The following is a 60,948-nucleotide window of genomic DNA, read 5'->3' as shown; positions in this document are numbered from 1 at the left end:
AATGACCCAAAAAAAACTTTTAAGGTTCGGTTGATTGCAAAACAGAAGGTGTTTTTAAAAAGTACTGTGAGATTTGTCTTGTTTCTGTATTAGATAATTCACAAATGTCCGAATATACTTCACGTCACTCCGCGCTTCAGACAGATGGTGGCGCTCTAAGATCGACCTGCGCCAAAGCAACTCCTGCCGGTAACGACACTAAACACACCAAACCTGACCTGTGTGTGTAGAACACCCATCACTCCAGTGAAGGGAGACATGAAGCTGTTTTGGGACACAGGTTGACGTTTCTCATGTCTCTTTTTCCCCCCTCTGGAATTCCTGCTGTATTTGCATGAAATGTGCTTTACACACACTACATGAAGTGTAGGTTTTTAACATCATCATTTCCACTGAAACTGACCTGAAGCAATTTAAATTAAGCATATGTTCTGATAGTTTACAGTTTTTTGTTTGTTTGTTTGTTTGTTTGTTTTTTGGGGGGGCGGGACGGTCCTGTCCCACATGACAAAAAGCAACTTAAATTATGAAACCATTGCAAATTTAATTTCTTCTTTATCACACAATGAATGAAGTTACAATGAAAGTTGCAAGCTAACGATTGTTTAATGACTTGAGACAACACTTTCAAATAAAAGCACATGTAAAAAAAATTGCATGAGCTAGTGTTAGTTATCAGAACATTTAGTTTATATTTGTCATATTTAGTATCACAGCCTGCAGTCCACTCACAAGTGGGATGTGTTGTAAGTCAGTTGTAAATCCTATTCAGCATGCATTACTAGAATGTGTTCCAGGTGCAAAAGCCTGTCAAGTAAGAAAAACAAAGGATTTCTTTCTTTTCTTTTTACATCCAATAGCTACATAATCAATATTGAATAAGAACTTAAACAAAATTTGGCCTTGGCTCATTCCATGTTTGTCCCAATCACCAGTTATTCTGATCACATTCCAGGTCACCATCAGATAGACAGACAGACAGACAGACAGACAGACAGACAGACAGACAGATAGATTTCATTTAAGTAACGTACCTTAAAATTACATACGTTTTACAACACATACTTAATCGGAAAGAAGGAGAGAAATGTAAGTACATCTTTAAAAAATAGTTAAAATTGTGCCTCCTCTGTTGCCCCCGAGTGGGGGAAACTGGTCGATCCGCCCCTGGCCCCTGTCCCGACGGGCCTGTAACGGAGAAGTGGCGGTGTAACGGTGCGAGTACCGTTACTCTACCTCGAGTCCACAACGAGGAACGACCCTAGGGTCCGTGTGTTGTTGAGCAAACGAGTGACATGCGCACACACGACCGACGGCAGCAGGAGAGACCCACCGTCCGGGACCGACGCACCGGGAGGACCGACACCGACAGACGGATCTACCGCCGCGGGAGTGTCAATGAGGCGGACCCGAGGAGAGGGTGCTGAGGTTCCGCTGTCAGAGAATGCGACTGTCCACGTTGGCTCACGGTTTTGCACGGCGAGTTGTCAGCTGTGCGGCGAACTGAGAGTCGATCGCTGCCGTTTCTTCACCGGCAGGCGGATCTAACGTCCTCCGGCCGTCATGCCTCCCGCTCCGAGCCTCCAGTCCAGCGGACTGTCTCTGTCCGACTCGAGCACCGGTGGGTACACGGAAGGTCAGCGGCGCGTCTGCCGCACGGCGTCTTCAAGTAAATCATAGCTTTTTAACTGAATCTTAATGTTTAAATTATCCTCACTCCGGCTTAAAATAGCAGGATTTATTTTCATTTATAATTATTTTTATTTATTTCTTTGGTCCGGGCCGCAGCGCGTCACTGCAGGTGCGGCAGCGCCGAGCGGACCCGGTGGCGTGGACGTGTGGCTCCGGCAGATTCAGGCGGAATCCCGCAGAATGTCTCTTTATGAAAAGAGAGGCCAAATAATTCATTTTCAGAAGAGTGTTTCATTAATGTGTTTTATCGTGTGGAATATAGTGAGTATGGCTCATCCGTGTCTGCGTTCATCAGTCAGTGTCAGATCTGGACTGTGCTTGAATATGGGTTCCGTAGTGGAGCATTGGGTTCATCGATCTGATCCTTTCCACGTGGACCCCCCCCCCCCCCATCGCGTTGTCGTCTCTTTTCATAGCTCTCATAAATTTCCTCGTACATCTTTGCATGTGACATCTGAGGGATCTGATCAGCGTGATCAGTTGTGTACCAGAACCAGCATCCAAAAAAAAAAAGCTGAACAACACCAAATTCGATTTGGTGTCATCATAAATAAAGGAGTGGTGCAGGCATTTATTTCTTGATTTATTTGTGCACACAGTAGTGCAGTGTTTCTAGATTAAGGGCGAGCATGTAAAAAGGAACAGTCTTATTAAGTCCCTATCCTCATAGTTGTTGTTGTTGTGATCCTCCATATTTGGCTTTGTCCACCAATACCGATGATGTAACAGAGATGTGAGCATGCTCAGTGAGACCGTTCACACTGCCACCACATCAAAAGGAATCAGATACTCATTTAAGACACCATTTAAAAATGGTTCAAATCAGAATTGAAACAGTCAGATCGGTGCTGTTCACATGCACTGTGATGAAAATATAGACCTTTGTCACATAAGAGCCGAAGAAGCAGATTTGGTTCAGTTGGGTCCGTAGTACGATGTGATTTACGTGTTGTGGATGTGATGAATTGGAAACCTGTCAAGTGATTCCCCTGCCTGTCGCTAAACTGGGGCAACCTCCAGTCCCACCATGACCCAGTCCTGCTGTGACCCTGGAAGGTTGACAAATGAATGGATGGATACACTTGAATATTTACTCTTCCCTGTTTTCACATAGAACTCCCAGCTTCGAAAAGTATTCACTCAACAAACTCACCCCTTTAGCCTCACAATGTTTATTGCTTTTATCGACAACCAGATAACACAGAAAAAAACAAGTCATAAAATCCCTAAGTTGTGGTTTTATAATAATGAATGTGTGCTGTGGAGACAAGAACTATAGTGATGTGATTAGACAGAGACTTTTTCTTTAATTTGCTGATGCTTGACAATCAGAATTTAGTAGCACGAGAACAATAAATCTACAATTTGGAACCAAAATCAAGATGTTCCCTAAGAAAGAATGATATCATCGCATTGTAATCACGCAAATTTTTACAAATATTTCAAGACTGTTTAACAGCGAGGAGCTCATGAAGGAACGTCTCTCTGCTCTGACTTAAGGCGGTTTTATTTGTATTATATGATGAATATCTCTAAGAAGAAGTGTTTAACAAGTGTTTACCAGCAGACCTCCTCTGGTGAGTTTGCCTGGGTCCCCTTGTGAGGAGATCGTCAACTGTTGTTTTCACTCCACCCAGTTCACAATGAGCTGTCTATGGCAGGGTGTCTGGATTTTGACAGATTTATTACACTATTATATTCGTGACACTGAAATGTTAAAAAAGGCCCGTGATCCATAATCTGTATCCACACCCAGATCCTCTTCTAAATTCAATTAGTCATTTGTTGGCCCAAGATCCATCGCTGTACAAAATGGCCTTAAATTCATTGATAGGGTGCTGGGTGTTGCAGTTTAAAGTTGGTTTCTTTGAATGATTCATTTGTAGCTACTTATTGCAGTCCAAAAAGGACTTCTAAAGTATTATGCGGACATTCCAGTCTGGTCACAAGTCTCTTTAACTACTTTACTTAACGTCATTGCTCGTAGTGAATTCAAATCACGGTCTCATGTTCTAATTTCACGTCCCGCTGCTGATTCATTTATTGCCTTGCAGGCTCTTTTGAGAAGAGGAAAAGAAAATCCATAATAGTGACGGTGATGCTGCTCATTGTATCTGTCCTCATCCTCATCTTTGGCCTGGCAGCGACGACCAGGACGCAGAACATCACGGTGGGCGGCTACTATCCAGGAGTGATTGTGAGTGCACCGTCGCATCAGGTTGCACCAGCAGCAGAAGCATCGTAGCAAACCCACTCACTATTAGACTCCATAAGAAGAGAGATGTGGCTGTTTGCAGTGAGTTCTTTCCATTTCTGGGCTGAAAAGACGATAATTAGTGAAAGTCTCTGAGTGGGGAATTTTGTACACATTCATTATTCAGTAACAGTGTCATTAGAGGCTGAGTGAGGTAAAGTGTCTCAGCCCATAAATGTGTTTTCTTCAGAGTGCTCTGCTTTCAACATTCCTGGGCTGCCAGAGAAGCAGCCACAAAACGTTAGCTACAATTCTAAAGATGCTTCTTTAGAAGCATCCTCAAATAGTTTGAATTTTACAAAGAAGAAATGAACGTTGAATACCGACTTAGGGCTGAGGGTATCACACAAATCCTCCAATTAAAGTGAATTATTACGCATTTTATTTGGGCATCTATGAAAGTGAAGTCAAATTATCTAAGTGTCCTAACATCTATTTTCTGTCTTTTCAGCTGGGGTTTGGCTCTTTTCTGGGAATTATAGGCGCTCATTTGATAGAGAACAAGAGGCAGATGGTAAGTGTGTTGATATTACCTCTGTGCATTGAGATCACTTTCACTGCTTGATGTCTCCTTGTCTCTACAGTCTCAGAGTGCTACCATCAGACTGCGAATCAGACCCAGTTACCTCACGACAAGTTGATTAGGTTGTTAATAGTAAACACAGCAGCTATAACCCAGACTGAGGGATCTCAGGTTTGTGAGCTTGTATCCCGGCCTGCAGGGGAGATTCAACCAGGAATAGAAATAGGGTGTAAGTGGAGGAGCACATATGTCTGAACTGGTATGTTTGGAAGGAAACTGCAGATGAGAGGAGCAGGTGGGACGTGCCATTCTGGAATGAATATTAAGTGTGTACTGTGACACCTTTTTCCCATAGTTCCGTCGAGCTTGGATGCCTGGATTTTCAGGCAGTTAAAACTAAGTGAACCATGAAATGTACAGTCATGCAGTGACTGATCTGTTGTTTGCCATAAAAAGCAGTTACATAGCATTTAGATTTTATTAATATTTCTTTTGGTTTGAGGTATGAGAAGGCCACAACCTTTGTGTTATTACATTTGTATTTAGCGCTGCAAGGACTATATGACAAAAAAAAAAATAATTGGTGCTTATTTTAATTCCATCCTGCTTCAAAGCGGTGATGTATTATAATTGCATTATTACATCACCGCTTTGAAGCGGGATATAATAATGCATGTTTGTAGGCAATCATTTGTGAAGAATGATGAAGCTTCATTCTCCCTTCACAGTTAGTGGCGTCGATTGTCTTCATCAGTTTTGGAGTGGTGGCGGCCTTCTGCTGTGCTATTGTTGATGGAGTCTTTGCCGCGAGGCACATTGTAAGTAAGCTTCTACTTATTTAACTAATATCATAAATTATGAATGTGGATAACACTTATGTCTTGAATTAAAGTGAGTGTATTAATCAATGCCATCCTCATGAAAGCTTAATGCAATCTATATGCATAAGATGTATACTAAAATGTATGCCCTGGTGCAGGAGCATTGCTTACATATTGCAGATTGTAGCAGCTGCTGCAAAGTCCTCGGTGAGACAAATATATTTTGAGGTGCAGGGGTATAATTCTCCATTATACGTAGTACATAAAACAATAAATAACCACTGATGGACTCTTAAAACAATCATGTCAACATAAGTTATGGCTAGGTGAAAGGGGAGATTAGCCCCATTAACATTTTATTGGCTGAGGGATTTAGAGCAAAGGGACATTTTTTGTACATGACAAAGAATGGTTAAAAGAGAATTTCGGAAATGCAACATAATTTAGTGATGCTGCTCACTAAATATCTACTTTAAAAAAAAATTGTACACCAACTTTTTTTTTACTGTACAAACTGTCATAGTGTGCAACAGCAATTATCTGCCTGTGTCCATCGAATGTATGCTATTCATTATTTATGCTATTCAGTATTTAATAAGGACATTACAAAATTAAGATTATTTTCCTCCCAAATCAAAAATTTGAATCTTATGTGACTTCTATTATTGCCTTCCTAATCAGTGTAATCAGTGGAATTCAGTTTGGGTCAGTTTGTTTTTTCTGCATGTGTATGTTGTTAATATATACATTGTGTTTCAGGACCTCAGGCCTCTCTACGCTGGTCGCTGTGAGTTTCACTCAAGCGAAACTGCATCTGATCGCAACGTAAGAATCGCACATTTCACTTTCTGTTGACTAATGTGTTATGATGTCGAACTCAGGTGTGAAGTGTTTGACCTGTCATTCATTCTGAACTAAATAACAGACATTATGCAGAGCCAGACTTCGTTCTGAAATGATAACATTTTTCTTTTAGGTTCCCTGTCAGACGTCTTCGCGGACATCCTGCAACTTGCGTGTGAAGAGCAACACGTGTTACTGCTGCGACCTCTACAACTGTGGGAAGTGAGTACGCTGAGCGTTCAAGCACCTCGTCTTAACTTCTGAATCAGTGGCTACTTGCTTGGCCATGTTGCTTTTGTTGGTTACATTTTTTAACTTTGTGTCTTTTTTTTTTTTAATAGGAGACTTTTCCGTTTTTTTGCTCAACTACAACTGCATTGATTGTTTTAGAAGAATGTTTTATTTCCTGTAACCTTTGTTTCAGAGAACATCCTCTTATGGGACTTCAGAATAAAGATGTTTTGAAAAAGTTTAGGAAATCATCCATGATTTGGAAGTAGGTCCCCCTTTTCTAGAACCATATTGGCCATTGACGATAAATACATTGTCTTTTGTGTGTTTTTTTGTTCGTTTTTTTCAATAAGTTCTGTTTGATTGCTGCTTGTCTTTTTAGGGTACATTCCCTTCCTTTGCATGTTTCTCACCATGTCCTCATTACAAATGCACAAAGTCTGTTAGTGAGCATGAGAAACATCTTTGTGAGTGACTTTTGTGACTTCATTGTGCCCCCCTCACCCCTGTCCTGCCCTCTGGCTTAGTCGTGTAGAGGTGATCGGAGGCTACCACGAATACACAGATGTGAAGAGCTGCCAGGACGTAGTGCACCTCTATCACCTGCTATGGTCCGCTACCATCCTCAACATTGTGGCCCTCTTTCTGGGGATCATTACTGCTGCAGTGCTGGGGGGGTTTAAAGACATGGTAGGTGGAATGATTTGAATGAAAGATGAGACTATATAAATTTGTTGGTTTTTTTCTATGTAATTATCTGGTGTTTGAATCAATGAATCAACAGATCAATATTCTCCATGTCCTTGTCAGACCCCCTCTGCTGCCTCAGAGAGTGCATCCGAGCCGGAGGCCATCACAGCTCCAGTCTCCTGTGAGCCTCCCCCACCCACAACCTCCTTAAACTCCTACTACAACACCGCCCCCTGTCTGCCACCTTACACTGCCTACGACCAGCAGGTACAGACTACTGTTGGATGCTGTTTCATAAGTCATGTCTGGTAAGGTTGAACCATTTCATTAAAGTTCTGTTGGCATTAAATTCTTGTGGTCAGCTGTCATTTCTGACTAACCTAAAATAATAATAAATAATATATAAATAATAATAATAAGTTGAATAATATTAGTTATGGCAAACCATAACTAATATATCCTGAATAACTTACTGACATACGTATTTAAACTTATTCAATACTGTACCACAATTCTAAGTATAGAATTATATAATTATCTATATTTTCACATATTAAATATATAATCACATTAAAATTAAAATAAACCTAGAATTTAATATGCATTTTAATTGTGCATTGTTTTTTTAATTTTAATATGTATTTGTGTTTTTGTCTTGTGTTTTACCAAATGAGTAAAATGAGTCCTTTTTCTTCTGAAACCAAGTACTTATGTCATTATAATGTCATTAAATTTTCCATGTCATTATAATAAAACCGTTTCCTTTCCAGCAGGGTTCATACTTGTTCCCTGACTCTTCTGGTCTGTCTGACGACTCCCAGTCTGGAGCCAGTCACCTGTGGCCCACGATGATCCCTCCACGCTACTCCCCTCCTCACGATCATCCTGACGAGAAACCCCCACCGTACAGCCCGTGACACGACACCTGGAAGGTGTTGACAGATGCGGACTGAGAGTGTTTAAGTCCTCATGGCCTCATGAAAACTTTTCTGGAGCTATGGTAGTGAGGAACAGGATCTCCCACGGAGCACGCCAACACTTTTGAGTTCAAAGGAGGATGTATTTCCTGTGCTCCAGTCACACTCATGTGTGCACTGTGTGTGTCTTTGTGTGCATGCACAGCAAGAGAGACGACAACTCCAGGGCTGTTTACACATGCAACTGCCTTAATGCAAACAGACATCCTGTGCTGCATCATCTGGACTCACTCTGGCCAGGAATAAAAACTTTCTCATGTTTCAGGTTCATCTCTCTTTAGTACAGATTGTTAATGCGTTCTGCTTGAGTGGAACCTGAACTACACACCCTGGCTGTTGGATCACGCCACAGCCACAAGCCTTCTGTGAGATTAATGCAGTTAGGTGAAAGCTTTAACGTCTATTCCAAATCGGAGCAGCTAGAAAATTGCACAGGGTACAGTTGTAAATCCAGTCAGACAATTATTTAGCTATCAGTAGTGCAGCTGTACAATACTAGAGGAATGGTTAGCAGCAACGGTGGTGTGACATGCTCATAATGTGTGTGCAGCAGTGTGACATGCAGATGCTCCAGCAGCATGTAAACATTTGGTATACAAATGATTGATGTCTGATTCCTTTATTTATTTTCAGTGTATGGTGAACAATTCAGAGCTTTGTTTATGGAAAAACAACATATTCTGCTGTATTCAAGATGAGATGATTAGTAGTTACCTTCCAGTCACTATTTATTGTATTTCCACCAGTTATATCACACCTGTATGCTGAAATGTGCTTCCACAACATCAGTAATGCGTAGCAAACAGTCAGTGCTGGATTCACTGACAGGATGTCATGAAAAGTAAAGCAAAAAGAAACTGTTGCTCACAAAGAAAGAGCATGAACGTAGCCCACCATTAGCTTTAATCACTGCTTTTGTATTTTAAATAATATATTCTCAGGGGCTGATTGTCAGTTCCTTTTATCTCACCATTAAAGATGTTTTGTCATTCAGTGTGTTTTTATAAAAATAGTAGTGACACCCATTTCACTGTCTGGATCGAGAAGGAAATATCTCAGACATTCAGGTCAATAAATTTGGTTGTGACATTTCTGATCCCTTCAACTTACTGACCTCTTCCATTCTGGGACTTTTCTTGTTTGCCTCCTCCTTTTTCCTCATCCTCTGGATGGATTACATTGATGTTTGGTGCTATTTGCATATCTCCTGTAAGGATAAAATTGTTTGAACCTAATAATCATTTAACTTTACATATAACATTTTTGTAATTTTTAAGTTCAATAAACTTAGGTTTTGTATGATTGCATACAGCACGTAAAAATTAGGTAATTAGCCATGATTCTAAATTGTTAGCATGTTAACACAACATACACAGCACCACGGCCAGCATGGCTGTAGACTACCCTTGTGTAACATTACCATTATTATGGTCACCAGTACACATTTATACATAAGGTTAAACTGACTTTAGTTGGTACAAATATTTAACTTTTTTGTGACCATTTTTAATATACCCTTTGCTGAAACAGCACGTGATACTGTAAGACAATTAAACTCATTGTAATAGAATAATTTATTGGTCTTACAGTAATCCTACCAGACAGAAAATACAGAGTTATTTAATTTTATCTACAAATAGAAACCTAAATTAAAAAATTATTTGCCATACTTCAAAAACAGATTAAATTAATATACACTGAACATAACACACACCACTATTAATCTTAAGCCTGCATGGTTTTATTGAATGACATAGCTTTCCAAGTTAGCACTACATTTTTAAAAAATTCTTACTGACCAACCACTACATTGACATGGAGGAAATAAAGTGAAAAAGTAAAGATATTACACAGACCCAACTCTAAGTGCTATATGTAGGACCTGATAAACCCCTCAACTTATACCAATGCTACCATCACATCTGTTTGCCAAATCTCTATCTTCCACTACGCAGCTGTCAGATTATGGCAGCAAAATAACATTTAATACAACAAATAACATGGCAACCATAGGAAATAAAGTTATACATGTGTATCAAAAGAAAACAAGCATTTGATGGACAGAAAAAAAACTGTTGTTCTTCCAACCACTGAAACATATCATCACATAGCTTCCATGTCACAACATCCACATGTGGGATCAACAATCACAAAACGCGAAAATATATTTTCAATCATAATTTAACATTCTCTTGTACTAGAATGAAGTTCAAAAGTCACAAAGTGAAATATGGAATGATCAGATCACAAAACTCATGTCTTTCACCCCCTCCCCACCAACCCCCTCGGACAACATCCTAGTCACACAATCTTCAACAGAGCCTTCACATTTTTAAGGTCACCCCTGTCTCATTTTATTTGATGTGGTGTGCAGTGTCACTCATGGCCAGTTAGGGTATTGATGGGACAATTTTGTTGCTGAGGCATGTTCACATTGCACTCGTGTTTTAGTTTTCAATCCCTTCCATTACTGCTTTTAGTCAATACTTTATAATTTCCGCCCAAATCCTCCATCCTTCCCCCTCCCCCATCTTCTGGGATGTTTTTTCTTTAATCATTTGTGAATACAACCCATCCACATAATTTATTTTTTCTCTGGGATTTTAATGCATGTAAGATGTTTTAACCAATAAGTGCCAAGTTGCATGGCTGTTACTCATGCAGAGTAACACTAATCAAGGTATGGTCACATTATATTTCTGTCCTGCAACCGTTTACTCCCTATCCCTTTCAACGAGGCCAACACAACATATTTAAACATCTGCTTCCCGTTTTCCTGCCACCTCCAGCTGGTTCCAGCTGATAACACTAATCCAAATTCAACTTTTCCCATCGTGGTTCCAAAATTATTCTGGCATGCATTATCACCATCTTTGTCATATTAGACGCAATATGTATTTAAGTGATTAAATATGTTTAACTGGTTAATTTGACTGCACCTCAAACTAAAATCAAGCTTTGCAGAAGTACACTGTTGCAATGAAACCAAGCAGGAAATGGTTGGAGTTAGGGTTGGGTACCATCCACTTTCAAAGTGATGACGGTTGTTGTTATGACAGTTCCTTACTGGTACCAATACTCTTTTCTGTTACTTTACGTAGGTATACAGAAATGTATACCTACGTAATATGCTGTGACAAGGTCATGACATCCAAGGAGAAAATCTCAGAAGTGATGCGAGAAACTACTTCAATCTGCACATTTATGACTAGCTGTACAAAAATGAAGAAAATTATTGTGCGAGTATTGAACTGTATGACAACATCTTCATAACAAATACTAATGGGGACCCATATGCCGGCATTCAGTGTCCCATCCTAAGATGAAACACAAGTATCACCTACTTATATTGTGACCACCACAGTGCTTCCATACTTGAGTATTTCCCCACAATTATTATGCATTTCATGTACTTTGTTTCATTTCACATTCTGGAATAATTAAAATTCTTGGATACCACTTTAGCATACTTAATACATAAATGGTAGTGAGTAAATTAGGATGCAGTGAAGAGCTCTGCGTAAATGACGTGTGCAATGGTAATGTAGAAATACTCATCATCATCTAAGACCATAAAGAAGCCCAGTTACCTTCAACAATTTACATTAGCTGGTTGAGTACATGGTTTTAATAAAGTCATCAATGCTTAATCTAAAATTCTGTTGCACAGAGTTCAACTCTTCAACGCTGAGCTTTTAAAAATGTACACTTGCATGGTGACAATATCATAATTTAAGTTCCGTCACCCAGATCAGCTCTCAGACTAAAATTTGTGCGCAGTTTGATTATCTAATTGGCACTCCATAGTCCCGACATAATTTAATGTTGTACCCTTAAAATCAGAGTGGAGTTTGGTACCCAACCCTAATTCGGGCACTTAAAAGGCACAGGTGATGGAATTAGGAGTGATGCTCAGTAGGTCTCTGGTATAACAAAGTCAAACTCTGAAGCTGCCTGTGAAGAAGTGTTCATGGTTGACCTTGGTCGCGTGTCATGTGACATGTGGGCGTTAGGGTCAACAAAGATGTCATCCCAGTCTAACATCCTAGTCTGGGTAGAGGAGTGGATGTCTTCTCCAGCAGTGGTTATGTGATGCACGCTGCCATCCTCAGATATAACAGGGACTCCCTGCCCCTCAGTAGTCCATGAGTAAGGCTTCATCTGCACTGATTTAAATGGCAGCAATCGGTATAAGTTGTTGTTGGTGTCATCTTTTTCCTTCCTCCCGCTGGGATCCTGGTTGTGAGCTTGCTTGCAGTGGGTGGACAGGACCTGGTAATTCAGGAACATTTCATTGCATATCAAGCACTGGTACCTCCTCTCTCCTGTGTGGTGGATTTCATGTTTAGTTCTGTACTCTGCCAGAGCAAAGACCTTGTTACAGTAGCGACATGGGTACTTCTTTTCCCACGAGTGGGTGTTGAAGTGGCGGCGGAGGCTCGTTATACAGACATAGGGGCGCTTGCAGACAATACACACATAGAAAGTCTTGCCATCCATTATCAGCTCATAGTGATCCTCAAGCTCTGTCTTTGACTTCTTCTTGTTTGGGCTGGTTGTTTGTGTTGCATTTGTTTTATCTAAGGGTTTCAAAGGTGTTGCCATTAATGACCTCTTCCCTTTAAGATTGACCTTAGAGCCTCCTTCGCCTGGATCCTCTTTCATTGGGACAATGTCATATGTGTTTTCTCCAATGTTGGCATACACCTTACAGCCTGATGAAATTGAATCAATCTCTGTGGCTGTATTGAGTGTAACTGTCGTTTTTGTTGCTATGGGGGATTTGGGAATGTTAATTTGATTTGTTGGCCCTTCAGACAAATCCAAAAGTGTGATTTTGGAATCCCCTTGCTGAGATGAGGTACAGATTTGCTTCTTGTGGACTCCTAAGATATCGGTGTTTTCAGAGCACAGGGAGGCACTTGGCGGCTCAGGAATGAAATGGCTTGCCTTGACTGGAAGTGTGGAAGTACTTTCCGAGGAAACTTTAGCAGGGGAAGACGGGTTATTTGAGCTGCTGTCTGGACTTCGCATGGGGCTGTTGTTGAGCAAAATGGGGTTTGGACAAGGAGCAACGGTGGGCGTTGCCACAGAAGGACTTAATGGGGTTTGGGTTTTCTCAGCAGATTTTAAACTGCCTGAATTTAATTCTTCATTTTGTTTTGAAGCAATATTTTCTGAATCAGCTGAATCCAAATCAACAACTTCACCAGACCCAGCCTTCTGATTGGTTTTGGTTTGAGCTTCCGTTTCTGAGACAAACAAAACATCACTGTCAGAATCCTCATTATCATCCGAACCTTTGCTTGTCTGATTGAATTCCTCGGCAGATATTGAGAATGACTCTGTGATGATCGGCATAAATTCTGAAGGTGCGTCACTTTTGTTTTCTGTTTCCTTAGATAATCCGGGCAGACCCTTAACTTGGGACAATATTGTTGGCAAGTTTGCGATGAATTTGACTCCCAGAATCTGTCCAGCGCTAATGAGCTCCTCAAGCATGTCGGAGCGGATGCGGTAAATCTTGGAGCTGTAGATATAATTGAGAATCTCCTCAAAGATTTCAGCTCTGATAAAGTTTAACTCGATCACTTGTCCAGCGACACTGAAGAGCTGGTGGAAATATACACTGGAGGCAGACAAAACTGTTTTGTGAGCTCTGAATTTCCTGTCCTGTATGATAATGGTGACATCACAAAACAATCCATGGCTTCGTTGCTCATTCATCGACTTCAGCACAGATGTGCTGTACTGTGTGTCAGTTGCAGATATCAGCTTAAGACTTGGCATGTCTGCAGAGAAAAAACACAACGTTAATGTACGTAAAATGTTCTGTTTGTTTGATTATATTGATATGCATAATACCCACAGTCCAGTGCAAGAGAAATTACGTTTTAAAAGTAAGGACGACAAGCAAGAGTGAGAATATTAAATGTAAACATTAAAGTTTATTCTGTGCTGCTCATAGAATTTCTTCTGGTCTCTTTATGAGTGAATATGTTGTAAAAGACCAAGTTGCTATAGTCATATTACTTTAACAGTCAAGTTGACTGCTATTGCAATATACTTTAAATGCTGATATTATTGCACATTGACATTTAATGGTAGATGCAGCAGCATTTGCAAAATAAACACAATCACATTTTATTTGTGTAGCGCACAATCTAACACCCTCTATCCTTAAAGTCTTGAACTAGGAGGAAAAACTCCATAAAAATGCAATACATGGAAAAAAGAAGAAACCTCCATGAGAGACAGATGAGGGAACCCTCTCCCTAGAGCAAGTAAACATACAATAGATGTTACAAGTACAGAGCACCACAATCAATCTTGATAGGCATGAAAAATAATGAACTTACAACGAGCACTTATGCAACACATTCATCATACATATTCCAGCCCACCTACAGTAGTGGGCTGACATAACTGGGTTTGAATTATCATTTAACATATACATTGTATTTATAGATATGTTATTGTTTAATTATTATTTATGTTTATTGTTTATGTTTACACTGTTTAAGCGTACACTGTATGTTTTACACCTATCCTGCTTTATGTGCTTTCAATTGCCTCTTGGGTACTAATAAAGTTTTTTGAATTGAACTGCATTGACAGCTGTCTCTCACTGCGTCGGTGCTCTACCGCGGATAGCCCTGAGTACCCGTATCTTCCAAAGACGCAACCATTATAGACTGGATTTATTTGGAAAAACGTTATAATGCACAGTACATGGAAATAGAAAGACATACAGATACTGAAGTACAAAGACTAGTGTTCAAATGTGACATCCCGCAACAAATGTAAACAGAGCTTTATAGCAACATACAGAAAATGCGCTCCAATTAATTTTCCTCTATGTAAGATGGGTACCAATAATGGAACGTTGTATTTGCAAACATTTCTCGATAATTCTGCCTCCATGTCCTTCTATCTTGGCATAAGAAGCGCCATGTTGAACTTCTGTTTATATCTTAAATTAGGTCTAGTAAGCGTTGAGCGACCAGAAATGGTCAATGCTACACCTTTTTCAGCAGCCTTCTCGTTTTTTTTTTAAACATAATTTGACACTGTGACTTTCCCAATGCACAATAAAATAAAAGCAAGTCGCGCAAACAGCAACAGAAACGTTAATTATAGACAGTCAACAAAAAACAATGACGGTACCTTAGCTGTCATTAGCAAAGCGGAAATCAGTTTGAATCGTAATAGCTAGCTGCACATTAATTAAGCAAAGCATTGCACACGTGCAAACTAACTATCATTTAAACTTTATCTGTGTAATAACTGCTTTCTTTAGTCTATTGCTGCTATCGATGTGTTTAAGTAATTCAGACGCCGTTAGCTGGCTAACAATGGTAGCGTTACCGCAGCTCCCTTCTTCCATCTGTTTAATGACAAGTGCAGCCCTGCGTGCAGCAGCTTAGTCGCACAGTATTGTACATTACATCAATGAAAGCATGCTGGTACAAATGGAGGAAAAATAAAATCATGTTTACCTGCAACCCAGGTGTTATATGACAAGACCGAGCAGGAGCGGAACCACAGACTTTGGTAACTTAAAGCTCATTGGCTAAAAACAATGGCTAACAAGAGCTTCCTCTTGCAATTGCGGTTGAACACCCACGAAAAAATTCCGTCGTGAGGCAGGGAAATTAAAACTACATAGCAGTACTGCGCAAATTAAGAATAAGAAGTGGATACTATGTTAGGCTAAAATACTAGGCAAGTATATAGCGCCTGAGCATCACTGTAGCTTAAATTTGACTTTACACACCTAGCCTAGCTGCCAGATAACTACCGGTTCAGTACTTTCAAAATAAGAGAGACTGCGGCTCACTGCAGGTTAGACACAATAAAGTACCGGTACCCGGGTCCCCTGCCAGGTTTGGATTTTGTTCTAACATCGGTATCCGTTGTATTTTGTGTACTTATGAGGGACGTATTCAATTCCGTAAAAATAGCTTCTTTGCAATATTCTCTCTGGATTCCACAGTGAAAAAAAATAAATCAAAAATCCATGAATGAATGAAAGCTGTATTCATTCTGTCACTCACTCACTCACTCACTCACTCACTCACTCACTCACTCACTCACTCACTCACTCACTCACTCACTCACTCATTCATTCATTCATTCATTCATTCATTCACTCATTCATCTTCCTAACCCGCTTCATCAGCTGTCACAGCTTTCGCCATCAGCTGTCGCAGCTGTCCACTGCCTATCCGGTCGCCTATCCCGGGGGCTGAGATAGGCGACAAAAACAAACAACCCCCCCCCCCCCAACAACAACAGCAACAACAACAAATAACAACAACAACAATCCTTCACTGATTCTGCAAAATTAAAAATTTTCACAATAGATATTTTTCTAATTTGAGATCAGGGCTATTGGGAGACATTAAACTCCAATGGGACGGAAATTAATTTCTCAAATCATGCTTTATTTCTGAATTCTTATGGTCGTGCTAATGGAGCTGAAACTTTCAAAATACTGTGAAGATTTTATTCTCATCAAAGTAATAAACTGGAAATGACACTGAAGTTACTAACACCGTGATTCTCACTTCAAGACCGACACTGCTGAATTCAGTAACATGCATGGAATAGTAAGTGCTCCCTATTTGGGTTTAACTGAAAAATCTCTCTATCCTATTCTTGGTGACTCTTCAGCGGCAAGAATAAGGTTAAGAGTTCTAATTTTGTTATGTTTTTTAAGCACACCTGGTGCTCTAAAAATGACGATATAGCTTCAAGCTACATAAATCAAAACTTATATCTAACGATGACCGTGCCTTCACCATTTAGGCTTTGGGATAACCTGCTTGACCAAAAAAAAAGAAGAAGTACAGATTCAGTTACTTATTTTAAATCACTTATTATAACGCACTTATTCTGACTCGCTTTTGCATGGGTATTTAATGAACTTCTTTTTTTTTTTTTTGGTGAAAGTTTATTATACTTTAATGTTTTATGCATGCCTTAATTTCTCTACGAATTTAATTGTTTTCTTCTCAACATCAGTATCCGCTGTGTTGTGTATAGTGACCAAAATACATGCTGACAAGAGCATATATAATTACCTATACAATGCAATTGCAAAATAAAAATATGTAAATTTCTGAGATAATATGAGAAAAACCTTCCCCTACTACACATGAAATGTAACGATAAATAATATCGTATGTCCATAGACGTTGTCCACCTGATATGACAAATCTATTAGTTATCAGGATATTTTCCATTTTTTCCACAATTTAGAGACAAAATCTTCAGTGAAATAAAATAAAATAAAATAAAATAAAATAAAATAAAATAAAATAAAATAAAATAAAATAGGGTTTCGGTTACAAATAAGAGTAAAAATAAAGTGTAATTTTGAAATAAGAAGTGTTAGTGGTTGCGGGGCACTGTTTGTATGTATGTATGTATGTATGTATGTATGTATGTATGTATGTATGTATGTATGTATGTATGTATGTATGTATGTATGTATGTATGTATGTATGTATGTATGTATGTATGTATGTATGTATGTATGTAGTTTTTAAATTAATTTTTTTTCACTTTTTTAAAATTTATAGAACACATGAAAGCGGAACTACATAGATACTTGTCGGGAAGGCCGGTAGGTGTTTCCGAACGCACATATCGGAACTTCCTGTTACTGAATAATTTCAGTGCGTACCACAGAAGACAGGGGTGACATCGAGGCGAAAAAACGTAATTTGTTTTCAGTTATTATATATTTTTGATCTTAAACGTGTCTTGTTGATTTAAGAAAGTCAGAAAGTATGCCCCTGTCAGACAGCGGCGACTCTCCGAGTCCTCGGCCCCGGAGACCCAGAAGTCGTTCCCGCAGCCGTCACCGAAACGACAGCCGCGAACGCAGCCTATCACCGGATAGCTTTGGGCCCAAACTTCCAAAGCCAAGAAATAGAGAGAGGGAGCGCGAAGAACGGGAGCGCCGATTCCGAGAGGCAAAAAATCTCAGACGCATTCGCATAGGAAGCCCTCGCCGCAGCAGATCTAGGTCCAGATCCAGAGACCGTTACAACAACACCAACAACAGTCACAATCATTATGATGCTTCCGGGAAGCATGGAAGCTTCAGAGATGACTATTACTATGAGCAGCAGAGGGACGATGCTCAGCGACAGAGACAAGAGGCTTTTATTGCCAGGTAATAGCTCAAAATACTTAAACCACGGATTGCCTCCTTGCTTCGTACTTCTTGGTGGCACAGTGATCAAATAAATACTGTTCGGTTTCGAAATTCACGGGTGTAATTTTTTTTATTACTGCATATCTGGCTTTCTCTTGCAGGCGTCTTCAAGAAAGGGAGAGGATTGGTGAATTAGGCTGTCCTGAAGTTTGGGGATATTCACCGAGAGTGAAAGAGCCAGAGTGAGTTGTTATTCCTCCATCATGCTTTGAATGATGAGGATCTTCCAGCATTATTCACATTGATCATGTGTACGATTGCAGAATGCCATGTCTGTCTTTTGTCTCCACCAGCTCGGATGAATTCACACCAGTGGAAGATGAGAAAAACAGTAGTTCCGAATCTAGCTCAGAAGGTATGTTTATTCATGAATATAATACAGGGATATTATATGTTTGTAGTTACAAGGCATCCTGTCTGTCTTTCTTAGAAGAGAAGAAGAAGAGAAAGAAGAAAAAATCTAAAAAGAAAAAGAAAAAGCACAATGAGAACAGTGAGCTGGAGCAGGATTCAGATGGTATGACTATGACAATTACATTCATTCATGCACAACAAGTTTTCTTGAGTTTTTTTAAACTTAACTATTGTGTTTTGTCGTTCAGATGAAGAATCAAAGAAGAAGAAGAAAAAGAAAAGAAAAAAGTAAGAGAATCTTCTTCTTTTCCTTTTGGCTTTTTCCCTCAGGGGTCGCCACAGCGAATCAATTTCCTCCATCTAGCCCTGTCCTTTGAATCCTCTTCTCTCACACCAACTACCTTCATGTCTTCCCTCATTACATCCATAAACCTCCTCTTTGGTCTTCCTCTAGGCCTCCTGCCTGGCAGTTCAAAACTCAGCATCCTTCTACCGATATATTCACTATCTCTCCTCTGGACATGTCCAAACCATCTCAGTCTGGCCTCTCTGACTTTATCTCCAAAACCTCTAACATGTGCTGTCCCTCTGATGTACTCATTCCTGATGCTATCCTTCCTGGTCACTCCCAGAGAGAACCTCAGCATCTTCATCTCTGCTACCTCCAGCTCTGTCTCCTGTCTTTTCTTCAGTGACACTGTCTCTAGACCAAACAACATCGCTGGTCTCACCACAGTTTTGTACACCTTTCCTTTCATTTCAGCTGAAACTCTTCTATCACACATCACACCTGACACTTTCCTCCACCCGTTCCATCCTGCCTGTACACACATCTTCACCTCTTTTCCACACTCTCCATTGCTCTGGACTGTTGAGCCTAAGTACTTAAAATCCTCCACCTTCTTGATCTCTTCTCCCTGTCACCTCACTCTTCCACTTGGGTTCCTCTCATTCACACACATGTACTCTGTCTTACTGCGGCTAACCTTCATTCCTCTCCTTTCCAGGACAAACCTCCACCTCTCTAGCTTCTCCTCCACCTGTTCCCTGCTCTCACTACAGATCACAATGTCATCTGCAAACATCATAGTCCATGGAGATTCCTGTCTAACCTCGTCTGTCAGCCTGTCCATCACCATAGCGTACAAGAAGGGGCTCAGAGCTGATCCCTGATGCAGTCCCACCTCCACCTTGAACTCCTCTGTCACACCTACAGCACACCTCACCACTGTCTTACAGTCCTCATACATGTCCTGCACCGCTCTAACATACTTCTCTGCCACTCCAAACTTCCTCATACAATACCACAGTTCCTCTCTGGGCACCCTGTCATAAGCTTTCTCCAGATCTACAAAAACACAATGCAGCTCCCTCTGGCCTTCTCTGTACTTCTCTATAAACATCCTCAAAGCAAATACTGCATCTGTAGTAGTCTTTTTTGGCATGAAACCATACTGCTGCTCACAAATGTTCACTTCTGCCCTTAGTCTAGCTTCCACTACTCTTTCCCATAACTTCATTGTATGGCTCATCAGCTTTATTCCTCTGTAGTTGCCACAACTCTGCACATCTCCCTTGTTCTTAAAAATGGGCACCAGCACACTTCTCCTCCATTCCTCTGGCATCTTCTCACTATCTAAGATCCTGTTGAACAACCCAGTCAGAAACTCTACCGCCACCTCTCCTAGACACTTCCATACCTCTACAGGTGTATCATCAGGACCGACTGCCTTTCCACTCTTCATCCTCTTCAATGCCCTCCTCACTTCATCCTGACTAATCTTTGCTACATCCTGGTCCACAACAGTCACCTCTTCTAGTCTTTGTTCTCTCTCATTTTCCATGTTCATCAACTCTTCAAAGTACTCTTTCCATCTTCCCATCACACTACTGGCACCTGTCAATAGACTTCCATCCCTATCCTTAATCACCATAACCTGCTGCACGTCCTTCCCATCTCTGTCTCTCTGTCTTGCCAACCTGTATAGATCAGTCTCTCCCTCCTTACGGTCCAACCTAGCATACAAGTCATCATAAGCTTCTTGTTTGGCCTTTGCTACCTCTACCTTCACCTTACGCTGCATCTCCCTGTACTCCTGTCTACTCTCCTCAGTCCTCTCAGTGTCCCACTTCCTCTTGGCTAACCTCTTTCTCTGTATACACTCCTGTACCTCCTCTTTCCACCACCAAGTCTCCTTATCTACTTTCTTTCCAGATGACACACCAAGTACTTTCCTACCTGTCTCCCTGATCACATTAGCTGTAGTTTTCCAGTCATCTGGAAGCACCTCCTGACCACCCAGAGCCTGTCTTAACACCTTCCTAAAAGTCATGCAACACTCTTTCTTTTTTAGCTTCCACCATTTCGTCTTCTGCTCTGCCTTTGCCCTCTTGATCTTCCTCACCACCAGAGTCATCCTACACACCACCATCCTATGCTGTTTGGCTGCACTCTCGCCTACCACTACTTTGCAGTCACTGATCTCTTTCAGGTTACACCGTCTACACAAGATGTAGTCTACCTGTGTGCTCCTACCGCCACTCTTATAGGTCACCCTATGTTCCAGCCTCTTCTGGAAGAAAGTATTCACTACAGCCATTTCCATCCTTTTTGCAAAGTCAACTACCATCTGTCCTTCTGCATTCCTCTCCTGGATACCAAACCTGCCCATCACATCCTCATCACCTCTGTTTCCTGCACCAACATGTCCATTGAAGTCTGCTCCAATGACAACTCTCTCACTTCTAGGCATGCTCTGCATCACTTCATCAAGGTCCGACCAGAATTTCTCCTTCTCCTCCAGCTCACATCCTACCTGTGGAGCATACCCGCTAACAACATTGAACATCACACCTTCTGTTTCTAGCTTCAAGACTCATCACTCTATCCGACACTCTTTTTACCTCCAGGACATTCCTAACAAACTCCTCCTTCAAGATAACTCCTACTCCATTTCTCTTCCCATCTATACCATGATAGAACAACTTGAACCCTGCTCCTAAACTTCTAGCCTTGCTACCTTTCCACCTGGTCTCCTGGACACACAGTATGTCTACCTTCCTCCTCTGCATCATGTCAACCAACTCTCTACCTTTTCCTGTCATAGTTCCAACATTCAACGTCCCTACTCTTAGTCCTATACTCTTGGTGTTCCTCTTCTTTCTTTGTGCGAACGCACTTTCCTCCTCTCCTTCTTCGACCAACATTAATCCAATTTCCACCGGCGCCCTGTAGGTCAACAGCGCCGATGGCGGTCGTTGTTAACCTGGGCCTCGACCGATCCGGTATGGAAGTCATCGGTTTGATTCGCATCTTTCGATTTGGCAAAAGTTTTACGCCGGATGCCCTTCCTGACGCAACCCTCTGTATTTATCCGGGCTTGGGACCGGCACAATAAGACACTGGCTTGTGTCCTCTTGCAGCTAGAGAATACTATATATAAAAGCTATAAAAGCCAATTTATTTTACACAGAAAGCAACATTTTAATAAACCAAATGTCATATTTTGTAACAGGTCAAAGAAGTCAAAGAGGAAGAAGACAAAAAAGACTCATAAGGAGTCAAGTAACTCCAGCAGTGAAGAGTCGGAGGAGGAAGAAGAGGAGGAGGATCCTAGTGGGGTGATGTGGGTGGAGAAGACGTGCATGGATGAACATATGGTTGGCCCTGAAGCTCCACTCACACACATGTCCCAGGACGACAGACCTTTGGAGTAAGTTTATTAGCATGTTTATCTTAAAGCATTGCTGTTCAGCCTCACTCACTATTTTTAAATGCAGTGAAGGTAGCTCTAATATAAGCTGTTTTCTAAATTACTTAAATGAAATATTGGTACTTCAGGAACATCTGGCATTTTTCACATTTTTTGTTATGCTGTTGGCATTTCCTCAAATATCTTGTGTTGTTGAGAACCTATTTTCAAATACATTCTTGGCTCATTAAGTTAATGTTACTTGTTTGAAATGTTTTTTTTCTTCCTCCAGTTTTGGACATGCTCTTCTGCCAGGTGAAGGTGCTGCAATGGCTGAGTATGTCAAAGCAGGAAAACGTATCCCCCGAAGAGGTGAAATTGGTCTAACCAGCGATGAGATTGCCAATTTTGAGAAGTCGGGCTACGTCATGAGTGGCAGCAGGTACATGATGTCAACAAATGGGATTATAAACTTTATTGTACTATCTGTAATTCAATAATCTCTGTCAGTGTGGTGCAGTTTCTAAATATAGTAAATTAACATTGAAGTTGACGCATTTCAAATGTAACCCTGCAGACATCGTCGTATGGAGGCCGTGCGTCTGAGAAAAGAGAACCAGATTTACAGCGCAGATGAGAAGAGAGCTCTGGCTTCCTTCAACCAGGAGGAGAGGAGAAAGAGAGAGAGCAAAATCTTGTCAAGTTTCAGGGACATGGTGTACAGAAAAACCAAAGGCAAAGAGGAGAAGTGATCGTCATTTTTTCATCTAATGGTCCCTTTTATTGAACAACTTTATTTTTTTTTGTCTGTTCAAGTTTTGATGACAATAAAATTAGTCCCTTTTAAAGAACTCTCAAGTGATGAGGGTCTTGTTTGTAAAGAATGAATCTGTGAGTCATATAAGTGCTTGATTCTATTAGTTATTTTTCATTTCAGTGTTTCAAAAAACAATTTTCTTACACCTTTCTCAAATGATTGGATCATCTATAAAAATATTTTTAATGCACAATTCCTATTTTGTGAATATTCATCAATGTTAAGTCTATTTTTAAAAAAACTTGTGAACCGGAGGTTTAACAAACGGTTTTGCAGGTTAGAGTACTAAATCCACATTAAATTGTTTAGTTTTTGCTTAGTTACATAATTGTTTTAATAAAATTAATGAGTAAAACAGCACGAATAAGTCTGTCCCAAAAACTTGGTCACGTGGTAAAGGAGTCCTGACGCATGAGCCGATCTAGTAATGCTAACTCCATACTGTTTAGTAAAAACATGAGCATGGAAGGAATATGTTGTGTCCTGCTGGAAGAATTCATGTGACATAACTTCAAGACCTTTTTTTAAGCTTACTCAGCTGTTTGTCAGGTTTTTTCTAAAGGTACTGAAAGTATTTTAGTAAAGTTACTCAGTGAAAAGTATAAATAGATCTGCACGAACATTTATGTCAATCTAATTTAGCCAAAACCAACATTTTTACAGATTTGTATTTTGTATTTTCATTTCATTTGCTGATTATATTTCATTTACATTTGAAATAAATTTCCATGCCAAAAAGTCCAGAATTATCTTGCATTTAAATATTTTAAACATGAAGCACATGATGAGCATATAACATATGAGTTTTAATTAAACCCCCCAGTCTGTCATATTTATCTCCAACTCCACAAAAACCATATTTATTAATCAGATGCTTAATATTCTAAAATCGATGAACAATTTCTACCCTCATGACAAATCTTACTATAACACCTTCATGTGACTAACAAAAACAGGTGTACATTTATTTGACCACAGTTTGATGCTTCTGAAATGTAATAAATGCACCAGGAAGCCTCCAAAGATTTCCATTGTGGAAAAGTTTAATACCAACTACTTTACAGGATTGAAGAATCAAACACCTGAATGTTAAATATAACCTTCCCAATTAACTTTCTTCTCATGTAGGTTTTCATATTGCTGGTCATCAGTGGATATTCTCTAGTCCCTGTTGGCAAAAAAAAGATATTTAGAAATACATACAGCATATGTCCACAAAGTCTTTTGTGCTTTTTTGTTTGCAACAATACTGGTAAATCTGGTCACAGGGTTATGAATTAGATATGAAAAAACTCAACAATATTGGGATAGATCTGGATTAAATGAAAATTTGATAAAACTCTTTATGCAGATTTTAATTTGAGACTTGAAAAGATCATATGTGTGATTTGTGCAGTTTATAGAGTAAAACAAATAAAAACCCCATATTGTCTAACTTTTAACTACAGAATGAACATAGCCAAGCACCTATGATGGTGTGCATGTCCACATTCCTTAAAAAACACCGACAATGGTCAATGTGTTGGCAAGTTTAAATGTCCGTACTGAAGAGACCTCTTGGATGACAGGAGAAACTTCTTCAAACACAGAAAAACTCCAGTCACCTTAAATCCAACTTTCTTGCAATGCTTTGGATTTACTACTTTTACTCAGTTACAAATGTAAAGTAATAAAGACAGTTTTGTCATCTAAATATTTGACATTTATTCGTAAGAAAAATATGTATTTTGGAAAATGATTCCAAACTGAACTGATCTATATCCTGACCTTAACAACATGATGCTCCTGTTCTTCTTACTACCGTCATTTGAAACTGACAATACTCGCACTAACATGAAAACAGTCTCCCTTTATCTACCATCTTTCCACTTGTCTTTCTTAGTCGAGACTAAAATTGTGGGCACACGTAATATCCGGGATTAATAAAGTATCTATCTATTTATAAAACAAAAACGAAAGCAATACAGCAAAACATATCTGTGTAATAACTTAAAAACAAATACTAAAGAAATACTCCCTCCAGGAGGCTGTTTTCATGTATGAGGTTTCATGGATGAGGTTTTTTTTTTTTTTTTTTTAGTAATTTGCCAGACTATATCAAATTGTCTAAATATAATAGAGGGTTGGGTTATAAGAGGAGAAATATATACATTTTTCCAATTATCTGTACAAAAATGACACAAGGTTTGTTCAATATTGAAAGGCCGACGTTCACCTTGCTGTCAGAGTAGTATCCAGTCCCCGACACTCTCCTGTCTCTCTCCATCAAATACCATTGCCAAGGAACCCGAGCGATTCGCTTCTCCTACGGAAACGAGAGACTTCTATCAGTTAGCGAACAAAACTATTGATGATGAAATAGCTTCGTGTTAAGCTACTTTGCGCTTTTGACCACGATCACAGTCACGTTAGCTTTTAGCATCCTCACCTTTCCTCCGTTGATTAACTTGTGGATTTGAATGGTGCAGACTCCAGGAGCGACGAGACACACCCACAAAATGGAAAGACTGGGCAAAATTTCGTACCACATTGTTATAGACTTAAACTATCACAGGGCAAACAACAACAAAGCAAGTTGCTCTAAGAATCCGGTGAAGTTTGTTTTGCTAACAAGCTAACAAAATGGCTACGGGTTGGTCACCTTCAGGAACCGGAAACAGAGTAACATTTCCTGTTAGAGATATTAGAAAAGAAAAGCATCAGCACGAGGAAAAGCGCTTATTTTTCTTCCAAACATCTACAATACGAAGTGGGCAAACGTTTGCCAACATTCTGAGAAATAATTATGAGATTAATTATTATCTATCCAATACATGAAAACATGAAAAATTACATTTTTTAAAATATCAAATGTGACTTTTACGGCTATCTAATATTTTATTTTGAAATATACCCGAAACAGGAAGTTCCGTCTTTCGATTCCAACGTCTCAGTTGGTAAAGGAGCATAACTGTGTAGCTGAGAGAAAAAAAAAAGTTTTTGCTGAAGAAAAACCACCCTAAAAAACCAAGTGTACATAAAATAGTAAATCCATTGTATTGTATTTTATTATTTCCAGTTAACAGAGCAGGCATGTCCTAATCCACAGTGCCCTCTCGTGGTAACACTCAATTGCACGTCTAGCCGTAATAGAGGAAGCTGGTCGCCCATAGCATGAGTTCGTTCGCTTGTAGCTAGCTAACTTGCAAAAAAGTAAACAAGTCAATAGAGTGCCATGAAATTTTATCTGTAGAACTAAGTAATTAATTAATTATGAAAGAAGACAAAGAAAACACCCGACCGAAAGAGAAAAAAGTGGGAATAAAGTGTGAAGATGCAGAAAAGACGGAAAAGCCCAAGGAAAAGAAAGAGGCCATGACAAAGGTAAAATTTGCTAGCTATATTAGCGACAGTTGCTCGTAGATTGGTGGAAGTTTAATATTATTCGTATAGTACGCAAAAGCCAAACAATCCGACATTGTTAATCATAACTACCGTTAGGCAATTGTTTACTTATCCCAGTCTTATTTATTTACCCTGCAAATAAATGTTAACCTGTCTCAATCATTTATAATTTAGATCGTGATCAGACGCTTGCCACCAAATCTGACGAAGGAGGACCTGGAGGAACAGTTACAGCCTCTACCAGAAGTGGATTACTTGGAATTTTTCGCCAACGACACGAGGTGAATTGACAGGAAGACGTTTAATCCATTAATATATACATGTAATGACGTAGATGGATCTAATTTACATATTGTGCCCATACAGTCTTTACCCTCACCTCTTCGCAAGAGCTTACATAAATTTCAAAAATCAAGACGATATTGTCCTCTTCAGAGACAGATTTGATGGATATGTGTTCATTGACAACAGAGGTAAGTGGACGCAAGATTTATTGCTAAAATACACAACTATTGGTTATTTTTTTTGTACGTTTACGTCCACATTTTGGTTTTTATACAGGACAGGAATATCCTGCTGTTGTTGAGTTTGCACCTTTCCAAAAGACGTCAAAGAACAAGAACAAGAAGAAGGATGCAAAATGTGGAACAATTGTTGAAGGTAACACAAATTTACTGATAAAGGTTATGTGTCAGATATTCTATAGTGAGTGTTTACTTGCTTTTTTCATACCATGCAACAAACTACCAATATTTGATGAATGTATTTGTTGATTTCTTCTGTTAGAGTGGTTGTTTTAGTAAATTGTATGTGATATACTTCTTGGTATGCTGTATATTTCCTTTCAGATCCTGAATACAGGAAGTTTCTGGAAAGTTACAATGGAGATGACGAAAAGTTAGCATCAACACCTGAAACCTTATTGGAAGAACTTGAGGCAAAATCAAAGGAACTTGTCGGTTGGTAAACTGTCTGTTTAATCAAAAAAATTGGACATGAAACATGGAAATATATATTTGTAAAGTGCTGGAATCATGAAATCAACATTTTTGTCCCCCTTCAAGCTAAAAAGACAACTCCTCTGTTGGACTTTCTGAAGAATAAACAGGTAAAACATTAGTTGTATGGCCGGGGTTGTACAAAACAATGTGGAATTGCATGATTGTGATCTGAATCTCTCTTTTTTTTAAATGATATTTAGAGAATCAGAGAGGAAAAGAAAGAAGAGAGAAGAAGAAGGGAGCTTGAACGCAAACGTCTGCGTGATGAGGAACGTCGTAAATGGAGGGAGGAAGACAGAAGGAAGCGCAAAGAGGCTGAGAAGGTGAAGAGGCTTGAGAGACCACTGGAGAAAGATCAGGACCAAGTTAAAGAAGAGCCAAAAATTAAGGTGTGTGCCTTTGTAGATTCAGTAATTTTGACATAGTGTGAAATTTTCAAGACTTCACAATGATTTTTTACATTTTCTAACTGTGTAGCTCCTGAAGAAGCCAGACAGAGGCGATGACGCTGATTCTGAGAAACCCAAGGAAAAGACCAAGAAAACAGAGAAGTCTAATAAAGAGGACAGATCCATGGGCAGTGCTGAGCATAAGAGGCGTCAGTACACTGAAAACAAGGAAGATCGAGGAAGGAAGTTAGTAAAGTTTTGTTTTTGAAATCAATGCTCATTTAACAACATAATGCTTAGACAGGAATTTTGTTTCATAAACAGAGCGGATGAGCATGGAAGGAAGGATTTTAGAGAACGTGACATAGATCAAGATAGAGAGCATGACCGAGATTGGGAGAAGGAGCGGCGGCAGAAAGAGAAGGAGCGCATCAGGAGACAGGATGAAGACCGTCGGAGAAGGAGAGAACGGCAGGATGGAGAGAATTCATTCAGGAAGCAGCAGGAGGAGGCTAAAAAGGAAAAAGAGTGCGAGAAGAAAAAAGGCGAAAGCACTGGGGACTCTTCTCACTCAGAGAAGCTGGTGAAACTGGCCAAAGACAAGAGAGAGGATAGCGGTAAAAGAGAGCGACTGAGAAATAAGGTACTGATTCTAAACGAACATCATATCAAGAAATTTAGAGGAAGCTTTTTCAGTGTTTTTTCAGAGTTATTTCTTTGCATCAGGACCGACCCGCTATTCAACTGTACCAGCCAGGGGCCAGGAGCCGTAATCGTGTTACGGGAGGAGGAGATGAATCTAACTCTGCCTCCAAGAAGACAGACATGGAGAAAGCATCTGACAAAGGAGAAGACTGAGCCGATTTCCCTTGTGAAGATTCAAGGGTGTGGAAGAGAAGGCGTGAGGGTCTGTGCTGCTCAGAACAGCAATGTGGTGCCTCAGGTGCTTGTGCACTGTGATTCATGCAGGGCTGCATCAAGTCCTCTTATTCTCAGAAACAGATGTGTGATTTTGGAGCATCTCTGTGCCTGAATGTGACCCTCTTTAGCTGTACTTGTTAGGAGAACTAACATTAATATTTTTTGATAAGAGTTTAAATGTCAGGCGAATTGGGAGAAGCCAAAGCTTTCTCGGACCACATGAACTCAAAGTGACCTTATGCCAGTATTGTTTCCCTGATTCAAAGAATTGTATGCAATGTGATGAATTACTCAGAATGTCAGCTTTTGCAGACTAATTGACATGTTTTCAACATTTTTTTGGATAACTTTTCCATTGTAATGTTACCCTTTACAGTTTGACAGCAACATCTCACATTGCCTGGGGAGCTAGACATTCTAAATCAATGATTGACCAGTTAGCATTTTCTATATGAACCTCTACTGGTCATGTGGCCCTCAAAGTGTATGTCCAGAAGTTATATAAAATATTTCCATGGACTATAACCATAAAATATTCACAATATTGCAGGGACAACAACAACAACAGCACATGCTGTTTTGCAGTCTTGTGTTATGGTCTAGCCTAGACTGGAAGAATAGCCATCTGACAAGACTGCTGTAACAACCATGCCAGTTTACAGATTTGAGTCAAGGTGAACAGCAAGTGTCCTTTCTAATCCCAATCTCTCCTGAACCGTTAATGTGTGATAGACTAAACTAAAGGAAGCAAAAAAAATGGCGATGCAAAGGTCTTTTTTGTTTGTTTATGGTGAAATGTTTGTTAAGTCCTTAAATACAAAAGAAAAACCCTACACAACTTCATTGTTGTTGTTATTCATATTTTACCTTTTGGGTATAAGAGTTTCTGAGGTGGGCAGCACAGAAGGTAGTGCTGTCGCCTCACAGCTACAAGGTTCTGGGTTCTTTTCCTTTATGTGCGAAGTTTGCATTTTCTCCACACGTCTGCGTGGGTACTCAAGTTTCCTGGCTTCCTCCCACCTCCAAAAACATGCAATTTAGGTGAATCGATCACTCCAGATTGTCCCTAGTATGAGTGGATCTTTGTCTCATGTAGCCCCACTCCCCGGGCATGTGCTGACGACATGCCCGGGGCGTACCCAGTTTCTCACACGCAGATAGCTGGAATTGGATCCAGCAGACTCTTAGTGTACAAGGCAGAAAAGCAACTGAAGACAAGACGATTATGCTTGTCAAGTAGATGGATAGATGGATAATTTCTGAAATATGTAGCTAGAGCGCTTCAGTGTTGAAACTGGAATTAAATCTTCGTCCAAGAATAGCATAAGTATGCTATTGGGCCCTTACTGATTATATTATATTAATTAGGAATAGTGTATATGTTGTAGTCTCTTAGCAAATATGGTTCCTTTACAGGATGTCCACTAAATACTCCAATAGAGAATATACTTTTTTCTACCCATGTCAAATTAAATCAACTTTATTTATAGAGCACTTTTCATATAAAATGCAACATAGTGCTTTATAGAATTAAACAATAACGATAAACCCCATCCCTCCCACCCTCCATACCAGACAAACATCCATACAGAAAATAATTTCCCTTATGGGGTAATCAATAAAGTTCAATTCTTCACATGCACACACACAGTAACACACGATGAATAGACATGGCACGGCATAGTAGTACTTATTTCCATAGAGAAAAATCACAGTCAATACAATAACCAAAGTCAACTGACAAGTAAACATTGTAAACAAAAACCATACATCTTTAAAAGTATCTGTGCGGTACAGAAACCACTGATCTGCTAAACGAGGAACTTCAGAGCCCACGGAGGACACAAACGCGATCAATGAAACCTTCCACGTGGTGTCGCTGTTTCGTGAGCGCTCATTGGATAAAAATGAAACGTCACTTCCTTCTTTCTCTTCGATCGCCGCCATAGTCGAGAAAGGACTGTGGAAAAAATGGTAGATATGATATCTTTAAACATCTGTGTTTACAGCCTCCCCGATTCTACTCTGATACAGTGTGCGATTATTAAATATATCAATACTACTTCAGAGAGTTGAATGTTGTCTTTAAATGATGGTATATGAGTGTACGCTGCTACACGATGATGCTAGCCGGTACGCTGCTGTTAGCATATGGCTTCCTTCATGGAGGCGATTTGTCGGTTTGCTAACTGTAATATCGTCAGAGCGCGATGTAAAATAGAATGAAGATGGAGGTGTACTTCTTTGACTCCTGCTCATATGGTGAATTATTTTTCTCCCAGTCGTCCCACAAGACCTTCAGGATTAAGCGCTTCCTCGCTAAGAAGCAGAAACAGAACAGGCCCATTCCACAGTGGATCCGAATGAAGACTGGCAACAAGATCAGGTCAGGATATGGTGTGTGGTGTGAACAGGGCACCGCGTTGGGATGTCACCTCTGTGTTGACGTGAACTTTGGTTGAAGGCAATGCTGCTTATAAAACCACAACATGCGAAATCAACTAACCATAACGGAGTAGACACGCAGTTTAACCATCCTATCATTTGTCCTACTTCTATGAGCAGTTTCTCCTGAGTCTTCATTTTGGCTTTGATTAAATTTAACGTACACTTCAGGGGTTTCGGTTTATGGTGCTCTTGGAAGAGATGATATGAAGCCTTCTCACTCCTGTTCTCTTTAAATGTTGACTCCAGTCAATTGCCTGCGTTATTATTTCAGATTAACTCTGCTCATTAGTAACTCATTCCATAAGCAAATATACATATAAATTTTCATTATTTATAATGGAGATAGTGAGACACGCACATGTAAAGGTCTGTGGTATAGGATTGCAGCTTCTACAAAGCATTGTCAGCGTCCAGGGAGCAGAATCAGACCTACAACTGACAGATTTACTTAACCAGTCTTTGGTTTCTGCTGGAGTTTGCTCTTCTACCATTACCTTTAGGCCCCGTCCACACGATGCCGGAACTTTTTGAAAACGCTGGCCAAGGTGGAATTTTTTTGAAAATGCTGGAGCTGCGTTGTCGTGTGGACGCTTTATCCGCAACTTTTTCTATCCGGGGTACATGGGAACAAAACCGCTGTGACGTCATGCATGTAACCCGCATCTACATGTACAAACAGATTTAAAACTGGCCATTTTCTGATTTGAAACAGCTCCATATCGAAGATGAGTTGATAAACATGCTTTGCACTTAAATGTTTGTTCGTCTGTTTTATTTATGTGTCATAGAGTTTATATATATGTATTTATTCATTTACATTCCTCGCCAAAGACGCTGATGCCAGTTCTGGGTCAGACCGGGACGCGCTGTCTGCTGGTGGGAGAACTCTGATGGAGATCGTCCTACAGGAGGAACAGCGTGAATTTCCACACGTCCCGGTCCTATCCTGTCGTTCTCGGAGTTATTCTGCTTATACACATGTTGACGAACGCATTGATGCGGATACGTGTGGACGGAGATCTTTTTGAAAATGCTGTCGTGTGGACTTGAATGTTTTTGATGCGGGGTGAAAAAAGTTGCGTTTTCAAAAAGTTCTGGCACCATGTGGATGGGGCCTGAGTCTGCAGCTGAGTGCAGAGAATTCAGTGTGGAGCCCTGTCATCTCTTGAGGGTACAACTGCTTTACTTGAATGTGAACTCTGACCATGGTAACAGTTGGATGTCACGCTGTAGACTGTCTGGTTGTTATTCTGCCTTGGTGAGCTTGTCTGTTTTTAAACGGTTGAGACGTTTTTTGCTGTAAGACCGTGTTTCACTTTGGAGCTGCTCCTCTACGCTATCATTAAGTGCAAGGCTGCATGACTGATGGACTCAGATGGGGGGGAGATGCGGGATGTAAATGCCATGTAAAGCAGGCCTGCAATTGCAGTACTTCATTGCAGTGGAGTGCTGTCATTAACCCTGCTGAGAGCATCTGTCTGCTATTGTGCTTTTACTTCTCACTATTGGTGATGAGGAAGCTCTGTAGCTGAACATTGTTAAACTCACAGGGCTTCTCTGGAGGATTCCGTGGTATTTGTAGTTTCTGAAATTACTGTGGTCTGGATAGGTTTCAGTAATCCCCACAATCATTTTCTTCAAATTGTTCAGAGTGGGATTTTGAGATGTTCAAATAATTCTGTATTCACTTAAAGAAACTGGACTATGGTAGTGTTTGACTGTTTTTCATACAGGATGTGGTTTTTGCAAGTTTGCAGCCTGAAATTGGAGAAGCTTCTACAGAATTTCCATACTTTTAATGAACTCTGAGTAAACTTTTGAACATGCTCTCACTTATTAGAATTGAACTGGTAAAATCTATCCATAATACTTATCAGCTGGTCAGAAAAAGGGCTATAACATGAAAGGAGCTTCTGTGTTAGTCATGGATGAATTAACTTCAAGTAAAGAGAATTTTCCTACAAAAACAGTCCATAGAAAAACATTAACTATATAAATATTGGAATAAGATACATTCACCACTTACACAGAAGCCATTTGCCTGTGACCTGTTCACTCATGCCACATTTTATTAACATGCCATCATGAGAATGAGCTGACATGTGTTTGTGTTTTGGATTACAGGTACAACTCAAAAAGGAGGCACTGGAGGAGGACCAAACTTGGCCTGTAAACATGAGTCATTGGATCCCAACACCTGCTGGGCCTGACCATAGCAAGGGGGTCGTGTCATCTGAAGCAGCAGTTATTTTGTACAGATACTCTGATTATGCTCATGTTTGACATTAAAAGATCTTTGATCAAACTCAGATTTCATGCAGTATGACATTTTCTTCCCCTTAAAGCATAGCTAAGACGTCGAAGAGTTTTCTTTTGGAAAACATTACATAGGAAGGAGAACTGCTGAGGTAGCACTAAAGATTACTGAGGAGGGTTTAGATCCCTTGACTGCACAGCAAACAAGCTTTACAAGGATCCCAGTGGCAAAACAAATGGAAATATTTACTTCAACTGCAAAACTTGCTACAGCAGCTATCACTAATTTGAGTTGCAGAAAGCAGAACTGGGTCAGCAGCCAGGGATATTCAGAAAAGTCCGTGCAGTGGGTGTTTTTTTTTATTAAGGCTATGTTAAAGTTCATGTAAAAAAAATCTATACAGTAAACTCAATGTGATATCGAAGCTGGAGGTGACAATATTTCATTTTTAAAGCAAAGTAAACATTTGACTCAATTACATCATTTCTAACTTGTGTCTGGAAAAAGCCAGTCATAAATTGAATTTGCCTTAACATTGATTTACGCTGCAAACAAAAATAGTTGTAGTTCATGTAAAATGAGTCCACTGGAGGTTAATCAACCACTCAGGCTTTGTTTCCAAGAAACGAAAAGGAGGGGAGCAGCTTCCTAAAAGAGCCAAACCTCCAGCTGCCACTTCTCTTCGTCCGGTCAAACGAGTTCACTCCATCCTCCACACCACCGACCTGGTCATGGGCAACCACATGGATCGCACCAGCTGTGTTGTTGTTGACGTTTCTGTTGACATTTTGCGCACGTCCAAAGCTGTGCTCGTCATCCCAAGTCCCCAGCAGCTCCTTCATCTCCAACGGGGCGTCTCCCGTCAGATATTGCCAAGCTCTTTTCCCGTTGTAATCCATGGCATCGATGTCTGCACCGAAAGCTCCGACCAAGAGTTTGACGATCATATACTGTCGGTGCAGAGTCGCGACATGCAGCGGGGTGAGCCCGCCGCTGCCCCGCATGTTCACGTTCACTGGAATCCCCGCGCTTTCGGCGTACCGCAAAAGTTTGATCAGAGTCTCGTCCCGGCCTTTCTTGGCCAACCAATGCAGGACCGAATACCCGCTGATGAAATCCTTCCTGGTTAACAGCTGGGGGTCCGTGGTGATGAAGTCCAGTATGGATTCGTAGTTTCCTTCTACTGCGGACAGCATCCAGGCGTGCTCCATCGGATACAATGCCCAGCCTGCGTCCTGCTCGGAGGGCAGACTGGAACTCTGTGAGGACAGAACACTGCTAAAGCTACTGTGAGAGGGATCGCTCAACAGCAAGTCTTTCAGGTATTTTTTACGCATAGCAGGTGTGAGCGACGACCTATCCGATGCGTCCCTTTGAAACTCCCCCGGCGAGGAGCTGTCAGTGACTTTCAGCTGCCTCTGCAGCATCGACCTACGCTGGAAAGCGCTGGGCATGACTTGCATCCCATATTTCGAGAGTCGTTCCACAACAGTCCCTTGTCTGGACCCCCCGCTGCCGTGGGCGTCGGTATTGCTGACAGCTGATCCAGATGAGTCACATCCAACATCATGCAATCTGCTCTTATCCATGCTCGGTTCCGTGTCCTTCCCTTTACTCAAACAACATCCAGAAGATAGTGTTTTATTATAATCAGGAAACTTTCCCTCTTCACCGGACTCATCGCCTGTCGTGGAAGGAAAATCAGTTTGAAATAAAAACCTTAAAAAATTCAGTGACTTCTTGCTACATGAGCAGAACCAGACCAAGTTCCTTATTTTGAGATCGTCCTGTAATAAAAATGATTCTATCCCGTTATAACCCTAACCCTAACCACACCTAAAATACCGACGAGCTGCTACGAGTATTTCTCACCTGTTCCCCAAGTGGATTCCTTCCCGCATAAATCTACTCGACAATAACCCCGGTGAAACCTTCCAGACAAACCGTTAGAGATTCTTTGTCGTACTGATTTCCTGACTAAAGTCGAAGTCCTTTTAGAAGAGGAAATGAGACAAAGTCCAGTCTGATCTCAAACGTGACACTGTAGGACTTATACAGGAAGTAACACTGATCCTCGACATGCTTCCACTGCCAGGCGTGTGCAGAGGAGGGGGTGTGGGGGGGGGGCAAATATCACATGTAGAAATGAACTCAAAGTGCGTAAATATTCGTATGAAAACATTCATTTGGAATTGTGTTCACTGGTACATTAATGCGAACAGGAAAGGCAAATGCTGCCCCCTATTTTCTACTTTGAAAGCTTCTGAAGTTATATTTAGCAATATTAATCTGAATAGGACAAGCAACCAAAATTGATCAAATAAGCGTAGTGCAGCAAAAAGGCAAAATAGACCTTACAAGAACAACTCTAACAGAAGCTCCAGCTGATGTTTGTGAGATGAACGCATTCCTTTCTATAAATAGACAACTACAAACTAGCATAAAACAACACAATATGGTAATACAATAAGGTAAACTTTATTAAAATGATCCGGAAATAAACGTTAAAACTTTCCTCAAAGACTTATTCATAAAGAAAACATGCATTAGTGTTCAGTCAGAAAGAGGATCTGGAGGAAGTTCGATGGTCAGCTCATCAATGGTTTGAAGAAAATCATCAAGCTCTGTGCAGTAATCTGGAGGAGAAAGAATACTGAATATTACTGCAGGTTAATGATACCAGGGAGATAATGAGGATAATGGGTAATGCACTACCTAAACTTGTGCCTTATACTTGGTGGCTACAGCCAAAATTGCCAGACAATTTTCACTTACGGTCGCTTGCCTTGAAAACGTTTCTCACCTGATACACAGCTTTCTATTAACACAACTAAGAACTGGTCACACAAGTTCTGTGGTTGAGGAAAGTCAAAGAAGGATTTCAATTTGGACAACCCCAACGTTTTTGCCGCAAATACCTTTATTTTTTCCTTTAATGTTGGTATTTGCATTTGCAAAGCTCATTAATTACATCCCGCTTCAAAGCGGTGGTGTATTGTAATTGTCGGGGTTGTTGTATTTGTTCATCCGTTCGTCAGCATGTCCACCAAATATCTTCGCAACCATTGCAGATAAAAAGATGAAACAAAAAGCACATTACTCGGCAAAGGGGATGAAAATGAGATGAAGACCTTGAGAAAAATAGGTCAAAGTCAAATTTCAACTTTTGCAAATTCATGAATAATAAGATAATTTAAAAAAAAGACAGGGTGGGGGAGGGGAGGCCAGTGTGAGTAAGACCATAGATCAAAGTTAGTGCTTTGATCAATGACAGTAGGTCAAAGCACAAGCTTTGATCTTTGACCTATGCAAGTAGGTCAGGGTAAAATTTTGAATTCAGGGTTGTCGCGGGATGTTGCAGTCTTTTACCGCATCGGTTCTAGTTTTGAATGCTGAACAAACATTACTACTGCACCTATGTGGGAGGTTATCAGGAATTAATAAGATAAATAATGAGACCAACACTCAAAACTGTCTCCCAAATTGGGACACTATCAACTTTTATTTGGATTAGCTGCTGCCAGCTGTTTTGTTAAAATTCTTGAGTCCAAGTGTCTCTCACACACACACACACACTTTGTTTCTATATACACAGAGCACCGTAAACAGTCGCCACTGCCAGCCAAGAGAAAAAGTCACGTGTGAGCTTTCCTGTTCTAATTTTATATTAGGAGCAAAAATAGATTTGATACCTGAGTATTTTGGCAACTTTATGGGTGACAGGTCTGGGATGGCATCCAACTTTTCAAAATCATCCTCACATAGATGTGGAGCCTTCGGGAAACAGGCCAGTCCAGGCAGAGCAAAGGCACTAAGGGCAATTAGATCCTCAGGTACACTGTACTTCTCAAACTCTGGAAAAATATACCAAAGGTTGTGAATGGATGAGCACTGCACATTTTGATTAATTGACATGAATTTATTCTATGGAGTAAATAAGTGATTTCAAATGTGCTTAGTCCTGAGGAAAGTAACCAATGAACTGCAAATGAGTACTCTAATTTAAAGCTGCAATTGGATATTCATCAACTAATTAAGCAACATTTTAACAACAAATAAGTGGTCAAACTCAGTTCCACCAATGCATTGGTTTTCAAATTTTGTTCCATGTATCTCTCTCTCCATCTATATATAAATATACACAGAGAAAGCTCATCCTTACTTGTAGATGGATTATATTGAAAATGTTTACCCCCCCCCCCCCTTTATGCTCAGGACCCTCTCTCCAAACCAACTGACCTAGCGGGTCATAAGGAATGAACTTCTCGATTTCTGGATATTCTTCCACTTTTGTCCGAGGAGCATGTTTGATTATAGTTTCCTATGGATAGCAAAATATTACATTAGTATATGGAAAACATGTACATGTACACAGCTTAGATCTATCGCTGAAATTTTTGCAGATCACAAAATTGCGCTTTGTCTCAGGCCAAATATTTCCATTCATCAATGATTTTAGCAGACCTACATCTATGGTGTGACTTTCATATTTAAAAAAAGGTAACGTTATAAACAGAAATGTAAATTGGGTGATTTATTCCAACCTGTGGCTTTAGCAGTTTCTTTTCCTGTGGAATGCCAGCAGGAGTTGAATTCTTTTTGTTGACATTGCCAAAAGCCTTGCGTCCAGATGACAGGGGAGTGTTTACGGTTCTAGCAATCATAGGAGATTTCAACAGTTTCTCTGGTGGGGAAAAAAAAGAATAAACATTTCTGTAAAGAACTCTAGAAATATAAGAAACCATCAAGGAGATTTCCATACCCGGAGCAGACTGAAGTCGCTGTCGCATCTTCAGAATAGGTGGATGGAAGGGTGCATTTTCTCTCTCTGCAAAGTTTATGTTGGCCATTATATCTGTAAGCGGAATCTATCATTAGCCACTTCAAGTGATAGAATCACATTGATTGCTTGATACTGAAGGGTGATCACAAAAGGCTACAGGACTCTGCAGTGACTTTAATCCTTTTGGCCTTGTCAGTGTTGTTCCTGTAATAAACTGACAAACTCACTTCGAGTTCAGGGAAATTGAAATCAGCAGTCTTCCTTTATTCTTTTTTTTTTTTTTTAATAGAATAAAATATGGAACCCTGCAAATAATCGACCCTGATAGCAGTTGCTGCTAGAATCACAAATGAACCCAGCTCATGAGTATAGAAGCACTTAAACAAACAAAAAAACCCGGTATTATTAGAATATAAGAATGTTCCAAGAACCTCTATCTGGTAAAAAACAACAACAACAATAACGCTGTGTGTACTAAACTTCATGTGGTTAATTGTCAAGTTTTACGATTAAAAATTGAAGCATTAAGCTAAATCCTAACACTCGAAACACGTGGCTTATGTGTCCTGTATTAGTGTTCCATCTTTGATGGAGACTGACGATAGCAAAAACAAAAACATAGTTTTTCTTTTCAAAAAAAGAGCTAATGAAACGTACAAAACAGTTTTGAGAAACTAACATGACGTTAGCTAAACGACCTGCTAACACCAAACAACTAACACCAGCTTCGACGACTAAAGTAAAATAAAAATAAAAGCCACCGACGTCGACAGAGACTTGACATTAGCTCAGTTACATCCAGTCAGTCAAATCTTCATTTGGCTGCATGCAGTGTTGCCGAAGAACTAAAAACAAACTTAAAATCTTACACAAATATCAGCTTAGTGGCGTAACGTCTTGATTAACATGAAGTTAAAAATGAATGGGTTCCCTTCTATAACTTCTTAAAAGGACAATTAAACCGTTGTTGCTCTTGTTCCAGCGTTAATTTACCTGATTCAGTTGTATTAAATGTGGCTTACTGCTCCTTCCGGATGAGAAGTTGTTATGTTCTGGCGAAGCGTCCAAACGACCGCGGCTTGTTTAAACTACCTGCCTTCGTCTGATTGGTCACCGAAGCTCTGACGTATTGAATGGGCGTTTCGAAACGAGAGTGACCATCAAATTTGACGTCAGTCAAATTATTCATAGCCTATTACTATAATGTGGCGAATGTGAGGATATTAATTTGTAAACTCCATTCTGTAGAAATATATTTCATGTACGTTATGTACAAGGACCTCTGTTGTTCGAAAATGTAACATACCGACCAGAATAACCATACTCAAATCTACTTCTTACATCACATTCGCATGAATGTTTATATTTTGCATTCTGAAGTCATGCCATTACACTAGGAGTACGTCACTTTTACTAAAGCTAATTATTTTTTTTTTTCATTTCAAATCGACCCGTTCATTCACTGCGGTTCACTGCTATTCGAATTGGGTTAAACCACTATGACATCCTATGGGGGAATCCGGATCAAAGACTCATGTTTAGTTACAGTTGTGTGTCAAGATCATTTTCAAAATATGAGCCGAGGTGTGCGCGTCTTTTTTTTAGTGGTCTTGAACGACTTAGATGACGCACAATAGGAACACGGTATCGTACTAAAAAAAATAAAAATAAAAAAAAGCCTGTTGGTTAGTGGTATGTTCCTACTAGGCCATCTTTCGCCGTGACTCTGCTCAGCAGCGAGAGAGCAGCTGAGGTTCCTTTCACCAGTTAGAGGCTACTACTATGGCGTCAACTGAAATAGCAAGGCAAGCGGTGAGTCGCTTTTTCCTTCCTGATGCCGCTGTCTTAATCAACACAAATCTTTTTGAAACATGCTTTTTATTCGTTACCTAAAGGAATTGCATTGTGTACTAGACTTTGCATAGCTCGCTTCTCACCATCCCGTTTTTCATTGACATTTCTGTCCAAAATCAAATGTTTCGTCGCTAAAGAAAAGGACTCGTAGTCACCGCTAGCCGTTAGAAATCCAACTGTAGGTTTATGCGAATTTTAGGTTTTCCGATCACAAAATGATGCTTTTAGCGGTTGCTTTGGGTAAAAAAAAAAAAAAAAATCAAAAAAAAAAATCATTGTAGTGTTATTTTTCGTAAGCTAACGCCCACATATTTCCTGTACTGATGTCGTTAGCTAAAGCTACTTTTAAACGATATCGTGATGATATTGGTGTTTCTAAACACCGCACACACACTATGTTCTATTCCCTTTTTACCGGTAGCTCTCATTAACATTATAAATTCGTCGGTGGACCATTCATTCTTCACACCCCCGTTACAGCACGGCCACGGCCCCCATTTCCGTTATGTTGATTCATGTTCAGCACCGGTAACTTTCTGCCGGGCGTGTCTGGTGTTCATACAAGACAGTAACAGAATCTGATTCTACCTGCAATTTAAAAAAATCTGATGTAAAGTTGTCTAGAAAAGCACGGGAAATTCGTTGATTTTGCGCCTGATTTAATGTAAACCCGCCGTGTGTGTAACTTGACTATCTGTGTTGTAAAGCAGGAGTGGTTGCAGGAATGTTGCACTTGCATCCGAAGAAGAAGGTGTGTTTGTCCACTAAGACTACCCCAAGTCTAACGAATAGTCCCTCAGCCATTCAAACAATCCACAACTGTCCACTAACATCAAATTGTGTAGTTATTTTAAATCGACCCTTAGATGGAATGTTTTCTTCTCAAGATTTATTCCACATTTGAAAGCAAGGCTGTGTTATGTGAAGCCACATAATGGCTGGTTAGCTGTGGTTTAGCTGGTTTAGACTGCTTTCCTTGCCATATAATCAAAATTCTTTGCTTTCTTACACCTTACAATGTAGATTTAGGCTGCAGAATGGAGATTGACAGAGATGGAGATGCACAGCGGCAGCCACACGCCCCCACACACATACATAACAGTGCTTTCTCACTTGTGTTTGTGCTGCTGCCTTCCAGTGATGGACTGTGTACTAACAGTGTAACGCTAGAGTAAATGCAAGTGCCACCACACAAAAACAGGGTAGTTTAAGTTTCCAAGTCAAAATGACAGAAAGACACATCATGGAATTATACGTACCACATTAAATTAAACATTTGGCTCTTATTCGTTCCTACTTGTAATGGCATAACAATGAGCTTTTTTGCTGTACACTTACTACCAACTCAGTTATCTTGAAATTAACCTTTCTATGTATGTGCATTGTAGTTGGTAAACGTGCTGCGTTGTGGGAGGAAAGTTACTGCTCAGGAAACAGGAACTTAGCTACATTAGACCCCAAATCCATCTCCGTCTACATCCATCTACAATCACTGAGATGTAGATGTTTATTGTGGCACATTAGAGATATTCCTTACAATTGTGTGATTCTTAACAAATCATGTCATGGTGAGTGATTGATGCATTTACCTTTATTCCTTTTTCTAAGGGTGAGGGTGCTCGCTCTGTCCCTCTGGCAGGCCATGTTGGCTTTGACAGTATGCCTGACCAGCTGGTCAACAAGTCTGTCAACCATGGATTCTGCTTCAACATCCTGTGCGTTGGTGAGTGTGTCATCTATGAAAATTATTTTATTCTCTCATTCAAGTTGAAATGCAGGGTTTGGACATGTCCAGAGGAGTTTGGACATGTCCAGAGGAGAGATAGTGGATATATTTGTAGAAGGATGCTGAGTTTTGAACTGCCAGGCAGGAGGCCTAGAGGAAGACCAAAGAGGAGGTTTATGGATGTAGTGAAAGAGGACATGAAGGTACAGTAGTTGGTGTGAGAGAAGAGGATGCAAAAGACAGGGTTAGATGGAGGCAACTGATTCACTGTGGCGACCCCTGAAGGGAAAAGCCGAAAGAAAAGAAGAAGATTCAAGTTGAATGCAAATTATTTTTATTGTTGTGAAAATCATCCTTTTCCACAATTTGCAGAAATGATTTTATCTGACCTATTAAAATGCTTTTAACCCAGGCAGCTTTAATCTCCATGATTAGAAAGCTCTGTTTCTCAGACATGAGATTCAGAAATGCCTGCATGTGATTATTTGATTTCATTTAACGATTATCTTTCACCATAATGACTGTTAAAACTAAGAGAATATGAGCCTTTGTTGGTGTTAGCTGCATTTCATTGCTAGCTACTTCACACAGTGCTTTGGAATGTAATGTTGTTCTATTGTTTCTCCATTGTTTCTACTCTCTTAGTCATTTGGTGATGTTACTATTTTTTCTAATTGGTCATTTTAGTACACATGAAGTCAAAAACAAGACTGTCAGGCTGGTATTTTTTTCTGTTTAGGTTTCTGATTTTGATGCTATATAAATTAAGTTAAGGCACTGACATAAATGTCTGTCAGTCTGTGTGAGCTATTGTTTTTTATGCTATGCTGCTTTTTATGTCCATTTAGATTTTGGTGATGCCTGGTGGTTATTTTTGGTGTCGTAGTTTAGTTATGGCTTCCAGCTGAAAACCTCAGCTCTTCTCTGGATATAATAGGTGCATTTATACACTCAGGGGTAAAAACAAGAACAGATAATCATTGATGAGTACTAATATTGAAAAACATTTTTTTTCAATACATTGGTCCTATTTTAGCTGCAGTTCCCAGACATAAACATAAGTATTAAAAGGATTCATTCAACAATACGGAGCACAAGACGGTACAGGAGGCAAACTGCTGCTTCCATCGTAAACCGTAAATGTTTTCATGTGACTACAAGGAACAGCCTTTCACGGTAGTACAAGCATGACTGGGGACAAAGACATGTGATCTTCTTTTTTTCCATTATGATCTGGTGATCTGGGGCGGCACTGTGATGGAGTAGGTAGTACTTTTGCCTCACAGCATGCAGCGCTGTGAGTGGAGTTTGTATGTTCTCCCCATTTATACGTGGACTCTCTCCAAGTTCTCCACCTTCCTGCCACATTATAAACATGCAGCTTAGGTGAATCGATCACTCCAATTGTCCGTAGGTATGAGTGTCAGCATGGATGATGGTTTGTCTTTCGTGTGACCCCATGATTAGCAGGCGTTTCATCCAGGGTGTTCCCTGCCTCTCGTCTGTAGCCAGCTGGGATAGGCTCTATCAGACCTGTGACTCATGACGTTTCTGTAGACAGTTGTCTCATCTACAAGAGAATGGATGGATGGATGGATTATACACACACAAACACACACACACACACAATTAGATACTCTTGAAAACAGGCTAACATGGCCGAGCTGTGATGAGTAAAAATATCTCATAGACGGAGCTTTGTTTGTGAGTCATCTGATAACAGAGTATAGTTGTCACAATAAATCAGCAGTTACTGTTCTGCTTTTTTTTTTTTTTAGCATTTCAAAAATGATACATTCTTTGTAACATTCTTAGACACCTTTTCAGGCTTCTTTTTTCAGTTAAGTAGGTCATTAATAATGAGCTGACACTCTATAAATCCTTTGCTGCAGGCGTGGAACTTTGTTATCTAAAAATATTTGACATTATCATTATTTGAGGTTGAAGCGGACAGATTAGTGTGGAAGAAATCACATCAGATTATAGTGTTGCTTTCAAATACATCTGCGGACTGACCACAAGATAATGATTTGTGTAAAACCATTAATAAAAAACTTTTTATCTATGTGTTCAGGCGAGACGGGTCTGGGAAAGTCCACCCTGATGGACACGTTGTTCAACACCAAGTTCGAGGGTGAGCCCACTCAGCACAACCAGCCAGGCGTCACGCTCAAGTCCAACACCTATGAACTTCAGGAGAGCAACGTGCGCCTCAAACTCACCGTTGTTAACACTGTGGGCTTCGGAGACCAGATCAACAAAGAAGATAGGTAAATCTGATCTTAGAAAATGTGTACTTTTTCTAATCAACAGGTTTTTCTCCTGGTGAGAAACGCACACTTCATTGTTAACCTAACATGCCTGACACATAATACGATTACCCTCCACCCTCTCCCGGATTGTCTTCAGGTTTCATTCAACCTGAAACTGCACACACACTCACCCCTTAGAATGTGGGCTTGAGACTATCAGGTTTGAAACCAGAAATTAAATTTAGATGTCTTGCTCCAGAGGCTCTGTGGGAGTAAAACGAGATTAAAGCTGCTGTAGGCCACTGTCCAGAATTTATTAATTCAACAAAAATAACATACTGGTTTTATGCTCATGATCCACAATGTAATTGGTAACTCTGCTCTCGAGGCAAGTCAAGGGGGGAGTAAGCTTTCTTTAATGGGAAGGCTGGGGTTATTTTCAGACTTTACACTTTTTTTGTAGCTTCAAATTACCACTCATAGAGGAAATAACACAGATACCAAGCATTTCACAAAAGCACAAACTCAGTCACATGAAATTCTGCTATCAAAATATCTTACAGTTTATTTACATGCTGTGTGTTTCTTTGTGCTTGAGTTTATGCTGGGAAGGGTGGATGCTCTCAGCATTTCCTGTATTTTACACTTCCAAGCATGGGGTCAAACATCTTTGTCCATGTCCATTCTACTGCTGTGAGCACACAGACTGCAGGGCTCCAGCAGAATGTGGGAAGCGGGACTCTACATCAATTATGCTTTTTGTTGAAATGTAGTCATAAAAGGGGGACAAGGATTTCCAGATGTCAAATGATTCATGTTAAGATTCGGTCAGAATGTTATTGCGCTTGTTAAATTTACCCACCAGATAATTATTTGTCCTGACGCTGATGACTCTAAAACACTGAGATACAAAGCAGGATATGCTGAAATTCTTACATTTAAATAGTATGTCTTTTTTTCCTTACAGCTACAAGTCCATTGTGGAGTTCATTGATGCCCAGTTTGAAGCATACCTGCAGGAGGAACTGAAAATCAAGCGGACGCTTCACAGCTACCATGACACCCGCATCCATGCATGTCTGTACTTCATCGCTCCCACGGGACACTCACTCAAATCTCTGGACTTGGTGACCATGAAGAAACTCGATAGCAAGGTGACCTTCCCCTTTCACTTCATCAATCCATTCTCATTACTCAGAAACAACATGCCCAGTAGAATGAATAGCTGTTGAAGTGTTCAGTGAGAAGCAGCATTGCTTTGCAGCAAATAGCAAAGAATAGCTTGTATATTCAGTCATAATACAGGTAAATCCTTTGGCGTTGTGTTCTTGCTTCCAGTGTTTCATCCATCAACTGTAGTCATGGATCATGAACTTTTTCCAAGCTGCCTGCTTGCGTGCAAACTGTCTGGTTCTGGGTTAATGCGTCAGTGTAGGTCAACTGTGAAATGCAATCAACTCAGTGACCGCTGCTTCATCTCTGTGAGATCTTTGGCTGTTTATTTGCATGCACCGTGCACAAAGAGTTAGCGTAGTTTTTTTTTTCCAGAGCAGCTGAGCCCCCAGCAAGCTCTGACAACAGAGTCATCCAGAGCAGACTCACTGAGTCAAATGAATTATTACCAGACTCAGGAGTATTTTTGTTCACATGACCCTGTGCCTGCCTAGCTGACAGTTAAAACTGTCACCCTAGTTGGAGAGCAAATCATTTGGGATTGTGTATTTGGCAGGGCTTGTTAAAAAATGTGTGGGAGTAAAAGTCCCATTTTTCATCAGCCAGTTGAGAATGCATTTCCTAGCGTGACCCCTGCTTGTCTGCCTTCTTTTCTGTAGCTCTGCATTACTATTACTGTTTGAATAACATAGACATCATAAATCACAGAGGAATTAATTCACTCAGGCTGCTAACGCCATGTTTGGACACCCTATGAGTGATCTAGAAGAGGAGATGGAGGTCTGCTGCTCTTCTTTTTGGTACACTAGCTATTTATAGCTGTGTGTTTAAGAATGTGTAATTTCCCACAATACACAGAGGCATGCAGAGATCCTGGATGTATAGAGGGAGGTATTGCAATGTGTTGACATGATGAAGAGAACACTGGTTATTCAGGAAAAAATTATGAATTTACTAAATTTAATAATTTTATTAGATGTCTCACAGCATGAGGTGATCCTGCAGAGACTGGCCTGTCTATGCGTGTCAGTGTGTGTTTCCTATACTTCCAGTAGAAAATACACTTTGCTCTGTCATTTTCTCTGACTAGCCTGTGTTACTGGTGCCCTTTGTGCTGTCTGACGGGCAGTCAAGGAGTAACAGAAAACCAGCAGTAAGCAAATGTTAATGGTAAGATAAAGAGAGACCGGAATAATATGATTTTTAATTTCTTTTGGCCTTTTTCATGGCAATATCTCTATTTTTCCAAATTCAAGTACACAAAAAGAGTTATGGAAAAGTTGTTGCTGACACAGAAGCTAAAGGGTGCTACATCATATGTGTTTTGTCATTGTTTTAGCCTACATTAAGTCTCCCATCATTTCCCAACTGCAGGTCAATATTATCCCAATCATTGCCAAGTCCGACGCAATCTCCAAGAGTGAGTTGGCCAAGTTCAAAATCAAAATCACCAGTGAGCTGGTCAGCAACGGAGTCCAGATCTACCAGTTCCCCATCGATGACGAATCTGTGGCAGAGATCAACTCCACCATGAATGTAAGGCTTGCAGCTGGATTCTTGTCAACATCATGTGCTTTTATACGAAATACATGACCAGAATGAGTTCCTGTTTGGGACTTTTGAATTCCTTCATGCGTTGTTAACATAAATATCATGTGATAAGGCATTGAGGCAGGCACCGTCTGTGTGTGCTCAGGCTGTCAGGAAGCCACCCTATGTAGGAAAAAGAGTGTTTTCAGCGCAGCCAAGCAGCTCAATCTGCAGGAAAATGTGCAGCTTGAGAAAGGGACTGTATTCCCTGTCAGGCTCACTTTGCTCTTTATGAGGTCTGATCTGTGGGGATGCTGGAACTCTCCCTGACTGACTGCGTGGGACCTTTACATATCAGCTGGTATCATACAGACTGAGCTCAAGACTGTTCTGATTGAAAAAAACAAAAACAAAACTTCATTCAGATGTGCATTAGCAAAAATATATCTTTAGGTGTGTGGTATTTTGTCCTGATACCTCATAGATGTACGGTAAGTTCTCAAAAGTTCTGAGTTCTGAAATATTGGCTGATCTGTAGCATAAGCATCTATGTATGTATGAAGAGAGAAGTCACCGCCTGTACTTTTTCAGCTATGAAAACCCGAGCAACTTGAAACTTGTTACGTGACTTGTTGTGGTCCCAATTTGTTCAACACCCGCGCGATGCAGTTGGGGTGCAGCTTCTTTGTCATTTCACTGAAACGATCTTTGATAAGGATCGTTTCATGAACCTAATATTGCTTTTTTCCTTCTGGTCTATAGAGCAATTTGCCATTTGCTGTAGTGGGGAGCACAGAGGAAGTCAAGATTGGGAACAAGATGGTGAAAGCCCGGCAGTACCCCTGGGGGACAGTGCAGGGTAAGCCCATGTCACATCCTGTACAGGAAATGAGGGCACGCTCCCTGAAATCAGGGCTGCTGCAGCTACTGCTATTGCTCATACTGCTCCTCTGCTCCAGCAGCTCTAAGACATAAACAGTTATATAACCACATTACGCTGCAGCACCTTACCTGCCATTTTAATGTAAAATGTTAAAGCTGCAGTAGTTCTCCGTTCCTACAGATTTAGAAATATATGTAATTGATGAAGTTAATGTGCTATTTATTTACTAAGACTAAGTTACATCTCGTACTGAACTTATATCTCTGATCAGAATCTGATTATTTCCCACTAGTCTTTCTGTTTCTCTTCCCCTATCTGTATGCTAATGAGAATTTCCCCTCCTGTCTGCAGTCAAGAAGAATAAATAGATTAATTACTGCACATTACACCATAGGTCAGTGCTGAAGATGAAGATCCTTTGGTTTAACGTGATCCCTTCATTCCACTGAGTCCATCTCAGACAACAAACACAGACCTGCAACACATTTGCTGTAGCTAATGGAACAAAAGCAATTTGCATTGGCAGAAAATGTAACCTGGCGATAAAAACTTCATGTTTGGGGTAACCCAAATACTTTTTTTAACCTGACATTATCAATGAATGGATTTTTCCACTGGAGAAAGAAATACTAGCCAACAGAAACTCTGTGCTTATTACATATGGCATAATTTAAAATGAACAGTATGCTATTTGATTGAGCAAAACATTTATTTGTTATCTTTGTGGTGTCTCTGCAGTGGAAAATGAGAATCACTGTGACTTTGTAAAATTGCGAGAAATGCTGATCAGAGTGAACATGGAAGACCTGCGAGAGCAGACTCACACACGTCATTATGAGCTCTACCGCCGCTGCAAACTGGAAGAGATGGGCTTTAAGGACACAGACCCTGACAGCAAGCCCTTCAGGTACTGGAATCAAGCACTTAGGGTGTCTCACGCAGCGCACTTCCGTGAGACACAAAAGTGCTTTAAACAGTCTATATTTGCTCATTATGGTCTTGTCACACCAAAAAATTTTGATTTCTTCCAGTAGTGAGGTATTCTTGTCATTTTACACAAAGTTTCTAGTTACCCCTTTTCTCTTTTTGCCTTCCAGTCTTCAGGAAACATATGAAGCCAAGAGGAACGAGTTCATGGGTGAACTGCAGAAGAAAGAAGAAGAAATGAGACAAATGTTCGTTCAAAGAGTCAAAGAGAAGGAGGCTGAGCTTAAAGAAGCAGAGAAAGAGGTATCCTCATTACATTTGTGATCTAAGCCTATCCTGAAAGATATGTTGCTAATCTTTGTGTAGGCAAGTTTCTGCGCCCGTCTTAAATGACACACAGTGTTGTTTCTTTTTTCACTGCTATGTAGCTGCACGAGAAGTTTGATCGTCTGAAGAAACTCCACCAGGATGAGAAAAAGAAACTGGAGGATAAGAAAAAGTCTCTTGACGATGAACTCAACATGTTCAAACAGAAAAAAACTGCTGCAGAACTCCTGCAGAACCAAGCACAGCAGCCAGGGGGCTCCACCACACTCAAGAGGGATAAAGAGAGGAAAAAGTAAGTTTTTACTCCCACAGTCCTTTGCCTTCTTCACATCTGCTCTGGGGGACATGGCTGCATATTATTACATTCCAAAATGTTGATCAATTACCAAAATAGATTGATCATTATCAATATGGGAAATATAACTTGTGGTAATGCACTTGGCTTCTTTTAGATATGCATTTAACAAAAAACCTTTAGCTGTATCCTAACAAAATGCAAACTGTATCATCATTTAATCCTCTCTGTGCACAGATGCTGCAAACAAGAGTCACTTGTGGTCTGATCCACTAATTTCTTTTCACCACGCATTCATAATCTGCCTAATATTTGCCTTATCGAATGCATACTTTAAGACTGGCTAAGCTCAAGAACTCTGTCAAACTCTTGCTCACAAAGGTAAATGAAAGCTCAAATCTTTCATCCTTTTAAGAACAGATGATGTTTAGAGCTGGCCAGAATCCATATTTGCCACTAATGTGGAAAAATAAACAGTGCAGAGAGAGTGAGAGCCTGTGAAAATGATTAGCTGTTTTTATTCCAACCTTAAAAGTATCCAGCTACCAGAATAGTTTGAGGAGTGAACTCCAGACAGGCACAGAAAACCGATTATGAATTTAGACACAGATTAGTGTTAACAGCTTCATTTAAGCTCTTTTACATTTGTTTAAATGAACGTTCAGTCTACTCGAAGAGCATTATTATGAACCTACAGTATGACTCCTGTCTTCTAGATGTATTACAATAATTATTCCATCAGACAGCACATATTAATATGTCAGTGAATTCCGATTACGTGCAACAGTTTTGAAACTTCAAATCTTGTGTTTGAAGCAAAATGTGTTGTTCGTCCCTTCATGCTGGTAATCAACTGCTGGTTTTGTGTTGAAGCTGATGTGACGCCGTGCCTCTTAGAAAAGGAAGAAGACACTTGCACTGAGAAGGTTCTTGTTGCTTTATTTTCTTCCCTGTGCATTTCTTTCCTTCACAGCCACTTCCTATCTTTATCAGCTGTGCCTGGACAAACATCCCTTTCAAAAAAACAAAAAAAAAGAGGGGGGGGGGCTATGCCACCTTTGTCTGTGGGTCACTGATTAAAGCCGGTTGCAGAGGTCTTGCACTTCAATTGTTAACAAGGATATTTAGTTTATTTGTCTGTTTAACCTCGCCTCAACTTTGAGTCAGCGCTTTCTTCATTTCCCAGTAGACAGTTATTGATCATTGCTATTAGATGTGAATCTGTCCCTTGAGTGCATGTCACCTACATTGCATCCATGTTTTCCAGTTAACTTCCCCCACACTTGCTGCATGCTGCATGAGGCACCTGTTCTGGTAAGATCCCCTTCTTGAGTTACATTACCAACAAAATACAACGATGAGAGATAAAGAAGCACCTCTGATAGATCAGAATTTACAATAAATTATCACATATACACAAATAAATAATAACTGGAAATTTAAAATTAAGCTTTACCCAGATTCAGATTCAAAAAGTGAGAAAATCTTAAGGATCTGAAAGTTGATTTGAATGACACAGGTAAAGTGTCTCATAAATTCCATTTTGCATCTGACATTCTGCTCCTGTTCCAAATACAGACCACAGCTGCCTTTTCTGCATTTAAAAACTAGAATACAAATTTGCACACAAGCGTTTGAGGGCCTGCAATATCCGATCGTTAACATCACTGTTAATATCCTTGAGCTGGCGGAGTTTAACGTCCTTATGCCCTACTAAATCAAACAGTTGATGAGATCTGCACACACCCATTTGATTTACTACCCCACCACCCCATCTTCTTTCATAAATCCACAACACTCTCCTTTATTGTGGCTCGCTCAAGTCCTTCCACAGATGGCCTTGCAATAGCACAAAGAGGCATTCATGGCTGAACTGAAGCAAGGTTACACCAGATCAGCAAACAGCCCCAGGGCCAACTTTGTTCAGAAGGATGACATGTTTTGTTGATCTCGTAGCTATATCACGACCCCACTGTCAGCTCTTCTTCTCTATTTGACACAAAAATACCGACTCCACAGTGAGAGAAGTGTTGTTGACACTCAGTCTCAACGGAGGGTGAAAGTGAATGAAAACATCTGTCTGGCAATCTGTAAACTCCTCAAGCAGTTAAGGTCTAAATAGAACACAAGATGCTGTTTGACAGTCAAGATTCTGTACAACAAGGGTGAAATTCATACTTGTAAAGCTTAGGGATGTGGGGGAAAAACCACTGACAGCAGTTAGAAGAAGTAGACCACTGCACCTGAAACAATGTCAACTAAAAGCATCTGAGATTCCTTAAGCATGATGTCCTCTAAGTGCAACCTTACCTTTAATGTTGATGTGATATAACCACTGTGAAAATGTGTGAGTGTGTGTTGATGTTTTAATTCATAAGAAAGAAATAACAACCCTTCTCTCTCATTTCCAGCTTAGGATTCCTGTAGAAAAAGTGCTCCCTTGTGGCCATCCTGTGAATGAATTTCCACCCCATCATCCCTTCCCTGCTCTCACCCCATAATTCAACCCTCCACATGCCTCCCCCACTCTCTGGAAGATGCTGGGCATTGCTATTAGTGTGACATCACATTTTTTGCTGAATGATGCTTGTCTATTATATGATTTGCACAAACAGTTATTCAGCTTGTCTTTCTTTACAACGTTACAAAATAATGCATTTCGTGTTTGTTTTTTTATTCAGTTATTCCTTGCATGATGGAGTGAGCTTTTTTTAAAAAGTAATGTACATGACTACGGTTGTGAAGGGCAGAAATATGCTAATGCAAACGTGAAACATGCATCAGACTTTGGGACCTAAGTTTATGTTTGGCCAGAAAAGAATGAATTGCGACAGGACAAATGTAAGGATGTTAAAACATTAATGTTGTGTAAAGCTGACTGAAGACATTGAACGATTATTATTTTAAAGTGCAGACACCATATTGTACCAAAAAATTGGATTTGGTTTCATGAAAAGAACACAACTTTAAAGTTACAGCCACATATACTTTAATTTTAACACATTTTTTGGTGTCTGCCGTCGGAAGCAAAATGAATCAACTCCCGTAGAGGATTGTGTCGGAAGAGTGTCCAATGCAAAACCAATGCCAGATCCAAAATGCAGATGGATACTCATATATCTGCAGTCTGTCAAACTGGGACTGCTTTGCTGAAAGTTTGAATGACAGCTTCCAGATCTGTCGCATCTGCACGAGTCAAGTCAGCGGCTCTAGATTTTTGAGTTTTTTCCTTTCTGCAGGGGTTTATTGTTTGGGGCTCAGGAAAAGAGACCCTGTGCAAATTTCAGCCTTAGCAAAAACAGTATTTTCAGACTTTACTGGTTATACAAATCTGTCAAGATTATCTCAGTATTTTAACACATACAGTAATTGGCAAGTGTGGGCTTCAGTCAAACTGCAATTCAGACTTCCATGTTCGTTGAACGTAGCAGTATTAAAAAAAAGAAAAATATCCAAAAAAACCCCCAAAACATAATAATTATGTTGCATTGAACTATTTAAACTGCTCGACTTTATTTGGTCATGGTTATAATTGACCTGTAAACTTAACATATAGTGCGCATTGAAAATTTTTGCTCCCAAAATGTTTGCCTATGTCTGTGTAGGTTCTAAGTCATCCAGGTCACGGTTATCCAGAGCTGTTTAAATCAATCCACTGGACTTCAAGAAAGTTTCTTGAAGATGTTTTGCCTCTCATCCAAGAAGCTTCAGTTCATGAGAACTGAAGCGTCTTCAAGTAACTTTCTTAAAATCCAGTGGATTGATTTAAAGAACTCCGGATAAAATTGTTTACTTAGTTTTAATGTGTTTTGGCATTTGTTTGTCCCTTAGCTGATGCTATTTCACTAAGTTTGATGCATGTGTCTGATGCGAACCTAATCTCTTTGCCACTCATACCTCATTCATTGTCATGTGTTGTTCAAACATGTCTTAGCTTTCACATTTGCACTTTTTTAAAACACAAATGTGATGTTTTTTATATTAATGTTGTCAGTGCTGTTGTAACTTTCTTTTTGAGTCATTATGAAGGCACTGACAGTCATCTGATGTTCATTGCTCTGCAGGGACCAATGTTTGTATCAGTTTTACACATAAATCTAGCAACAGAAAATAAAGGCCAATTTTTAACCAAACATTACAGCTGTGGCCATGATTATTGTGTATCGCTAATGTTATAATAATTTCAAATGGGAAAATTTGTATGGTTGATTTGTATGATTAGACATTTTAATTGATAGTTATCAACAAATTAATACTAAATGTCTACAACATAGTGAATGAATGTAATGGTAATAAACATTTGATAAGGTCCTCAAGCACTGTAAATAGTGTTGTTAAAAATCTGATGCTCCTTGATGTTTTAAACTCTTATGTGGTTCTTTTTTTGTAGTCAGAGTCACAGGGTGTTGTTTGGTGACTTTTTCACCCCTCTGAGGTCTATAATTTCCTCTACTCTCATTTGACTGAGAAAATTCTCTAAAATAGAAGAAATAGCTGCATCAAAATTTTTGATTTCCAATGTCATTGATCACAATGCAGCAAGAGACAAGCCTTTCCTAATCAGCAGCTTACTGGTCTGTGTGGTCTCGCTTTCCTTTGCAGTAATACCTGGCTCTGCACTGATTAGGTCTTCAGCCCTCAAGCCATTGTGGGTACTCAGTACCTCAAAGTGACACCAGAAGTTTTTGGGACCCCAGCTTTCAGGGTTCCTTAATCAAAAGCTGCATTCCTGTGACATTGATAAATGTATATCTTTGTGTCTCGTTGCTGTTTTAACCGCATCTGTGATCTAATTCTTGCTTTAGCTGTTTGTACATAAGAACAGTTTTCCACTATCGCTGCAACTAACCTTTCCCATTGTGCTAACATGTTTATTAATTATTATGACATTCAAATGGTATTTACATTCACAATGAAAAAATATAATGCAAATCATTAATGGCCACAGTATGATGTCTAATTAAGTTTCATGTGTTTTTTGAATAGATGTGTTTGCTTACAGTGATTTTGGGACCTGCCGGGTATTTCAAAGTAAATTTTGATCTGATGTCTGATGACTTTCTGTAAGACTTTCAGCTTTACCTTTTCTCTAACTGCCAGCTTTCTTTCTCTTTGTCTCTTTAGCTTCTTTTAATCTGTCTTGACCACCTGAAGAGGGGATTGCAGATTCAGCAAGAAATAAGCACCCTTTACCTCTTCCTGTTTTTCTCACCGTGTGAACATTTTTTTATTCTCTCCATTGAATCTAATTTTTTTTTAGTATGGCCTTATGTGGACTCACATGGTATTTCTAACCACCTAATGAAGCTCTAAACCAGGTATGTTGGAAAACAGGCACACTTTAAATCTACTCAAATGTCTTAATGTATATAAAGAGAGGACAGAGAGGACTGAGCCATCGTCAGTTGAGGTGTATCTACAGAACTCCTAGGTAAAATAATTATGTGATCTTCAAACAAAATTGCAATGACCTGCACTATGCACTCATCTTTTCAGCAGGATTCTTTATTCATACTGAAAAAGAATGAAGAAATACTGAAAAGTCCATGGTTGTTGATTAAAAACAAACGCATCATGGACAGAAGCACTTAATGCACTGCTGCTATGAAATACATAATAATGAGTAGTCCAGTTATCTTAAATTTTGGTTTGGTGTTGAAATTAAAATCTACTGTTTTCAGTTTCTGTGGGCAACAATAAGAAATGGGAAAATCAAATAAAGCATAATTTAATCATAACCATTCAAAAGCCAAAGCAATATTTTATACTTAGCACTTCATTTGATGGTGACATGTTTACATGTCACTGTTGAATACCATGGAGGTCACGTTTTGGCCATTTATTATAACAAATTGTGCTTTAATACTGACCAGCCTGTTCTATATTTTGCATGCATTAATTTATTTCATTATGCCTGTGATCTTTTGCCTCTTTGACCTGCTTGTTTTATCTCCTATTAACTCAGTTTTGCGGTCTGTTTCAACTTAATAGCTGTTTATTCGAATGGTGCATTTTATTACTGTATATTTTCTCTGTCCTATGATTTCAGCTCCATTTTTGCCAAATATTAGTTCAACATGGAGCTGAACTGAACCCCAGATAGGAATATAATAAAAATAACTCATGCATTTATATCATTTATAAGGATATATTTTGTGTATTGAAGTGAAGACTGGTTGTTTATTACCTGTGATCTTTGGATGTGACTGAGTGTAAAGTTTTGGTGTCAGAAAATGCCATACATTTTTCTAGTATCAGTTATCACCTCTTGTAGTCAGAAACTCACCAACACTTCAAATGATTGAATAACTTTACTTTTATTTCATTGATGTGCATTTTCAATAAAAAAAAACATTAGCCAAACATTATAAAGTTTCTGTCTTGTATTTACAGAGTTGGAAACTCATGGTTACTGCTAATAATAATAATAATAGCTTTTGTGATTTTTGATTTTTATTTATTTGATCTGTAACCAACCCTTTCTCTATACTGGGTTTACTTAACATTAAGATTCAACAAGTTCTGCTAATCTTGTATTGTTAATTCTTATTTGATGTACCAGTACGTAAAGCATAGAAGGATTCTGAGGCATTATTTTCTTTCCAAACTGAGGTAAAATTGGCTTTGATACGGTATTAAACAGGAAATTTAAAAAAAATTTTGAATGATGAATGTCAATTCAAGATATTTGGCAGGGTGCCTGGGTTGCCAAATGTTTGATGAGTCATTTAAAAACAACAATACAGTAAACTATAATGACAGTTTAAAATGGCAGATGGTGAGATGTGATATTTCCTTGTGCCTGACTACATTGTAAAGCACTTGCTTTACTTTATCACACTTTGTTTTACAGCAATAGTTGCCAGCTACTTGGCAGCTTTTTTTATTGCTCATTCACTCTGGTGTTGTCATCAGACTTTTCCAATTGTCAGAACGAAATTTGTTCTAGCTCGACTAAAGATTACATTACTTAATCATAGTTTTTCATGTGTTAACTGACTGAATTCACATGAAAGAGAATTTGGCATTTTTTTCAAACCATGGATATATTAAATATTATATTGAAGCACATGGATTTAATTAAATATATCATCCGAAACATTTTGAAAGCTTTAAATTTTTTCTTTGGCATTGTTGACTGCTACATGATGCTTTTGTGTCCACCCAATGGATTTTAAAACGTATGACTCGGCTTTTGGCCCACATTGAGACAACTATGCATGTACTGTATATATAAGACATAAACAAAAATATAAGATTTGATCAGGATTGACAGAGTTTTATGGTTTGTCTTGAGTCTCAAACCACACTTACTGTACTTGAAATATAGCAATGATGCCTGGAACTAATTTGAAATGACCACTGCATTGTTATACTAAGCTACATTTATGAAAAGGCAGGACATTTGGAGTGAAACAGATCTGCAAGAATACCTATCTGGGGAATTGTGACTAGGATGGATCTGGAGTTCTGAACTGTAGGTGGAGGGTGGAATTTTGACATAACATCTCCCACAGACTCAGCAATACAGAGTCCTTCAGCAACACCGAGACCTGATGACTGCTCTGCCATCCCGAAAGGATGAAATCTGAAGGTCGTACCATTCCAAGAAAAATAAAAAAAAGACAAACATCACCTAAAAAAATGATGGATGGATGGATGTTATCTATGTATGCAAATGGCACAAAATATCCAAACAAATTTCAAAGTAAAAGCGGTCTTTGTCACACATCAGGTCGATGGTTCGAGTCCCAGTCTGAAGTCTGTGTTATTGAACTAAAAGTGGCAATCTCAAATTTCCTTAAGTGCAGTGAGCTCATTTGGCGACATTAGGACCTGTGCAAATTACATGTGATACATAAACCTTTTCTGAAATCTGGTAAAATACACACATTAAAATCTCCGGACACGACTGCGCTTCATTTGTCCGGCGGCAATGCATTCTGGGTCAGCGCGATGTCAGACGCCATGATTTTACTGTAGCCGTACCAGAAAATGGACGCTTCTTTCTAGTTAGATGATAACTGTGTCCGTCAGGAGGGAGTTGTGTCTCATTTCAGCTACCCGACTCAGGAAATGCAGTTACATCAAACAGACTTATGTGTTCTCGTTGAATCCGACTGAAAACGACATATGACCAGGCTAAGTCTCGGTTTGGCTAGCTGGCTAATGCTAGCAGACAGTACCGCATTGGAAGCGAACTGGAAGAGGCTAACGCGAAAGTGATCATACCCGGTTCAGCATATAAACAAATGCAGTGTGCCTTGCTCAGTCGAAGGACAGCGATATAAATTGGACAAACGGCTATACCTTAAGGTGAGACGACAAACTTACAGCCTATTCACTACAGATGTGGGTAGATGCCATATTATTAATTATGTTTAGCTCCTGAAGCATGGTAGCTTGTAAGAGATGGGCAGTGTTGGCCTACTGCGTCACGAAATGCATCTGCGTTTAACATCATGTTCACAAGATGTTCATTCATGTGATAATGATTTGTTTATGGGAGGCATAGTTTGTATTTTACTGATTGGGTGCTGTGCTGCAGAAAAGTTGTGTTGGTTTCCCATGAAATGCATTGGTGATGCATAGTGATCGACCATAGAGTGTAATTTCAATCTGCCCAGATGCTCTTTGTATATTTTATTCCTTTTTTTAAACAGCTGTCTAATTTATGTTTCTGGCCCAAATAACAGGTATGGCCTGGATTTGATTTGGATGGTGCTGGTGATGGCAGAAGGGACTTTCACTGGCGAAATGCCCTCCTTTGATCCAAGTCCTAGTTCTGAAGCAAAAAAGAGACATAATTCTTCTGATGGCAGTGAGTCCTTATCTGAGTTTTAGTGCTGTTTGCATTAAAGCAGAAACATTGTTCCAGCAAGTATACAGATGCAATTGATAGAGCCTAACCCAGGTAGTGCAAACACATCTCTAATGACCATGCGAAGGTTTTGTTCTCCTGCACAGGAAGAGGTCACATACGTCCTTGTTCAAAAGGCCAGAGGGAAGAAATATAATTCGAGGGAACAGATAATGTGACAAAGATTCAAAACTTAATTAATGTTTTAAGTCCGCGGTTGACGTGTGTTTGAGTTGAAGTTAATCCAAACAGAGAAGATCATCTCTGTTGTTTTATGCCATACTACCTAGTGGCTACAAAACTTAGAATGGGGCCTGTGTAGCCTTATGATGTTCAGGCAGCACATCCCAGAGCACAAGGGAAGTACACCTTTTGCCCCTTGAACTGTCTGCATTACATCTGCTTTGACATACTTGCATGGATCATGTTTCTGCACTTGTATTACCATCACATTAAACTACTCCCTAAAATATTTAAAAAAAAATATTTTTTACTCTGAAAAAAAATCAGTACAGTATGTGTTTTGCAATATGCACATATTAAAAAAGATATTTGAGTGATATACAGTTTGCTTTGTTTATACCTACATGATACCAGTGTATAGTTAAGTGACAATATCAGGTATTGCGGATCTTTTAGTTATGTTGGATATAATTAACAAGACTTTAAAAAAAGAATATCTAACAATGCATTTAAAAAAATCTATAGCCATTGCAGTGACTTATTGTAAATCAAATCTAATCAAACTTTATATAGCACTTTTCATACATAGTGTAACTCAAAGTTGCACTATGATAAAACTATGATAAAACGTGATAAAAGAATGAAACATACAACAATAAAAAGTGACACATTTAGCCCCCCCCCCCACACACACACACACACTCACACATACAGTAAGCAGACTGTTAGCATGGCTTGGCACTGAGGATCCAGGTGAGGAGAAGCCACCCATGGGGGCCATCCGCACCGAGAGGCACCACAGTCTGCAGCCACAGGAAGCACCGCCACAGAGACTCCCCCTCAACCCCGACAGACCAGGGCAGACACCACACCAACTGCAGAGCTGCCCCAGTCCCCCGGACCTGAGGGATCCCCGGGCAACGCCCCTGTGGGCAGACCAGACACAACTCCCGGTGTGGAGGGCCCCCAAGAATAATCCTCAATAATTAAAACAGCATAAAGCAAAACAATAAATGGGAACCACTGGGCTCTGCTAACAAAAAATACTTTTAAGTAATATTAAACATCTGGCTTTGAACACTGCGTACTGGCAGATTCATGCTAATACACACCTCATACTTGGGTTCAATGCAAAACTACTTTTTTAGTGAAACTATGGCATGAGAATTTGATACCAAGTTTATGTGCACTGATTATTTTTTTCATATTCAAAATGTTCTGGCAGGAATCACACATTAATAAAAAAAATACATCTGAAACTTATTTATCATATGATCTTCCACTGGTTTGCTGTTGCTGTGTGTTTTAAAGAGCTGGAGAAACTGTTACAGCAGACAAAGAGAGGACACAGCAAAAAATATAGTTCTGTCTTTCAGCTCAGTTAATGTCCCTGAGTATGTGGGTTAAACATAATGAAATTAACAGCAAGTCCTGTCCCAACAACCTTTTTGAAATTGAACAGTACAGTTTCATGGGATCAGAGTAACCCTTTTGTGCCATCTGAGATGGTAACTGATAAATTTGCCACTTAAGTCATGCAAGACATCATCGCTGCTTTTCTAACTCTTTACCTATGTCATCTTCTTGCAGGAGACGAGCCCATGAGGAAAATGCCTGTGTCAAAATTTGGTTCTAGAGCTCGATTTGAGCCTGTTCACTTTGTCAGTGGCGGAAGCAGCGGAGGAGGTGGCATTGATGAGAAGGAGAATGATAAGGAGCGCAGGAGGAGTGAGCCATATGGTGCAAAACAGTGGGACTCAGAGCTCTCTTCCTACAGCAATGCCAGTAGAATGCAGGGCACCTCCTCCTCGCTAACACCCGCTTATGACAGAATGCCATCGTACAGTTCAGACTCTTGGGGTTCCTATAGAGGTAGAGACAGAGAAATGTTTCCAGGTAGTACAAGTGGGCTGGGTTATGGAGAACATGGATCCGTTTCAAACTTCATGTCAAAAACACAGCAGGACTACATATCCAACTATGAGGCCCACCGCTCTCGAAATTCAGGTTCCTATTCTCAGCCCCATCGATACAATGGCTATGGTGCAGGGAGTCGATTGGGAGGACGTCAGGGTTTGGGATACAGTTATCAGGATCGGCCGTCGTCAAGCAGGCCATTCTCCAGAGTCTACAACAGCCCAGGCAGGAACAGTCCCACCACCTCCCAGCTGGGCCCTTCATCATTTCCAATTCCTGTGTCACAGTCCACGCTGGATGAGAAGCAAAGGCTAATAGGCAGTGTGGCATCTGCGTTGGTTGTTGCATTTAGAGACCCCATGTTTGTAACTGGAAGTGACTCACCAAATTATAATTTCATGCTGAGTCGGAGTATTCAGGCCTGCAAGACTAATCCGGAGTATATTTACGTCAACTTGAAGGACATTCCTCAGGCGGACCTACCAAAGAATAGGAAAGTCCCAACAGATGGTTATGCCTGTGAGCTGAGATGTCAGGGTGTTTATCTTGCTACTGGTTACTCTGGGAGTAAGAATGGAGCGAGGGACCGGGCCTCTGAGCAAGCTGTAAAACTCTTCCTGAAACCAGTTGAAGTTCGCGTGGTGCAGCGCAAATACAGACACTCAATAGTCAATGACATAGTTGTGTGCCAGATGCACAGCCCCACCCCAGCATTT

The 60,948-nt window shown here is 39.9% G+C and overlaps 10 protein-coding genes and 1 non-coding gene across 22 annotated transcripts in view; 7 read left to right on the top strand and 4 right to left on the bottom strand.

Moving 5' to 3' along the window:
* Positions 1–1,194: 1,194 nt before the first annotated feature.
* tmem255a (transmembrane protein 255A) lies at positions 1,195–9,024 on the top strand. 5 transcript variants are annotated; one of them, XM_068325644.1, is made up of 10 exons: positions 1,195–1,621; positions 3,747–3,889; positions 4,398–4,460; positions 5,198–5,287; positions 6,050–6,115; positions 6,267–6,355; positions 6,558–6,629; positions 6,892–7,054; positions 7,175–7,321; positions 7,828–9,024. In XM_068325644.1, the coding sequence occupies exons 1-10, from the start codon at positions 1,564–1,566 to the stop codon at positions 7,969–7,971; spliced, it is 1,035 nt and encodes a 344-aa protein (XP_068181745.1). In that variant the 5' UTR covers positions 1,195–1,563; the 3' UTR covers positions 7,972–9,024. The 5 variants fall into 5 exon arrangements, with proteins under 5 accessions (XP_068181745.1, XP_068181744.1, XP_068181747.1 ...); XM_068325643.1 differs by having other exon boundaries at positions 7,825–9,024; XM_068325646.1 differs by having other exon boundaries at positions 7,175–7,362.
* A 683-nt stretch (positions 9,025–9,707) lies between these two features.
* On the bottom strand, positions 9,708–15,793 carry zbtb33 (zinc finger and BTB domain containing 33). Its single transcript, XM_068325624.1, has 2 exons — positions 15,531–15,793; positions 9,708–13,823 (listed from the first exon to the last, which is right to left on the bottom strand). The coding sequence occupies exon 2, from the start codon at positions 13,819–13,821 to the stop codon at positions 11,944–11,946; it is 1,878 nt and encodes a 625-aa protein (XP_068181725.1). The 5' UTR covers positions 13,822–13,823; positions 15,531–15,793; the 3' UTR covers positions 9,708–11,943.
* A 1,897-nt stretch (positions 15,794–17,690) lies between these two features.
* Positions 17,691–23,156, top strand: nkap (NFKB activating protein). 2 transcript variants are annotated; one of them, XM_068326245.1, is made up of 8 exons: positions 17,691–18,217; positions 18,361–18,441; positions 18,553–18,614; positions 18,690–18,776; positions 18,862–18,901; positions 22,129–22,326; positions 22,598–22,747; positions 22,883–23,156. In XM_068326245.1, the coding sequence occupies exons 1-8, from the start codon at positions 17,829–17,831 to the stop codon at positions 23,055–23,057; spliced, it is 1,182 nt and encodes a 393-aa protein (XP_068182346.1). In that variant the 5' UTR covers positions 17,691–17,828; the 3' UTR covers positions 23,058–23,156. The 2 variants fall into 2 exon arrangements, with proteins under 2 accessions (XP_068182346.1, XP_068182345.1); XM_068326244.1 differs by having other exon boundaries at positions 18,553–18,776.
* A 987-nt stretch (positions 23,157–24,143) lies between these two features.
* Positions 24,144–25,784, bottom strand: ndufa1 (NADH:ubiquinone oxidoreductase subunit A1). The gene is made up of 3 exons (XM_068326246.1): positions 25,551–25,784; positions 25,338–25,427; positions 24,144–24,290 (listed from the first exon to the last, which is right to left on the bottom strand). The coding sequence occupies exons 1-3, from the start codon at positions 25,650–25,652 to the stop codon at positions 24,270–24,272; spliced, it is 213 nt and encodes a 70-aa protein (XP_068182347.1). The 5' UTR covers positions 25,653–25,784; the 3' UTR covers positions 24,144–24,269.
* Positions 25,785–26,066: 282 nt separating this feature from the next.
* upf3b (UPF3B regulator of nonsense mediated mRNA decay) lies at positions 26,067–29,655 on the top strand. Its single transcript, XM_068325448.1, has 10 exons — positions 26,067–26,485; positions 26,681–26,787; positions 26,873–26,979; positions 27,068–27,166; positions 27,355–27,465; positions 27,571–27,614; positions 27,708–27,896; positions 27,985–28,142; positions 28,221–28,539; positions 28,623–29,655. Exons 1-10 carry the CDS (start codon positions 26,375–26,377, stop codon positions 28,752–28,754), a joined length of 1,377 nt encoding a protein of 458 aa, XP_068181549.1. The 5' UTR covers positions 26,067–26,374; the 3' UTR covers positions 28,755–29,655.
* A 1,079-nt stretch (positions 29,656–30,734) lies between these two features.
* On the top strand, positions 30,735–33,574 carry rpl39 (ribosomal protein L39). Its single transcript, XM_068326350.1, has 3 exons — positions 30,735–30,791; positions 31,100–31,203; positions 33,390–33,574. Exons 1-3 carry the CDS (start codon positions 30,789–30,791, stop codon positions 33,436–33,438), a joined length of 156 nt encoding a protein of 51 aa, XP_068182451.1. The 5' UTR covers positions 30,735–30,788; the 3' UTR covers positions 33,439–33,574.
* On the top strand, positions 32,674–32,803 carry LOC137603266 (small nucleolar RNA SNORA69). The gene has a single exon (XR_011037244.1). It is a non-coding gene; the product is annotated as a small nucleolar RNA SNORA69 (small nucleolar RNA).
* A 141-nt stretch (positions 33,575–33,715) lies between the features above and the next one.
* sowahd (sosondowah ankyrin repeat domain family d) lies at positions 33,716–35,550 on the bottom strand. 2 transcript variants are annotated; one of them, XM_068326348.1, is made up of 2 exons: positions 35,395–35,550; positions 33,716–35,206 (listed from the first exon to the last, which is right to left on the bottom strand). In XM_068326348.1, the coding sequence occupies exon 2, from the start codon at positions 35,109–35,111 to the stop codon at positions 34,128–34,130; it is 984 nt and encodes a 327-aa protein (XP_068182449.1). In that variant the 5' UTR covers positions 35,112–35,206; positions 35,395–35,550; the 3' UTR covers positions 33,716–34,127. The 2 variants fall into 2 exon arrangements, with proteins under 2 accessions (XP_068182449.1, XP_068182450.1); XM_068326349.1 differs by having other exon boundaries at positions 33,716–35,131.
* Positions 35,551–35,976: 426 nt separating this feature from the next.
* On the bottom strand, positions 35,977–39,402 carry pttg1 (PTTG1 regulator of sister chromatid separation, securin). The gene is made up of 6 exons (XM_068326093.1): positions 39,299–39,402; positions 38,285–38,377; positions 38,067–38,206; positions 37,762–37,843; positions 37,215–37,376; positions 35,977–36,158 (listed from the first exon to the last, which is right to left on the bottom strand). Exons 2-6 carry the CDS (start codon positions 38,370–38,372, stop codon positions 36,076–36,078), a joined length of 555 nt encoding a protein of 184 aa, XP_068182194.1. The 5' UTR covers positions 38,373–38,377; positions 39,299–39,402; the 3' UTR covers positions 35,977–36,075.
* A 598-nt stretch (positions 39,403–40,000) lies between these two features.
* On the top strand, positions 40,001–55,638 carry septin6 (septin 6). 6 transcript variants are annotated; one of them, XM_068325421.1, is made up of 11 exons: positions 40,001–40,117; positions 41,768–41,882; positions 43,960–44,155; positions 45,105–45,291; positions 46,685–46,846; positions 47,603–47,699; positions 48,462–48,630; positions 48,821–48,953; positions 49,079–49,269; positions 50,146–50,198; positions 54,397–55,638. In XM_068325421.1, exons 1-10 carry the CDS (start codon positions 40,088–40,090, stop codon positions 50,147–50,149), a joined length of 1,284 nt encoding a protein of 427 aa, XP_068181522.1. In that variant the 5' UTR covers positions 40,001–40,087; the 3' UTR covers positions 50,150–50,198; positions 54,397–55,638. The 6 variants fall into 6 exon arrangements, with proteins under 6 accessions (XP_068181522.1, XP_068181520.1, XP_068181521.1 ...); XM_068325419.1 differs by lacking the exons at positions 50,146–50,198; positions 54,397–55,638 and adding exons at positions 50,540–50,586; positions 51,684–53,846; XM_068325420.1 differs by lacking the exon at positions 54,397–55,638 and adding an exon at positions 51,684–53,846.
* Positions 55,639–57,248: 1,610 nt separating this feature from the next.
* The window catches only part of nkrf (NFKB repressing factor), a 6,144-nt gene continuing 2,444 nt past the window's right edge, over positions 57,249–60,948 (top strand). Inside the window, exons 1-3 of the mRNA XM_068325556.1 lie at positions 57,249–57,588; positions 57,969–58,093; positions 59,906–60,948. The exon at positions 59,906–60,948 is cut by the window's right edge and continues 2,444 nt beyond it. Coding sequence (XP_068181657.1) covers positions 57,991–58,093; positions 59,906–60,948 — 1,146 coding nt within the window. The 5' untranslated portion in view covers positions 57,249–57,588; positions 57,969–57,990. The remainder of the gene's footprint in view (positions 57,589–57,968; positions 58,094–59,905) is intronic.

The sequence above is a fragment of the Antennarius striatus genome, chromosome 10, assembly GCF_040054535.1.
Source record: "Antennarius striatus isolate MH-2024 chromosome 10, ASM4005453v1, whole genome shotgun sequence".
NCBI lineage: Eukaryota > Metazoa > Chordata > Actinopteri > Lophiiformes > Antennariidae > Antennarius > Antennarius striatus.
The sequence above is the reverse complement of the archived record's forward strand: the minus strand, read 5'-3'. Positions and strand labels throughout refer to the sequence as shown.

What these genes read in the sequence shown, in the direction of transcription:
- septin6 (XM_068325415.1), top strand. Translation starts at nt 40,088, where the DNA reads ATGGCGTCAACTGAAATAGCAAGGCAAGCG. An exon ending in CTGAAATAGCAAGGCAAGCG is followed by an intron (nt 40,118 to 41,767) that starts GTGAGTCGCTTT and finishes CCTTTTTCTAAG; the next exon opens with GGTGAGGGTGCTCGCTCTGT. An exon ending in CAGATCAACAAAGAAGATAG is followed by an intron (nt 44,156 to 45,104) that starts GTAAATCTGATC and finishes TTTTCCTTACAG; the next exon opens with CTACAAGTCCATTGTGGAGT.
- rpl39 (XM_068326350.1), top strand. An exon ending in AAGACTGGCAACAAGATCAG is followed by an intron (nt 31,204 to 33,389) that starts GTCAGGATATGG and finishes TTTGGATTACAG; the next exon opens with GTACAACTCAAAAAGGAGGC.
- nkap (XM_068326244.1), top strand. Translation starts at nt 17,829, where the DNA reads ATGCCCCTGTCAGACAGCGGCGACTCTCCGAGTCCTCGGCCCCGGAGA. An exon ending in GCTGGAGCAGGATTCAGATG is followed by an intron (nt 18,777 to 18,861) that starts GTATGACTATGA and finishes TTTGTCGTTCAG; the next exon opens with ATGAAGAATCAAAGAAGAAG. An exon ending in TACGTCATGAGTGGCAGCAG is followed by an intron (nt 22,748 to 22,882) that starts GTACATGATGTC and finishes GTAACCCTGCAG; the next exon opens with ACATCGTCGTATGGAGGCCG.
- zbtb33 (XM_068325624.1), bottom strand. Translation starts at nt 13,821, where the DNA reads ATGCCAAGTCTTAAGCTGATATCTGCAACTGACACACAGTACAGCACA.
- upf3b (XM_068325448.1), top strand. Translation starts at nt 26,375, where the DNA reads ATGAAAGAAGACAAAGAAAACACCCGACCGAAAGAGAAAAAAGTGGGA. An exon ending in AAAATCAAAGGAACTTGTCG is followed by an intron (nt 27,466 to 27,570) that starts GTTGGTAAACTG and finishes TCCCCCTTCAAG; the next exon opens with CTAAAAAGACAACTCCTCTG. An exon ending in GAGAGCGACTGAGAAATAAG is followed by an intron (nt 28,540 to 28,622) that starts GTACTGATTCTA and finishes TCTTTGCATCAG; the next exon opens with GACCGACCCGCTATTCAACT.
- tmem255a (XM_068325643.1), top strand. Translation starts at nt 1,564, where the DNA reads ATGCCTCCCGCTCCGAGCCTCCAGTCCAGCGGACTGTCTCTGTCCGAC. An exon ending in TCTGTCCGACTCGAGCACCG is followed by an intron (nt 1,622 to 3,746) that starts GTGGGTACACGG and finishes ATTGCCTTGCAG; the next exon opens with GCTCTTTTGAGAAGAGGAAA. An exon ending in AAATCATCCATGATTTGGAA is followed by an intron (nt 6,630 to 6,891) that starts GTAGGTCCCCCT and finishes CCTCTGGCTTAG; the next exon opens with TCGTGTAGAGGTGATCGGAG.
- sowahd (XM_068326348.1), bottom strand. Translation starts at nt 35,111, where the DNA reads ATGGATAAGAGCAGATTGCATGATGTTGGATGTGACTCATCTGGATCA.
- pttg1 (XM_068326093.1), bottom strand. Translation starts at nt 38,372, where the DNA reads ATGGCCAACATAAACTTTGCAGAGAGAGAAAATGCACCCTTCCATCCA. An exon ending in GCGACTTCAGTCTGCTCCGG is followed by an intron (nt 38,207 to 38,284) that starts GTATGGAAATCT and finishes TTTCCCCACCAG; the next exon opens with AGAAACTGTTGAAATCTCCT. An exon ending in CATTCCTTATGACCCGCTAG is followed by an intron (nt 37,377 to 37,761) that starts GTCAGTTGGTTT and finishes ATATTTTTCCAG; the next exon opens with AGTTTGAGAAGTACAGTGTA.
- ndufa1 (XM_068326246.1), bottom strand. Translation starts at nt 25,652, where the DNA reads ATGTGGTACGAAATTTTGCCCAGTCTTTCCATTTTGTGGGTGTGTCTC. An exon ending in AGTTAATCAACGGAGGAAAG is followed by an intron (nt 25,428 to 25,550) that starts GTGAGGATGCTA and finishes TCGTTTCCGTAG; the next exon opens with GAGAAGCGAATCGCTCGGGT. An exon ending in GATACTACTCTGACAGCAAG is followed by an intron (nt 24,291 to 25,337) that starts GTGAACGTCGGC and finishes TTTTGCCAACAG; the next exon opens with GGACTAGAGAATATCCACTG.